This window comes from Mustela nivalis (assembly GCF_964662115.1).
Source record: "Mustela nivalis genome assembly, contig: HAP1_SCAFFOLD_2211, whole genome shotgun sequence".
In the NCBI taxonomy this organism is placed as follows: domain Eukaryota; kingdom Metazoa; phylum Chordata; class Mammalia; order Carnivora; family Mustelidae; genus Mustela; species Mustela nivalis.
The window spans coordinates 1-65,244 of record NW_028134454.1 but is presented as its reverse complement, the minus strand read 5'-3'; the positions used below and the strand labels follow the sequence as shown (position 1 = coordinate 65,244).

The following is a 65,244-nucleotide window of genomic DNA, read 5'->3' as shown; positions in this document are numbered from 1 at the left end:
TCCCTGCAGCTCGATCACACGGGGCCTCCGGGCCTCGAGGCTCAGGGGCGCTAGGAGCCAGGGGGCGGGGCTACATCAGCAGCGTCCTGGGCACAGCGGACAAAGCCTTTGGCTCCTCTGGCTCTCACACCTGGGACTGCGAGGTGGAGCCTACCCCACCGCCTCCGACAGTCCAGAGGTGACCCTGGCCACCGCGCCCCTCACCCCGTGCCTCTGTCCCACCATGGAAGCGTTGGTGGGTTGCTGCTCCTTCCTGAAGACGGGCTGGATGCACGGATTTGGACCACTAGAGCCCCAGTGTCCCTGCGGGATGCAGGAGCCCTGTCTGGCTCCAACCCGAAGTGGGTCAGATTTCAGATAAGTGGGTGGTTTTCCTGTAAGTGACGAGAGCCTCCCGTGCACTTAATGAGAAACAGACTCCGCGACTTACCCGGCCCGCGCGACCAGCCAGCAAGAGCCTCCCTCCTGCAACCTCCCTCCCAGCCCCAGGTCCCGGCACCACTGGCTTCCAGCTGCCCCCGTGGCTGGAACCCTCCGTCTGTCACCAGGGCTGTCAGGCCTTCCTCCTGGCACTTCCCCATGGAGAAGCGGGCAGCAGCTGGAGGCGAGCTGCTGCGTCCGGTCAGCTCCCTGCCCTGAGCTGGGTACCAGGCACTTTGCAGGACTCCACCAACACCCTCGTGGAGGGAACAGGAAGCCGCCAGGGCACAGCCCTGCTGGAGCCCCGGTGCCCTCGACAACACGCTCCACGGCGGTATGTAGGACCGGCGCGGTTTCCGGACCGGGGCCAGCATGTCCTGCGACCCCCGCCCCCCAGGAACCCCATGCTGCTGGCGGGCACCCCGGTGCAGAAGCACGTACTGAAGCCGTGACCCTGCTGCCCTCTCCCTCTCTAGCATAAAGTTCGGGATGCAGAAGTCTCCAAGGAGATCTGTCTGGCCCCGAGGCCCTCCACAAGTCTTCCAAACCGGTCAAGGCCAAGGGCAGCCAGTGTGAACGCACATCCTCTTCAGGGACAGACACTGGCCGCTTCTGCTGCTGCACTGAATTTGCTAACAACTCTCGTGTCTCGGGAAGAACCTCCCTGACCTCCTCTGGTCTTCAGAGACACCTGAGACCAGCAACACTTTCCAGGTCTGGGACCAGAGGCCTGTGCCCCACACAAACTCGTACATGTAATCCCCAGGGTCTTCACTGGCCGTGAAAGAGGAAAAGGCAGAGAGATCGCTGAGGCAGCTCGTGATGGTGCAGAGGGTGCGCTGCACAAGGGTAACGTCAGATCCAGAACGGGCAAACAAGTGAGAAAGATCCAGAACGGAAAAAACGAAACCACACGAAAAAGTAGGAAAGGGCTGAGGGCAAGCAAAGTCTGTGAGACTGAATGTTTTATTTCAACAGACATCCCTGGTTTAAAAAAAAAAAAAAAAGAGAGAGAGAGAGAAAGTGGAGGGAGGAGGGGCTCCCCGTTTCGTCACGCCCACCAGGGAGCCGCGCCCACCAGGGAGCCGCGCCCACCAGGGAGCCGCGCCCACCAGGGAGCCACGCCCACCAGGGAGCCACGCCCATCAGGGAGCCGCGCCCGTCCAGCAGGGCAGAGCCCCATCGGCAGCGTCGCTCCCGTCTCTGCTAGCTCCGAGGCAGAGGAGCTGAATTTTCTAACTTGTGTTAAGAAAAATCTATCAAATGTGTTCATTCTCGCAGAGGCGAGGGCCGGGGCCTCAGGGACAGAGAGCCTGGGCTTGGAGCAGCAGGGTCCCCGAGGTGAGGCCGGGCGCCGGGCGGCAGGAGTGCGGTGGCGGCGAGTCCGGAGCGCTAGAACCCGTACTTGGCCTGGGTCTGCCGGCGGCTGAGTTTGTTCTCCGACCACGTGTTCTTCAGCTCCAGCTCCCGCTCCTTAGCCTGTGGCAAGGGACACGGGCACGCTGAGCCGACTGGGGTGACGGGGGGGGGGCCTCCCTCTCGCCTCTGCCCGCTTCCCATCTAACAGCTTCCTCCCCCGGACCAGGTACAGGGAAGAGCAAAGCCCCCGAGAGACTTCACTGTCTCTTAGTTTAGCAGAAAGGGAAGACCCTGGGGAGGCAGAGAAGCAGCAGCTCTTCGGGGAGCGGACAGCATCTCTCTGGAGCCTGACGGGCTGAAGCAGAGGAAGAACTCAAGAATCCTGGTCCGAGGGCACCTGGCCGGCTGCAGAGGAGCAGGCCACTCCTGATCTCAGGGTCACGAGTTCAAGCCCCATGTAGGGTGTACAGATGACTTAAAAATAAAATAGTGCCTGGGGGGCTCAGTCGGTGAAGCGTCTGCCTTCGGCTCAGGTCATGATCCCAGGGTCCTGGGTGAGTCCCACATCGGGCTCTCTGCTCAGTGGGGAGCCTGCTTCTCCCTCTGCTGCTGCTTCCTCTTCTTGTGCTCAAACACACTCTCTCTCTCTTAAATAAATAAAATCTTTAAAAGTAAATAAATAAATATAAATTTTTTTAAAAAAGATTTTATTTATTTATTTGACAGAGATCACAAGTAGGCAGAGAGGCAGGCGGGCCGGGGTGGGGGCTTTGTGGGGGAAACAGGCTCCCCGCTGAGCAGAGAGCCTGATGCAGGGCTCGATCCCAGGACCCTGAGATCATGACCTGAGCCGAAGGCAGAGGCTTTTAACCCCCTGAGCCACCCAGGCGCCCCAATATAAAATAGTTTTTAAGAAATAATCCTGGTCCCCCACCTGCTGGAATTAAACGGAATCCCTCAGGAATGTGAGCAAAGGCGAGTCGCAGGGCGCATCCGAAAGGCAGACAGGTCTGGCGCCTGGGACACCCGACCAGCCAGTCGAAGAGGACAAGGAGGAGGGAGAGCACTGGGAGGACCGTGGACAGCGGGGGAGGAACGGGGAGGCCGGCCTCCAAGGTGTGGACAGGGCCACGCTGGACGCCAGTCCCGCCGCAGCTACACTAGGGGATGCGGTTTTGCTGCTGTGCTGAGTGGATGCGGGACCTGAGAAAGTCACACCACTTTCCAGCACACCCGAGAGCCGTGGCAAACGGCCTGGAAGGTACGGAGACTTTGCTCCGCTGACCTCCGCATGGCACTCGGGGAGGGAACAAGCACCGCCCTCAAGAAGGGCTCGTGGACCCGACCCCACCGCAGGAGAGTAACGGGCGCCGGCTCCCCTCCCCCCGCAGAGGGCAGGCATTGAGCGCAGGGATTGGGTTGGAAAGAAGTTCCAAGCCTCAAATCCTTTCCCTCCCGAAAACAAGATGGGGGAAGGACACAGAGGGTCCCTGAAAAGGAAGGTGGAACCATGAGGGGAACAATGGCAACAGGTTCCCCACTGAGACCTGCGGGCGGCACGTGGGCCCCCAGGAAGGGGCCGGGACAGCACTCCGCCAGCGGGGCCTCAGAAACGCGCCTAATGACTCAATGAGGGCTTCAGAGGTGCTGGGTCCTATCCCATAAGTAACATTCTAATTCCAAGACATTTCTGGATTATCTATGTTAGTTCCCTGTGTTGGTATTTCTTGCCACAGAAGTGGGAGAATACAAAGCCAGCCTCCTGGGACGTCTGGGAGGCTCAGTCGGTCAAGCGTCCCACTCTTGGTTTCGGGTCAGATCATGATCTCAGGCGTGTGGGATCAACCCCCGGGCCAGGCTCTGCGCTGAGCACGCGCCGGCCTGGGATTCTCCCCGCCTGCCTCTCCCCTCGCTGGTGTGCTTGCTCGTGCGCGCTCGCTCTCAAATAAGTAAATGAAATCTTAAAACCAACCTCCTTATCAGGTGGATCTTTTGCTAAAAGCAGGTAAACCAACCTTTTCCTTTAAAATAGTTTCTTAAATCCCTAGATAAGCTTGCTATTTACTCATTTATTTTTTAGAAACTCTCTTTAAAAGAACCATATGAGAAACCACTTTGCTGCCCTCTGCATTGGCCATTCCGTGTCTCAATCACTCCAGGCCCTTGCCTCGGAGTCTTGGGGGACAGACGGGAGGTAGGAGCACAGTGGGTGCTTCTGAAGGACTCATCGCCCCCTGGTGGCCACGGGGAGAACTCGCCCTGCGCCAGGCGGCAGGACGCTCACACCCTAGGCCTGGCCAGCACTGGCCCAGGTTACAGAGCCAGACAGGCCTCAGGCCGGGGCCCCCAGCCCTCTCACCTGATGGATCAGGTACGTGATCTGGTGCTTCCGCCGCTGCTGGCCTGTTGGCTGCTCACCTTTCTTCTGCAAGGGAAGAAAACACAATCATTAAGCCACAGGGAAAAAAGCAGAAGTATCTCACATGCCCAGGGGGGCCCAAAGGCTGAGGGCTAGAAACCAACCACACAGCCCAAATCCTGGGGGAACAAAAGTCAGCTTGTGGCTGTTTTTACATCTGTATACTTACAAAACAGTTATTTCTATTAAAACCATTATGCAAAAAACCCAGACTCAGAAGACCTGCCTGAAATCGCCTGCTGATACTCCCGCTGGACCGGGAATCCTGGGGTTGGGAGCGTGTGTCCCAGCAAGCAACACGGGGCTCTGCCCACGGTGGACACTCGATGCCAGTTACAGTGCCTGCAGGAGGTCTAAACCCGCATCAGTTTAAGGCCACAGGCGACCTCCGTCCCTTCAGGCCCTGCCCGTCTCCCCCGCAGCCCGCACTTGTCTCTTCCCTCCTCCCGGCCGTGCGCACGCCGGTCCTGCAGTGCGAATCTCCCCCGTCACAGCACCTGTCTCCAGGCTTCCAGCCTCCACCCAGAACAGCACTGAAGCCCTCACCCCGCCCTGATGCAAAGGCTTTACTGTCAAAGTCTGTACTGGTCCTGCAGTCTTCCTGCCCTCACCAGAGCTGTCTCAGACCAGAAGCTTCCTAATCAGCGGCACCAGCTCCCAGCCCTCCTCTCTGGAGTGTCCTCAGCAGCCTGTCGTCCCTCATCAACACTCGAGTGTCCTGAGGGCTCTCTCCCAGCTCTGCTGTAAACGCCCCAAGGACAGGAACCGTATCTTTTCCTTCTTACAAGATCTAGCTCTAATACAATGAGACAGCGCAAAGAGAACCTGGACCTGCAGAAACGGTGAACTCCGATTCCCTGCTGCTGCGCAACATCACTTAGCATGACCGTCCAAGATGGCCAAGGCGAACCAACCCGGCCCGTGGTGAGCGCCGTTACCACGCAGTGATGCTTCTCGACCCATAGCCAGGAGATCGTGCTCTCCTAAGTGGTTTTTTCAGGGAAGAGTGATAGATCTGTGCTGATCTAACCACAATCCTTTGCTCTGTCCTGTATGACCGCCAGCATTCAGTTAAAACAAACGGCTGGGGCTTGGACGGCCATCTGTGGCCGCGGAACAAAGCAGAGAAATTCAGGGGGATGAGAAGGGAGTAAGATGCCCGACCTCGGTCTTGCTGGTGCTGGGCTCAAATCCAGGGCTTCCCCACATCCCCCCCTGCCGTGGCAGCCTCATTAATGTCCACACTTGCTGTCCTCAGCTACCGGGTGGAGAGGAGTTCATCACATGGGAGGAAACGAGCACGGGCGGCAGGAGCGCGGCGCGGGACACGCGAGGGATAAAGCAGCGGAAAGCCACAGCTGGCTACGATAAACAGAGCGGAGAGGGGCTGCGCCCGCAGAAGCTGAGCCCCCGGGACTCTGCTGTTATGCCCCCCCCCCCCAAGATGTGCTGAGCCGGGCTCCAGCTCAACAGCACGGAGGAAGGATCCGACTGTCGGCAGGGGGCAGAGCAGCCGCCAGCTCCCGCCAGCCAGGGAAGCAGCATAACACATCAAAGCTCTTCCCAAGGGCAGGATGGGCAACAGTGCGCCCCGCCCCCCGCCCCCTGCTCACTCTCAGCAACCAGGCTCCGCTGTCCAGAGGGGAAGCAGAGGGCTACAAAGCTCTGGAAGGCAGAAGCGGCTTCTGCGAGGCGCGAGCACACCCCACACACGGGCAGCAGGCGCGTGTGACAGGCGCTGGGCAGTAACGATCAGGTGTGGGGTCAGGACAGGGCCAGGCCCAGATTTTGCTTTGGGGCCACGAAACAGAGCTTCCCACTTACTTTGCTGAATGACTTCATGGTCTTTTCTTCTGTCAGTGACTTGGTCATCCACTGCTGGGCCCCACTGAGCTGGTCGTCACCTTTGATCTCCACGAAGTTGACCTCCTCCCTCCCTCGGTTCCTCTTGCCCTGTAGCCGCTTAAACTGCAAAGGACAAAGAAAGCAGGAGTAGGGGCTCTGGGTGAGAAATCGGGATGTCACTGGTGATCCAACATTTACGGAATGGTCTGGAGACTTCCCACTCCTCTGCGCCAACTCCCTGAGCCCTCCCAGTACAATGTCCCCTTTCACCCCGCCACCTACCGAGCTCCCCTGATGCCAGATGAAAGGCTGCTTCTCAGCAGGTCTCCTGCCCTCAGGGAAAGGGAGCCCCAGGCAGAGCTCCCAAACGTGAGTGCAGGGGATCACTGCTAAGAATTTGTACTCAAAATACAGATATAGTGTATCTACTGAAAAGGACTGTATACAATTTTCAAATTAAGAATTCAGGATAGGGGCGCCTGGGTGGCTCAGTGGGTTAATCCTCTGCCTTCGGCTCAGGTCATGATCTCAGGGTGCTGGGATCGAGCCCCGCATCGGTTTCTCTGCTCCATGGGGAGCCTGCTTCCCCCTCTCTCTCTGCCTGCTGCTTCTCTGCCTGCTTGTGATCTACTCTCTTTGTCAAATAAATAAGTAAAATCTTAAAAAAAACAAAACAAAACAAAACAAAAGGGGTGCCTGGGTGGCTCAGTGGTTTAAGCCTCTGCCTTCAGCTCAGGTCATGATCTCAGGATCCTGGGATCGAGCCCGAATCGGGCTCTCAGCTCAGCGAGTCTCTCTGCCTGCTACTCTGCATACTTGTGATCTCTCTCTCTGTCAAATAAATAAATAAAATCTTAAAAAAAAAACACACACAAAGAATTCAAGCTAAAAAAAAAACAAAAATCCTAGGATTTCTCCTCTAAAACCTGGTTTTCACACGTCTGCTCCTTCTCATTGGTCTGGTCTCACAAAAGGCAGCAGATCCCACACCAGAGCAGACCCAGAGAGGGAGACGGGGAGAGGGAGCCGCACGAGAAAGGCCTGGCAAATTGTCTAGGAGCCTGCTACTCTCTCTTCTCCCTCACCAAGAGGGCAGATCACATCAAAACCACCCAAAGATGCACCTGGAAGGCAGAGTGGGTGAGGACTCCAGTGAAAAGCACTCAAGGTGCCTGGGGGACCCCATCTGTTGAGTGTCTGCCTTCGGCTCAGGTCATGACCTTGGGGTCCGGGACTGAGTCCCAGGCCGGGCTCGCTGCTCAGGGGGCGTCTGCTTCTCCCTCTCCCTGTGCCCCTCCCCACCACTCGTTCTCTTTCCCTCTTAAAATGAATTAAAAAAAAAAAAATTTTAAGGAAAAACAAAACAGAACACTCAGAGACTTGAGTGGAACCCAGATCCCGGTCTGAGCATTACCAGCGAGGCTCTGAGGGGCATTCTGCCCACAAAAAACTAACTCTTGCCACAGGATGAGCCCTCTGGGGCCTCCTAGGTAGAGGACAGAGAGGCCAACTCTGGGACTCACTGGGGATACACCCGCAGGGGACTAGTGGATGAACACATCAACCGCAGGAAGAAAATTGCAGAGGGACAGACACCCTCTGTGAAAAGGTGAGCAGACAACTGTTTTGCCTAAGAACCTGTATGTAAAGACGTAGCACCTGGATTCCTCCAGCCCCTCCTAACCCGCCACGACTTCTCTCCAGAGAACAATCCTTTACCCGTCAACACAGCCTGCTGGTGCGGGACGTGGGGTTTTCTTCTCTCCTCCTGGTGCGGAGGTTAGGGAGTTCAGCAGCGGGGACCCAAGAGCAGGGCACAGGCCTTATTCAGGGGGGTGGGGGCTGTTCCCGCCCCAAATCCACTCCCCACTTACTCTTTCAGGTGAGTGAGCGCCACATTCCGGCTAGGCACCCGACCACCCCCACCCCAATTCAGCCCACCCGGCCCCCACAACCACATGTGGCCACAGGAAGAGATTCTTGGGGAGGAACCTTGGAGAGGTTTCCTAAACCGCCAGGGAGAGCCCTTCCTCTGGCGCTCTCCCCAGGCCGCCTCAGCGGCCCTTGCTGGCCGGAAGGATGGAGGCCACAGCAGGGCCGGCAAGCTGACCGTCGGGAGGGCTAGACCACCTCGTGCCTTCTAGGAGGAGCAAAAAAGCGAGCTGCCCTGACTTAAGCCACCACGTTGGAGTTTCCCGGTTGCAAGCTGCTGCAGCAAAGCCCAATTCAACACAGCTAAAAACCCTGTTTTTTCTTTAGTTTCAGATTTGAAACCTGGTGTCCACGGGTCAGAGCCGGTCACTGATGCGTTAACTTACTGCCTCGTCATCGATGAAGGAGGCGTCTGGGGCAATTTCCTGGGGGGGGACCAGGGCCGGGTCCTGTGCAGGATAGTAGCCACCACTGTAATAATCCTGCAGCCGAGAGGGGACAAAACACACCAACTGAGGGGGGGGGTACGGAGCAGACCCCGCCCCGGAGCTCTCAAACCCACCAGTTCAAGCGCCAAGCCCCAGGATCCCAAAGACCCCCCCTGGACTCAAGAGCAATCTGCACTACCCAGACAGGGGACACAGTTCCGGGAAGGGTGACAGGAAATAAAGACCCTCTCTCCCACCTGGCTCCCTCAGCCGTTTCCAGGGGGAGGGGATTCCCAACCCTGAAGCCACACTGCCCTCGGCCCCGCCCCCTCATCCCCGCCCCTCCTCTCCTCGGCCCCGCCCCCGGCCCCCCTCAGCCTCCTCTCCCTCAGCCCCGCACTCCTGAGGCGGAGACCAGCTCCCCGTGAGCAGCGGGGGTGGTGTGAGGGCACAGCATTCCCGCTTCTAGTCTTACTTGGGGAGTCTGGACGCAAGGACACCGCCGGCAACAGGCCGGGAGGGTGCAGATCTAGCACAGAACATGAATTACCTCCTCACGCCCGGGAGACTAACACTGTGCCTGACACAATGTTTCCTCGTGTGAAAACAGGAAACAAAATCAGTGATTACAGGGCGGGGCAGAATTTACAACAAGGCAGGGAACAAGCCAGGTGTGTGTTACCACACACTTAGCTCTGGAATCTGAGGACCAGCCTGAGACCCACAGGTGCCGCGGGTCCCAGAGGAAAAGGGGTACAGGCAGGGCGAGCCCCCAAGGGGACGCGGGAGAGGTGCCCTTCCTGTCATACTTTCTCCCAATTCTTCCCCTTTTGCCCCTAGCTCCAAAAATGACGCTCTAAGAACATTCACTTTCTGGTGAGCTAAATGGAAACTAAGGTTTAATATGGACCAAGAAAATACGTGAAAATGCAGAGCGACTGGAGCACGATTTCAAGTACTCACAGAGACATGCAACAGCAGGGCGCTGAGCACACGTAACCTGCTCTCGTGTGCACAAACTGCCTCGTGCAGCTTATAAATGGATTCCGAATGCCCGTTATTCATTTTAAATGGCTTTTTTTTTTTTCTTTTTGGCTAAAGAGGTCAAAACGCTCTTATCTTCCTCCTCTTTCCTTCTAACAATGTTGAAGGGAGATACGCAGTCCCTGATCGGCCTACAGGACACATGGAGGCTCAACAGCAAACACTTAGGAAATATTTAGAAATTGTTGGGGCGCCTGGTTGTCTCAGTCCATTAAGTGTCTGCCTCTGGCTCAGATCATGATCCTGGGGTCCTAGGAACAAGCCCCCGTGTTGGGCTCCCTGCTCAGCGGGAAGCCTGCTTCTCCCTTTCCCTCTGCTGCCCTGCTTGTGCTATCAGATGAATAAAATCTTAAAAAAGAGAAGAACAGGGTCCCCCCAAAGCCCACCCACGATGGGTCCCTACCCATGCCCAGGCTGAAGATTAACACTGGCGGTTCAGAATCGCAGCGGTCCAAGGGGACTTCAGTCTTGGAAAACTGCCTCCAGCTGCCCCTGCTCCACCAGCAGCCTCGCGGCCAGTCCCGGAGCACCGGGAGCCCTCTCCCGCCAGGGCGCCCTGTGGCCAGGAGTCTCCTAAACCCACTGGCGAGTGGCCCGCTACACTCACTCCCACGCCACCCACGGCAAAGCCGAGCAGCTCTGCCAAAGGGCACTTTGACCGAAAGTCATCACCAGGCATTTGCTGTCCCAGGCACCGCGCTCAGTTGATGGGACAGCCTGGCGAGACCAAGGGAGCCCGAGGGAGCTGCTCGGACTCACACAGCATGTGATTCAAAGCCCACACTGCCCCCGGGCCCCGCTCTCACAACACAGATCCCGGCTCCCTGGCTCCCCAGGACAGGCGCCTCCACCCTTCCACCTTCCAGGGCTCAGTCTTCCTCGTGCTCCCTTCTCCCTCTTCCCTGCTGTGTCGACTCCACCCGTCCTCTGCCGTCCTGCTCTGGGTCACCCCACCTCCAGCTCACGCATCCCCGCCACCCCCACCCGCGAGGCCACCTTGGATCTCGCAAACCGGAGGCCGCTCGTCTTCCGCCGCCTCCCTGCCGGCTCACCGGCTCCTACGATGAGGGCCGGTGTTCGGAACCGAGGTATCGGTTCTGTTGGACTTTGAAACTCCGGCAGTTTTAAACCACACGGCACAGGACAAAGGTAGCACGTGTTGAGGCCGACACGTGCAGGAAAACCAAGACGCCAGCAGAGAGTAATTCAGCCACAGCGACACCACGGCTCGCCCTGGCTGCCCCTGGCTCCCGCCTGCCGGCCAGGCCTCCACCCACCTGATAATAAGCACCAGCGGCATTGGCGTCGCCGTATGTGGAAAACTGATTGTAGCCATAATCCTCCCCGGGCTTGGGCATCCACGGCGCCCCACTGGCGCCCGCGGCCATCTTGAACTCTAGGGGCGCATTGGCCGCATCGTCCTGGAAGGCCGGCTCGAGTTCTGTGCCTGGAGGCAGCTCTTCAGGGATGGTGGGGACGGGGTAAGGGTATGGCTCAACTCCAGGCGGCTCAGCCTTGTCAGCGAGGGAGAAAAAGTTCTCAGGGGCCACCTCCTCGTCACTGTCGTCCTCCTCCTGCGTGATCTGCTTCGTCACCTGCAGGGCGGCACTCTTGGCGGCAGCCTTGATGGCGGAGGGCGACGGCGTGGTGGTTGTGGTGCCCACGACAGAGGCGAGGGGAGAGGGCTTGGTCTTAGAAGCCTGTCTGGAGGGCTTGGCGTCGGAGGAGCCGTCCGCGGGCCTCCGGGAGAAGGCGTGGGGGAGGAGCAACCTGTTAGTCTCTTTCACGGTCAGGTTTTTAGGTTGGGGAAGCAGGGCAGACAGACCAGTGCCCTCGCCGGATCCCTGGTGAGCGCGGGTTTGGGCCAGGAGGAAAGACATGGGACAAGTGAGATCCTGGCATCTGCACGAGCGGCATCGAGAAGAGACGTACAGACGGGCCCCCCGGCCCACGGACCCCCCGGCCCTCGAGCCTGCCAGCGCTTGCTGCCTCCTTCCCGCCGCCCCCTCGGCCCACCCCCTGGGCCTGACTCTCCCACCCAGGCCCTTCCACCAGCGGCTCCTCCCAAGGTAAGATGCCGTCCTGGTCTCCTCGGCTCCGTACTGCAGCCCTCTGCCACAGAGCCGTCCCTGATTCTGTGTTTTGGGCAAATGTGATGCTCTTTTTCTTTCTTTTTATTTAAATTCAATTTAACTAACACATACTGTTTTATTGGCTTTAGAAGTAGAACTTAGTGCTTTGCCCATTGCATACAACACGCCGCGCTCCCACCCCGTTACCCCATCCCCGCCCCCGCCCAGCCTCCGTTTGTCTGTCTTGCGGAGTTCAGTGGCTCCGAGGCAATGCTCTTAGCCCACACTGTTCTTCTTCCCCAACAGCCCAGGGCTCTCTCCAGCCGGCTGCTCTGCCCCCTCCATGCCCTGAAGGCTCCTTTTGACACAGGAACCCTCTGCTTCCTTGGGACTGCTACTCAAAGTCAAAAACAAGGCTCTGTCCAAAAGATACCCATTCCCGTCGCCCAAAGTCCTCCCCCTGCCCAAGGACAGCCCTACAGATGCGGCATATTCAGCTACGCCCCTGCCAAGCACTGAACTTCTCAACCTGAAAGCTGATCGGCTCCACCCATCCAGGGCTCCTACCACCCACAAAAATCCCTCGGATATTGCTTTCTGTATGCTAAGGCCCGCCTGGCCTCGGTGCAGGGCTGAGGGAGCTATCTGTTTGAAAAAGGAGAATGGGGGGCGCCTGGGGGCTCAGCCAGTTACGTGGTCATGATCTCAGGGTCCTGGGATCGAGCCCCCCATCAGGCTCCCTGCTCAGCGGGGAGTCTGCTTCTCCCTCTCCCTCTGCCTCTCTCCTCTGCTCGTGCTTGCTCTCTCTCAAATAAGTAAATGATATCTAAGGAAGGAAGGAACAAAGAGAGGGAGGGAGGGACAGTGGATAAGGTCACCAGGTCCCCGTCCCCGTCCCGGGAGGCCAGGATCTGTCAGCCCCGTCGCCAACCAGCCACGCGGGCAAGTGAAATGGGGCTTGGGAGTCAGGCCGGCAGCAGGGCTCATCCCGCATGCGGGCCCCCTCCCTGCTGTGGGTCCTGCGAGACCACAGACCAGAGCGTGTAGGCACCAGGTCGACATGCCACGTGGACTGCCTGCTCAGGCGACCCTGAGGTGTCCGACTCAGAAGACACCTGGGGTCGCAGCCACAGGCCCCTGCAGCGCTGGGTCCCCACCCAGCCCCCAGCCGAGCTCTCTACCCACCCACCCCTGATGCGCGCTGGCAAGGCTGCTCTTCTGAGCCCGTGTCCTCCCGAGGCTAGAGCTGCCCACCCACCTCCTCCAGGAAGCCCTTCTGGTAACAGAGAGCTGGCCTCCCGCAGCCTCAGCTGCCCGTGTGTGAGGGACTCCTCCCCCATCACCCCCCTGTAAACAGAGCCACAAGCTCACCCCCCCAGTGCCCTCTCTCCCTCCCACGTGACGGGACCATCCGCCGTCCTGGCGGTGGACCGACACCTCGGTGACCTCAGGGAAGGGGGCAGCCTCACATCATACACCTGAGTCCGGAGACAACAGCCTGAGAACCAAGACCAGTTCAGCTTTTGTTTTTCTGCAGACATATGGTCCATGAGCTCAGAGAGCACTCGAGGCCCCAAGCACGGGGCAAAATGGGAAGAAACTCCCGGGGGCCGGAATCGAGGCGTGGGACAAGGGGGAGCGAGAGGTCATCTCCCGGCAGGGTCTGGTTGAGGACTTCGGGTCAGAGTTCCAGAGCAGGAGCCCAATGCGGCAGGGACGGGCTCGGACTCCACGGTGAGACCGCGAGTCGGACCCCCGGCCCTGCCCCACTCGCCAGCTGAGCCCGGGCAGGCTCCTTCCCCTCCCGGGCGCCCCAGGTAGGATGTGGGGGTGATAATGACCCTGGGCTTTGGGGGATTCGATCAAGCAAATGCTGGTTTGGCGCTCAGAACAGCGCCTCGTATGCAGGAGATGCTATTTATGTGTTTGTTCTCCTGGTTAAAGGGGAGATGGGGAGAAGGTGGAGAATTTTAAAACACAGATGTTCCCTCCCATGGCTCTGACCTATTCGTTTCCTACTCTGCCTCCCGACACGATCCCTGGAGTGCAAACACACAGCAATCCCCGGTTTCCACGGCCCCCGCCCCGCCTGCGCCTGCCGGGCAGCCGTGAGGGGAGGGCAGAGAGCACAGGGGCAGGAGTCGCCCGGAAAAACCACCCGGGAACGGCCAGGCCGGTCCTCCCGTCCTCGCATCTGCCTGGAGCGCGCTGGGCCGAGCGCCGGGCGTCACAGCTCCGCTCCTGGCAAGCAGCGTGGGCAGGGAAGAGGCGGCCTCCGCACGCCGCGAAGCTTACCTGAAGAACAGTTTTCTTCTTGGAGGGCTCGTCTTCCTCGGAATCTGACTAAGAGAAAAAGACACAGAGTAAGGCCTTCCTGCGAGAGGGCAGCAGAGGAAGCAGCCGGGCCAGGTGACGGCCATGGGAGGAGGGCGGCGCGGTGGTCCCCCCCATCTCGTCCCTACCCCACCGAGCGCCCCCCGAGGGCAGAGCTCCTCTCCTGCCCCCGACATCAGACGTAGGGGATGTGCCCAGCTCCCCAGGCCACTTGTTCTCCTGCCCCAGACCTGTGGCACGACCTTCGCGCCATCAGTTTCTGTCCCGTCAAAGTAGAACTCTTTCCTCCCACGTAGACTTGAAGGGAAGAAAAGGCTCTGCCCGTCCTCCTTATAAATCTGTCCATGGGAAGATGAATGGGATTCGGCCCACAGTCGCCCCCAGCTCAGCCTCACGTCTGGAACTGCTCATCCAGACTGCGTAACCACACGGCCGGCAGGCTCCGGCGGGAGTCAGTGGTGTGTTAACTACTCTTCTGCGCGGCATTAAAGGTCAAAGCCATTGGAGAAATCCATTCTCTCTCCAGCTATGATCTACTGTCTGCCAGACAGAGCTGTTCGTGTCCAGGAAGAAGGCAGGCCAGTGGGGACGGTGAGTGCCTGGGGTGAGACAAGCGGCCATTCGTGCCAGCCCTGACTCACGGGACTGTTCCCAGCAAGAGCTCTTTCACGGACCTGCACGCGCCGCCCAGAGCCAGCTCCTGCGCACCCCCAACCACCAGAAGGGGGTCAGGCATACGAACAGCAAGCTCTACCACTCGGGTTTTTAAAACAGTAGTCCTGGGCGCGTGAGTGGCTCAGTGGGTTAAAGCCTCTGCCTGCAGCTCGGGTCGTGATCTCAGGGTCCTGGGATCGAGCCCCACATGGGCTCTCTGCTCTGTAGGGAGTCTGCTTCTCTCCCTCTCTCTCCCTGCCCGCCTCTCTGCCTACTTGTGATCTCTGTCTGTCAAATAAATAAATAAAATCCTTTTTTTTTTTTAAAGATTTTATTTATTTATTTGTCAGAGAGAGAGGAGCGAGAGCGAGCACAGGCAGACAGAGTGGAAGGCGGAGTCAGAGGGAGAAGCAGGCTCCCTGCGGAGCAAGGAGCCCGATGTGGGACTCGATCCCAGGCCGCCGGGATCATGACCTGAGCCGAAGGCAGCTGCCCAACCAACTGAGCCACCCAGGCGTCCCAATAAATAAAATCTTTAAAACGGTAGTCCGAACCCCCAAGCCAGGAACCCTGAAAGCCTTCCGTCTGTGCCCGGGGCCCTTGGTGTGGGCATCTGCGCGTAACGGGCCTCTGAGACCCGCTCATCACCAAGCTTCTGCAAGAACTCAAACCCTCCGCCTTCCTCAGCTGACCCTCCTAGCCCACAAGCTCCTTCTTGGGCTCATGGGCTACAAGGACCTCACGGAAGCCGAGAGCCTACTCTAGGCGAGACGCGGTGCTCCGTAGAGAACTTCCCGATGGCTGCCCCGGGCTGCGTTACAGGCAACACTGCGCGGGCACGAGGGAGGGCCCGGAGCGGGGAGAGCCGCAGACCGCTCAGCCCCAGGGGCCTCCAGGACTCTGTGTGTGCAGTGACACAGAAAAAGTCCCTGCCCTCAAGGGAACTTTCGGTCCAGTAAGAAGAACAAGCACCCCAGGAACTGCAAAGGCGGCAATAAGACACAGGACATCAAGGGGCACTGGGGAACGCAGTCGGTGAAGCTTCCCGACCTGACCTCGGGGTCAACATCCCCTCAGAAGACCTGCTGGTCCCACATTCCCTTCTTTCACGTGGGGGCCTCGCCTCAGCCCCCGCCCTGCGCCTCTACCTCAGCCCGGGCCCTCTGCTATGTCTGCGCCCTGCACTTCCTGACGCCGAACTCCCGAGAATCTTCCCGGCTCTGTGAACATGACATTTCTCTGTCTTTTTTTTAATCTTTAAAACGATTTATTTAAGGGGCACCTGGGTGGCTCAGTGGTTTGGGCTGCTGCCTTCGGCTCGGGTCATGATCCCGGCGGCCTGGGATCGAGCCCCGCATCAGGCTCTCTGCTCCGCAGGAAGCCTGCTTCCCTCTCTCTCTCTCTCTCTCTCTGCCTACTTGTGATCTCTGTCAAATAAATAAATAAAATCTTAAAAAAAAAAAAAAAAAGATTTATTTGGGCGAGAGCACACATGCAATCGGGGCTGGGAGGGGCTGAGTGGGAGAGTCTCAAGCAGACTCCGTGCTCACCATGAAGCCCGACCCAGGGCTTGATCTTATGACCCTGAGATCATGATCTGAGCTGAAACCGAGAGCCAAGGGTTGGACACTCAACCAACTGAGCCACCCGGGCGCCCCTGAATATCCCATCTTTCTCGCTCATATATATCCTTGCCTTTCCCAACATCCAGTCCAAGACTGCCTCACAGGGGTCTGTGTGCAATGATTTCCGCCCCTCACTGCTCGCACGCATGACGACACCTGGAAGGGGAGGCTGACCTGGCACTTACGTGCGGGGTCTGAGCGAAGGACGGCCACCTAGGGGCGGGCAACTGCCGCCCCTTCCCTTAGTCCTCCCGCAACACTTCCCGGCAGACGTCATCACCTCAGTTCCGAGGGCACGGAGGGGAGGTCTGGCGAGGTTTCACGGCAGCTAGAACTCGGCGGGACCAGGCCCTGCACCTCTGCAGAGAAACCACGCCCGGGTGCCAGCCCGGCCCGAGCGCCCCCGGAGCAGGCCCCACGAGACCCCGCGGGACGCACCAGGAGCACGGGCACGAACCCAGAAACACCAGTCTGAGTCTCGGCTCTGCTGCTTCTCTGCCGCCCCTGAGCCTGCTGAAAAGGACACACACGTCACAGCCAGGACTGCAAGCGCTACTGGCCGCGAAGAGGGACGTAATTAAAATTCTAGGCAGAGTTCAGGGACTCTGTCTCTCCGGCCTGCAAGATGTTAAACTCAAAGGAACAGCCCGAAGCCCCCAACCCCTCACACTTTGACCTGCTCTCTCTGTCTCCAGCTCCCAGGCCTCGGAGACCCCTGACCACGCCCCGCCTTCTGCCCAGGAAGCCTCGTCCCCGCCCGCAGACCCGGGACACAACTGAACTCCCACATCTTACACAACAGCTCCCACTTCAACGATCTAAAAATAAATTTTAAGAGCACCTGGGTGGTTCAGTGGGTTAAAGCCTCTGCCTTCTGCTCGGGTCATGCTGGGATCGAGCCCCACATCGGGCTCTCTGCTCAGCAGGGAGCCTGCTTCCCCTTCACTCTCCGCCTGCCTCTCTGCCTACTTGTGATCTCTGTCTAATAAATGAATAAAATCTTAAAAAAAAAAAAAAAAATTTTAGCCAAGCTTAAGACGATGACGTCCATAAAACCAAAAAACAAGCACATTCTCATTCCTCAAATGGGTGACGAACAGAATGAGGCCCCATGAGGCTGACTGTCCCACGGCCGACAGAGCCGGCGGCTAGGGCCACGCCAAGGAAGTGCTGTTTCTCCCTCAAAGGGCTCATGCTGCTTCCATGGCGCTGTCGGCCTCGGTCTCCAGGTCTTCCGTATGCCTGCGTGGACTGCAGGAGCGACTGCTCCTGGATTCGGGGAGCTGCGATGGGCTCTCGTGATCACCACCTCTCTCAGAACACCGGGTCCTAACCCACCGAACTGCCTTAAAAGTCATCTCGCGGGGCGCCTGAGTGGCTCAGTGGGTTAGAGCCCCTGCCTTCGGCTCAGGTCATGATCCCAGGGTCCTGGGATCGAGTCCCGCATCGGGCTCTCTGCTCGGCAGGGAGCCTGCTTCCCCCTCTGTCTGCCTCTCTGTCTGCTTGTATCTGTGTCTGTCAAATAAATAAATAAAATCTTTTTTTTTAAATTTTTATTTATTTATTTGAGAGAAAGACAGTGAGAGAGAGCATGAGAGGCGAGAAGGTCAGAGGGAGAAGCAGACTCCCCAAGGAGCCGGGAGCCCGATGCGGGACTCAATCCCAGGACTCCGGGAATGTGACCTGAGCCAAAGGCGGTTGCTTAACCAACTGAGCCACCCAAGCGCCCAATAAATAAAATCTTAAAAAAGAAAGTCATCTCGCAACGCGCACAAGCTATGGCAGAGCCCCCCGAAACACGGCACCCGAGGTGGAATCAGCCAAGTGCACTGAGCCCCGAACCCTGTAAACCCCAGACTATCCATCTCTGAGGAGGGACAGGGCAGAGTCTCTGCATTTGAGGATTGACAAACAGGCCTCGGGGACATCCGGGACCACATCGGGGCCATGGGGCAAGTCCAGGGGACCTAGGGGCGCGCACGAAGGCAAACCATTCCTACCCCTCACATGAACTCGCGCCACCTCTGCCCTAGAGGCTGTGGCCATACGGAGCTCCTGGACCCACTGTGGAGGCTCAGAGGCCACATGAAGCCCTCGAGGCTGTGGGGGGCACTAAATTCTAACAGGAAACAGAAGGAGAGCTACGAAGAAAACCCATTTCTGGTGCACAGTGCGCCAAAGCGCAGAGGGGGCGAGGTACACGGGCCGCCAGTGGCCTGGGACCTCCCTCAGAGCCCTGCAGAGGAACGTCCGCTCAGCTTCCCGGAGACCCTGCTGGAGGTGACGGGCTCAGCCCCAGCACACGTCTCATTTAGATGCAAGGAGAACTTCCTGGACGGGGACAGGGACAGCAGCGCACTGGACCTTTCTCCTTGATCTCAGCAAAACACACGCGACATAAAATGTGCGACTGCGAAGGATTACGTGCGCTCAGTGGACTGTACCACCATCACCACCGTCCACGCTCAGTGGACTGTACCACCGTCACCACCGTCCACGCTCAGTGGACTGTACCACCGTCACCACCGTCCACGCTCAGTGGACTGTACCACCGTCACCACCGTCCACGCTCAGTGGACTGTACCACCGTCACCACCGTCCACGCTCAGTGGACTGTACCACCGTCACCACCGTCCACTGCTGGAACTTTCCAGCATCCCAAACGACAGCCAGCCTGGCCCCCTCCCAGCCCTCCAGCCCCCGGGCACCACTGCTCCCTGCTCCGTGTCTGTGAACGCGCATACCGTGGGGGGCCTCGCACAAGGGGGTCCCCGCAGCACGTGCCCGTCTGCGGCCGGCGGGCTTCCCCGAGCGCCCCGCTGTACACGGGCCGGCGTCTCCTCCCTCGCTCCGGCTGCATGGCGACCCGCGGGCGCCGCTCATCCGCTCACGTGTGCTCGGGCACCGGGGCTGCTGCCGCCTTTGGGGCTGCGGTGAGCAGCGCTGCTGGGGACGCGGGTATACAGGTGTTCCTGAGTCGTGCTCTCAGCTCTTCTCACCTGGCACGCAAACTGCCAGGCTAGAGGGGCACCCGGCCGGCTCAGTCGGTAGAGGATGTGACTCTGGATCTCAGGGTTGTGAGTTCGAGACCCACGTGGAATACGGAACTCACTTAAAGGAAGTTTTTTTAAAGAAAATTTTAAAATAGAAACTGCTGGATTACAGAGAAACTCTAAGTAACTTTCTGAGGGACCGCCCAACTGTCCCCACAGAAGGCTGTCCAGCGAGGGCCCCGGAGTCGACCCCTGGAGTGCTGACGGCCAGCCAAGGGCGGGCCAAGCGGCGCGGTGTGGTCAGACCCGGAGACAGGGCGATGTCTGAGACCCCAGACACCGGGGCCCAGCCAGAGCGGACCCTCCTGAGCTTCAGAGGCACAGACTGGTCGTGCCTTGGAAATAAGTCATCGGTTTCTTCTTGGCCTCCTAAGAGCCCGGGGCCTCCATGGCCACCACTGTCCTCTCCGCCGCAGCTGCCAAGAGTGACAAGACACACACCGGAGACTGCTGAGCAAGAACAGAAACAGACATTTTCCATTAAGCCGGGCCCGCTGGGATCTGCTCATCTACGGAAGTCTCCCTCCCCGTGGCCGCCTCCCTCTTATCTTCCTGGGCTCTGGTTCTGACAGACTCCCTCCCCGGAATGGCAATCACTAGCTGCCAGGGCCAGGAGCCAAGGAGGAAATGAATGCCCCGGCAGAGACCCCCGCGGGCTCCAAACTCGAATCACTGGTCCACCCCTGGCTGCTATTATCCCAATCAGTCAGACTCATCAACTCCTTCCCTCTTCGTCTCCGGGATCTGCGGCGGACCCGTGCCCTCCGGGAAGAGCGGCGCCTCGTCTGCCTGCGGCCGCACCCCACGCCCGCGGCTGCTGGGGGCTCTCTCCGCCACAGACGTGGCGACAGAAGCAAACAGGCCTGCGGTATTTCAGACCCATCTCTGTTCTCCCGACTCCCCGGTCCTCCGTAATCGAGGGGCGATGCTGGGCTGACAGAGTCGCGGCCCCTGCGCAGGGGCCCCCACAGATGTCTGGGCTCCTCCCCTCCCGACCGACGGTGCGGCTGTGTTCTCTCTGCTGCGGCGGACGCGGACTTCCTTACATAACAGAAATGACCAAAACGAACGAAATGTCCCATCTCACAGCTGCCAATTTCCCACAACCCGGGTAAACAATCTGAAAATACGGGTAATACTGAGCCAGGTAACCCTGAAATGTGTTCGCTCTGGAACGCATATCCTGAGACCGAGACCACAAACTCACTTCTCTACCGCTGGCCTTCCCCACCCTGACTTGAGAAGTCCGCATCCCCTAAGTCCGCAAAATCAACAAGCGACCCGAGCCAGGAGCAAGGCCAGACCACGGAGAGAAGAAGGGCAGAGGCGGCGGCGACCCCCGTTCCGCGGTCTCTCCCACCTCCTCCCACAACTGGACAGCTGACCCAGACAAAGAACTGGGCACTGCCTGTCCCCACGGCGGCCCGGCTGGCCGGGGAGCTGTCCCCGAGTGGACCGAGCGTGCGTGTTCGTGGAAAGCCAGACTCGGGACCGAGCACGTGGCCCCACCTGGGCTGTCTGCTAAAGGGAATAACACAACAAGAAGGCGGCGGTGTGGGTGGCCATTGCTCCCCGCAGGAAGGCTGAGGAGCAGAGAGCACCCGCTCTGCAGACAAAGAAAACTCAGACATGTCGAGAGCTGTGTGGGTCCCCGACAGACCTGCGATTCCTGCCTCCAGCCCCTTCGCGAGGCCCCTCAGTGTGTGGATGACGCATCACTAGTCAAGGGAGCTCTTGCGGCCAATTAAATGCACCTGACCCCCATCTGTCCCGTTCCTGTCTTCCTCAGTACACGGCGCCACCACCCTCCCAGTGGCCTGAGTTACAAGGCAGAGGCCTGCCTTAGCCCTGGCCTTCACCCAGGCCATCCTGTGGACGGCCTAGACCGACCGGCCACTTCCGCCTCCCGAACAGACCTGCGCCCGCGCCCAGGCCAGCACCCCCTCTCTCACGCTGTGCCCACCAGTCTTGCTCCCCACAGATCTTGGCCACTCTGTGACCAGGGAACCCTTGCTAGGCCTTTAAGGGCGCTTCCCCACCCCAGGGTCAGATACAAAGGCCTTTGCGTGGCGCGCACAGCCCGTATCCCCGGCCTCCGTGCCCGTCCCGGGCTTCAGCTCCTCTGCTCCGCTGGCGCCCGCAACAGTGCCCCCCGGCCTGATGGCTACTGGGCGCTGCACCTCCCTCTCTCTGGCTCCCTCCTACTCGATTATCTCCTCTCCGTTCTGACATCTCCTCGCTCCGGAAACCTCCCGACCTCTAGACTGCATCCTGGCGGGCACCGACCCAGTCTAGAGGCCGGTGCCCGCCCGGTGTGCTCCCGCGGCGCCGGCTGTCGCGCAGCTCTCCCAACCTGACCTCAGGTCTACCTCCTCGTCAGTCTCGTCCAGCAGACCGCGAGGTCCTCGGGGGCAGAGCCGATCACGGTCACCCCTGTCCTCTCTGCTCCGGGCACAGACCAGCGGCTTCGCGCTGAAGGAGGGAAGGGGCGAGAGTTCAGAGTCGGTAACTTCTGCCGCAACGCCGAGCCCTGAGCGGAAGGAAGTCCCTTACGGAAACCTCATTCGTTTCCTCAAGCGTGTACTGGGAGCCGGCTGGGTGCAGGACACAGAGTCTAGACGCAGAAACGCGCAGAAACGCTCAGAACCGGAGGAGCAACGGCCAACCTCACGTGGCCATCCCCAACTCTCCGAGGCCACCTCCCGCGGGAACCCCGCGTCGGAGACCACCACCAGCTCAGGCAGGGTGACGAGGGAACGGGGAAGCTGAGGGCTGGCATCTGGCTTTCTCTAACGACCGCGTCCTTGTTGCGGTCAGGAATTTTCGTGAGCTCCACTGACAGAGGAGGGGCGGACCGGGAGCCCTCGGAGCGACCGCTCCGAGCCCGCCTGGACGGAAGGTTCGACGACCTCTCCCAGCCACGCTTTCTAAGGCTGCCCTCGCAGACCTGGACACGAGCTCCCCCACGGTCACGGTACAGAGGGCCGCGCAGCCCACAGCACCGCCTCCCCCAGGCCTCACACTTACTCCGACGCAAACGTGGTGCAGAGAAACGTGAAGAAGAGAAAGGAGAAGCCCGAGGACACGAACCCATTTTTTTCTATCTTACTCGGGGACTTCTCTCTGCTCGAGGTTAAATCAAGGCTCAAGTACATTTCGGCAGAGCGACAGGCGATCCCAGAGACAGAGACGACAGGCTCGGGCGAGAAGGTGGGAGTGATACGGAAGTCTGCGGAAGAAAGTCTGCAAGGAGACGGTGAGGGAGATTCCGGAACCTCCTCCCACGTCCGCGCAAGCTCATCCACTCAGAAGACACGCAGGGGCGAGGCCCCGAGAGGTCTCAAGTGCAGGAGACGGAGCAGGGCTAGACCGGGCGAGCCCTGCCCTCGTGAGGCCGGCACACGCGTGGACGGAGAGGCGGAAGGAGCCACAGGAGGCCACGGGGCTTGTGGGCAGCCCGGCGTGCTCCCGGAGCAGCGGCTTGCAGAGAACGCGAGGCGGGGGACGGCAGGCTGTGTGGGGAAGGTGACCGGGGAGACCCAGCAGGGAACCGGCCCGAGACAGGGCTGCGCGCCTGCAGGAAAGCAAGAGGGGGATGAGCGTCTCTCTGAGGGTCCCCGAGGGGGCGAGAAGGCCTGACCCATTCACTCTGCAGAAGAGAGAACGGGAGGAACTCGCCAAGACCCCAAGCCGCCGGCCCGCAGGCCTCGTGTCTCACCCCAGGAGAGGCCTCGTGTCCGTTCCCACACGCAGAAAACGTGAGCTCCGAGGCCTCTTCTGCAAACAGGCCCCAAGCGCCCCAGCTCACGGGGCGTGGCCATACCTAAATGGGGAAACCGAGGCAGGGGCCTGGACATGAGCGACCCATCCCTTCACCGGCACTGTGTCCTTCCCCGGGGAAGGCCGCACACCGTGGACCCCTGCTTGCCCCGCAGACACCAGCGTGTCATCTCCCCGAGTCCTGCCGTGAGCGAGGGCCGGTGCCTGCCCGCTCTGCACTCAGCACACACCCCGCCGGCCGCGGCACGGAGCCCCAGCCCGCCACGCCTCTCCTCCTCCGGGCCCTGCGGCTTCTCCGCTGGGTGCCCGGGAAGGGTGCCCGCGAACGCCCAGCCGGGGCGCAGGAGCCCCGCCGCCTCCCTCACTTCTTCCCTCCCCAGGCTTCGCGCTGCGCCAGGACGGGGCAGCGACGAGCGGCCCGAGGCGCAGACGCAGCAGGGGAGCCGCACGCAGGGTGGCGGCCGGGGCTGTGGGCGCCCGGGGCGGACGTGGCCCTCCCGCAGGCGGGGGCAGCCTGCAGAAACCGCACGACCAGGTCCCCGAGTCGACAAGCGCGCTGCCCGGCTCGCGCGGTTGCAGGGGCCCCGCGGACCGCAAGCGGCGGCCGCAGGTACGGGAGGCGGTCCCGGGACCTCCAGGCCCCGCGCACAGCCCGGCCCCGGCCCGGCCCGACCCGACCCGACCCCGAGGGGCTGCCCTCCCCGGACACTCACATCCCCCTGATGCAGCTCCGGCGCCGCGATCTTCACGGGCTCCGTCCTCTTCTTTGGCTTGGGAAGGCCCAGGGGGGGCCCGGCACCGCCCATGGAGGGGGGCAGGCCGAGGCCCGGGCCCCGGGGCGAGGGCAGCCCCAGCCCCAGCCCCTCCCCAGCTCCCGCCGCCTCCGCCGGGCTCACGCCCGGAGGCGGGGGGAAGCCTCCGAGGCCGAAGGGCAAGGGCGGCGGAGGCTGGAGCCGGGGGTCCCCGGCGGGCGGGGGCAGCAACAGCGGCGGGGGGAAGGCTGGGGCCAGCATCTGGGGGGGCGGAGGCAGCAAGGCCGGGCCCTTGGGTGCGGGGAGAGACGCGAACAAGCCCCCCAGGGTGGGCCCGGACGTAGGGGCCGCCGCCTCCTCCTCCTCCGGCTCCGGCTCGGCCTCATCCGGCTCACTCTCATCGCTGCTGGCGTAAGCAACCAGCGACATGGCGCCTCCCGCCTTTGGGGCGCCCTTGCCGGCAGACGAGGCCTACTTGAGACCGGGGATCCCCGGAGGCCTAGCGGGCCCCGCCACTGGGCGGGGCGGGGCACCGAAAAGCCCGCCTTCTCCGTACTCTGGGGCTAGCCGCGGCAGGAGCCCATGGCCACGGTAGATTTCCACCGGGTAAGGCTTCCCTCTTCACTTAAGCGCCCAGTCCCGGGCAACTACACACAGCTAATGGCCGCCGAGTCACTCCGCCGCCTCCTCGCCTCACCAACACGGAAACTACAACTCCCAGAGGACACTTTGGCCACAACTCCATGCTCCGCCGCCGGGAGCTCAGCGCAAGGCACGGCGGGAGTTAGAGTCCAAGGAAGGATTAAGGGTCGCGCAGAGAGCCAGGAGGGAAACCCGCCTCTGACGCGAGGACTCCTGGGATGAGTAGTTTCTCTGGGCCATCCCGAGGGAACTACAAGCCCCATCGGTCACCGCGGTAGTCGCGGAGATGGGAAGGAGAGCACTTCGGTACTTGAAGTTCCGTAGGGTAGCCTCTTGGGCGCTAAGGTTGATGGGAGTTGTAGTGCTCGTAGAAACTGCAAGCGCTGTCGGGAAGGAGAGGGAGTCTGCGAAAGTGGCGGACGGGGACAACCGCTTAAAGGGGAAGCGATCTGTGAACCAACAGCTGCAGCCCCGAGTCGCCCGAAACCGGGAGTTGGAACAAAACACCCCAGTAAGAGCCGGCCCGAAAACGAGTACGAGAGTGGGGGATGAGCGAGAGAGAATCGAGACTTCAGACCTAAGGATGCACGTCTGCGGGCTGGACAAGGGGACCCCGGAGTCGGGGTGACTCCCTCGCCCTGGCCAAGGCGCACATCCAGGAGGACACCCGGCTCTTCAGCTGGCGCCGGGCCCCTCTGCAGCGGCCGGGGGGAAGGAAGTCGGGCCCGACCCGGAGAGCAGAGCCGGTGCTTGAGCTCCGTTCCTTCTGCCGCGCGCTTGGGGCCGGTCCGGAGCGTCCCTGAGCCCGTCCCCGTGGGCCTCCCTCCCGGCCCCGGCGCGCGCCCTCTGCGTCCCGCTGATCCGCCGGTGGCCTGTTGTTTGTGATCGTGCGACCTTCGCGTCCGTCCCGTCGCGGCTCGTGGAGGCGCCCGCCGTCGCGCACCTGTGCGCCTGCGGCTTTGTTCCCCTTCTTCGTCTCTCTGCGCCCCTTCCCGGCTGCCCCCGTGACTGCATGTCCTCTGTCGCCAGCTCTGTGCGAGCCCTTCACAGGCTGACCCGCCTCGGTGCGCGCCACCCCCGGGCTCCCCGAGAGCAGAGGCCCCGGAGCTCGGCCCCTGAAGACCGTCGAGGTTTGGGGAGGAGGCCAAACAGGAAAATGGAAAGGCTTCTGCGGGGGGACCGCGAATCTTCCATCAGACAAGATGCGCGATCCCCTCCTCCCACCTGTCCATGTGTCTAAAATCTCACTCTGCCTGCATCCCCAACCTCGGATGCCACCTCCTCCAGGAAGCCTCCCCACGGCTGTCTGCTCCCAGCTCTGGATGCAGGAAGCAGTTTTCCTGCCTACCAGTTCTTAAACTTTACTGTGCCTAAGATCCTGGGAAAGCCTCTTAAAAATGCAGATCTCTGAATCCCAGCCTAAGAGATTCCTCCCTATTCAGCAGGTGTGCGGAGGAGCCCCGAGGCTGGATTTTTAAGAACGTGTTCACAGGCGTACGGAGGACCTCCCAGTCCTCCCTCGCAGCTGCCATGCTTCGCACAATGCCGACTTCCAACACCCGCTCTTCAAATCTAAGTTCCGGAGCCTGCTTTCCGGTGACTTTGGGCAGTCACACCTCTGAATCTCAAGTTTCTTTTTTTGAAAAAATGGCTCGAGTATTAAGGGATCCTGTCTTACTTCTGTAAGACGCACCTGAGGTCCACCTGCAGTGAAATGGTTTAGAACCTAAAAAACAGAGGAAGATGACGGTCGATGACGGTCGCTCTTGTCAGTATGTCTTGCTGCCCTGCAGAGAAGCCCCGCACCCTGTCTGAGCTGGGACCTCTCACGGAGCCCTCCTAATGATTCGCCTTATTACGTATATACCTGCCCCCAGAAGTTGTTTTCCTGCAACAAGTTAATAATAAAACTTCATAGCAGGGATGGGAAGCAGATTTATTTCTCACGGGGTCTTTTTATACCTTCAGAAATGTGTAGCCTGTCCCTCTATGACGTATCCTGAAGTAGTGATTACAGCAATAAAGTCTTCAGTCACAGTGAATTGAACAGACAGTTAATTTGGTTCCCTCCTGAAATCCCGCTAAACCGTCAATAAGGGCCCATTTATGGACAAGGCAGTAAAGATCTTTCTGAAAAGATTTTAGCCCCCAAAGATGGGAGAGGGGGTCACTGGACCCCCGTGGCCAGACTTGGGCAGGGGGAAGCCGGTGGCTGGTGGGGCTGAGAGCCACGCCAGCCCTGGGGAGCGGTGAGAATCCGTCTGATCTGCTGTGGAAGCCTCCAGAGGCTCAGGAGTGCTGCAGCAAGGACCTCTGCAAGTGAAGAAGGGAAGGGAACAAAAGCGAAGACTGGTTAAAAAAAAGAAACAGATCCAGGGGCACCTGGGTTTCTCAGTCCTTAGGCGTCTGCCTTCAGCTCCGGTCGTGATCCCAGAGTCCTGGGATCCATCCCCACATCGGACTCCCTGCCCCTGGGGAGGCCTGCTTCTCCCTCTCCCACTCCCCCAGCTGGTGTTCCCTCTCTCGTTGTGTCTCTCTCTGTCATGTAAGTAAATAAAATCTTTTTTAAAAAAGAGAGAGAAAGAAAGAAAAAAGAAACAGACCCGGGGTGCCCGGCTGCTCCGTCTGTGGGGTGTGGGACTCTGGATCTGGGGGTTGAGTTCGAGTCCCGTACCCAGTGCTGAGCTCCCGTACCATAAAATCTTAGAAAAAAGAAACAGCTCCTATATCCCCTCCCCCACTCCATGCTGGTGGGAGACTGCCTCTCCCCAACCTGCCAAAAAAATCAAAGTTTTTTTCCCCTTTCCCTTTCCTTCAGGGACTGAAACAGAGGGTTTCGGTTGGGGGGAAACCAGGCACAGGGACAGAGGTACTGCTTGGAAAAGAGGAGAATTAGAGCAGTATGCACAGGGAATATGAAGACCGTGCCCTATTTCTTCCAGAAGACTGGCCACCGGGCCTTTGTCCTCCAGGCCAGACACAGGGAAAATCTATTCAGCCTGAGAGCAGAGATCATGGAGGGAATGTGGCTTCAGGGATCCCCCCACCAGCTCTCCAGCCACACAAGCCCACCTGTGAGGCTCCAAGTTAAGCTGCAAGTTCTTGCCCACAGGGAGAAGATGGCCTTTTGGTCCCTCACTCTTAAACAGGAGCAGCACCAAGGATTACGTGCCGAGGAAAGTCCCCAACAGGAGGGACAGAGACAGAACCAACAACCGGAAAGAGAGAAAGTGCAGGGAGAAGAAAACTAAAAGTCCTATCAATCATTTGCCCAGATAGACAACAGAAAATACTGGATCCGTGAAACAAAACAAAATACCATAAAAAGTAACATGCGGGAGCTCCTGGGTGGCTCAGTCCGTTAAGCATCCGACTCGTGATTTCGGCTCAGGTCATGACCTCAGGGTGCTGAGATGGAGCCCTGCGTCGGGCTCTACGCTGGGTGTGGAGTCTGCTTCAGATTCTCTCCGAAGGAAAGGTAACATGCAGAAAGGTACTCTAAAAAAGGTAACATGCAGACAATATAATAGAGCTCCTGAGACATAAAAATGTAAAAGCATAAATAAAGTTCTCACTAGGAGCGTTGGATGACACAGGCAAACCAGAGAACATCCCGGAAAGTCCAACATCTGCGTAAGACGAGTTCCAGAAACAGAACAGAAAGGAAAGCGAGAAAACACAGACGGGAGGAACTAAGAACAAGGAATTTTCTTTTTAGGTAACCTCTATGCCTAATGGGGACTTGAACTCACAGCCCTGAGATCTGGAGTCACATGCTCCACCCACTGAACCAGCCACGTGTTTACAGAAAACTCCCCAGACCTGAAGGACAGGAGTTTTCAGACTGAAAGGTCTACCAGCCGCTCCACATAATGGATAGAAACTGACCGGCACCGTCCCGAAATTTCAGAACACTGGAGACCAAAAGAAGATCCTACGTTCCTCTGAAGCCAAGACACGGCTGGGTCCGTAAAGAACACCTGCAGACTTCCTAACAGGACACCCTGGAAGCCAACGGCGGGAGCCAGACCTTCAAGACTGTGCAGGAACAACCCTTCCAGCCTGGAATGCGACAGCCAGACCACCAGTCACGGGGGCGGGGAGCAGGAAGACATGTTCACACATGGGGGGTCTCGAACAATCTCCGTTGTGAGCACCTTTTCTCAGGAAGCTATTAGAGGATCAAAAACCTGGGTTGGGGGGGCATAGTAAATCATGAAAGAGAAACACCTAGAATTTAAAATACGGACCGTGCCACACAGAGGGGGTGGGGCCCAGGGAGCAGGGGAGGGAGGTGGGGGTGTGTGTGGCTGGTGTCCCCTTCCTCCCCGCGGCCAACAGTCTGGTTCGGGGACGGAAGGCTGTAGGAGTCGAGTCAGCAAGAATTTCAAATTGATGGTGTATCAGAGGCATCCAAATATTTTGAGAAGAGTTGGAAATAGTAGATTTGTGGCTGATTTGATGAACGAGAACCTAGAAAAACAAACAAACAAAAACAAAAATAGTTAACAACTTAGGGAAAACAGAGGGTTAAGCATAAGAGAAGACATAGTCACGGCTCAGATGTCGGCGATATGTGAACACTGTGAAGGCAACAGAAATTATCCTGGACTCTACCGGGATGATGGAAATTTGGGGGACAGGACGAGTCTGTGCAGCCGAGATGGACGGAGGGAAGAGCGAAACATTCCAGAAGGTTCTGTCAATGGATAATGCCACACCTGGAGAAATCAAGATGCAGCCGAAACAGCATGTTGCTTAGAAATATGGAATTAAATCACCAAAAATTAGTTAAAGTGCTTTGCGTGTTGAATGTTGCTGTCTCTGGAGAGGGAATATAGAAAAGTGCGTGCTGGGACCACTGTTTTGGATGAAAACTTCGAGAACCCTGTTTCTCTGAACCCTGTGCATCCGGGACTCGACTCAGTGCACGGAAGTGGAGTGACCGTAACCCCTGGTTGGCTCTTTATGTCCTTTCGTTGTTGGTCCATACGGGCCCCTCTTCGATTTATCCATTGAAAAGTGTGGGGTCACCTGGGTGGCTCAGTTGTTAAGCGTCTGCCTTTGGCTCAGGTCATGTTCCCAGGGTCTTGGGATCGAGCCCCGCGTTGGGCTCCCTGTTAGCAGGAAGCCTGCTTCTCCCTCTCCCACTCCCCCCACTTATGTTCCCTCTTGCTGTCGCTCTCTGTCAAATAAATAAATACAATAAAGTACAAAATTAAAAAAAAAAAGACAAAAATATGTACGTATGTAATCAGCCCGCACATACCCACCAGCCAGCCGCTCCCGCTGACCCGTGCTATCCCGGGCTCCCCACTTCCCCCGACACTAGTGTCCACTGTCCTGAAAACTTTCCTGTGTCTATACATTTTTTCCATATCCATATGTACTCCTGAAAACATACTGGTCATTCGCAGCTGTTTCTAACTTTAGCAAAAGGGTATCAAGCTGTAATGACTCCTTTCTCACTCATAAACCCCTCCTCAGGGTTATCCATGTCGAGCGTTGCCTGTTATTTTTTCTGTTTTGAAATTCCTTCCCATGAATATACAATTTATCTATCCTTTCCCTGCTGACGAGGGTTTGAACCGCTCCTCGGTTTTGTGGCCAGGAACGAGGCTGTGATGTCCTTTCTCTCCGTCCCCGAGCACACACACACACACAATGGCTTCTCTTGTGTGTCCACTTGGGAGTGGAAATAATGGGTCACAGAATATGGGAAAGTCAGACCTTACAACTTGCTGCCAACTGATTTCCAAAGCGACACGGAAGTGACCCCAACCTCCCAGCGCTGGTGTTGGTGTCGGACTTGTGAATTTTTGCCTGTGGGACAAGCACATGTGGTCCCCTAGCGTGGTTTTGATTAGAGGTCTGTGCATCGCTAATGAGACTATCTTCTCATGTGTATGGGCATTATATATATTTATTTTCTCTTATGTGAAAGTCTTGACACTGTATTTGCCTGGCTTTCAACTGGGTTGCTGGTCCTTTCCTGATTTTATGTGTTGTTTGTATAGATATAGGCTTGACATTATTGGGTTGGTGGGTTTGCATGAATATTTTGAAAAAACAAATCGACGTACCAAAAACTAAAGGAGGGAAGGTGAATTTGGAGTGAGAACACTAGAAGCTTCCAAACTGGAACATAAAGTCGGGGCAGGGCCGGGGTGTGACAGCGACCCAAGGCTGGAGCCCAAGCTATGGACAGCCCCATGTCGTGTTCGTCTCCAGACCTACGCCAGTCCCCCTCGAGCAGACTCACACGGCACCTAACAACGTCCGAGGAGATGTGTGAGGGCGAAGGAATGAGTCAGTAGGCGAATGAATGAAGCCCCAAGCCACCAACTATGTGGTGGCGGGAATGGCTTTGCAGCACCTCACTGCCTTCTGTCCCCACAGAGGCCACCATCAGCCACACCGCCGTAGGGCCAGGCCTGCCTCCATGCTTGGAAGGGTGCGGTCTCTCTCTGGAGGGAAGAACAGGGAGTGAACCCGGCAGGGTTCAACCTCATCAGGCCGGGAAGTGACCGTGACTCCTCCTCGCCCCTCGCCCGCCGGCTCTTCTCCTCCTCCCCAGGCTTCTGTTCCTGGTGTCGTGAGAAGGGAGTCTGCGCACACAGGATTACAGCTCCAGTGATCCCGTCGCCCGACCCTGGCCCCAGACCTCCTTCCTTTGAGCCCCGGGGACTCAGGGGAAAGCAGACTGACCTGCGGTGAGTGGCTGTACAGAGCGGCGGGTTTCACGTCTGACCCTGGGCACCCCTGTCTGTAAGCGGCCAGGTCGCTGCCTGCACTACCGGTCAGCGAGCTCCAGCGAAGACCGTGGCCGTGACGGGCCTTGTACGTCTTTTATTCTGCAAACTGAAGAGAAAAATGGGGAGAGACCCTCCCTGCAGGATGAGCTGAAACGTGGACACTCGCGTTCGCTACAGCAGGTGTCACAGAGAGAGAGGGGACACCTAACAGCCCAAGGGCCCGGGCTGGTTAAGGACCTGCAGCCCAGCAGCAGGTGGGCACGCGACAGAGCCTCCTGGCGAAGCCCAGGGGGCCCCGAGCTACATGCAGGCAGCATTTCGTGCAGGGCCCTGCGCCGGGGAGGCTGTGATTTCTGGGCACCAAATAGCTCTGCGTTTGCTTGAAAGTCGTATAGAGAGGATACGACTGGAAGATGCATAAAGGTTGGTCCTATCTTTGGTCTCTAAGAAGAAAAGTGGGGCAGCTAGGAGAGACAGGTGCCATGGAGACCGCTTTTCTCAAAATCACCTTCCTTATCCCTGAAATCTTGTATCATGTGCCCCGTACTAATAACTTACCAAGGAAATTAAACTGAGTTTTAAAAACGGCGATGCGGGCCTCCAGGGGATCTTGAGGTGCTCTGGCCCTTCTCGCGCTGGAAGGTGCACGGTCTCTCCCCTGAGAGCTACGGAGCTGTCACCACCGCCACACTTGGGGAGAGCGGAGCACCCCATGGCCTCGGCGGCCGTCCTACAGGGAACACACCCGCAGCAGGGGCCAGGCTGTGTGCTCTCCCCTGACCTGCTGATCCCAGGCCCCCTCCGCTTCCATGCCATTGCCTGGAGAAGCTTCCAGAAGTTCACGTTTCTCTCCTGTCCCAACCCTTTAATGGCTCCCAGTGTCAACTAATTAAATATAAATTCTGGGCACTCGGGCCCATGCATTAGGTTTTGTTTTGTTTTTAAGTAAGCGCTACACCCAACACGGGGCTTGAACTCTCTACCTTACTATCCAGAGTTACATGCTCTACCTATTGGGCCAACCAGGTGCCCCCCCCCATTAGTAATATTTCAATTCTTCAGCTGACTCTAATGTAGACCTCAAAGGGAAAGCCATTGCCTTGGAGCTGTGCTGTCCGAGAACCTTCTGCGAGAACAGACACGTTCTGTGTCTGGCGCCTGGCACACCGGCCTCCAGCCACGCGAGGTGACCCCGAGCACCTAAGTGTGGCCTGAGCGACTGAGGAACTGAACATGGAATGATACTTCATGTTAACCCGTTTAAGTTCACATTAAGCACAGTCTTAGAACGTGAATCCAATGATTGTCACGTTTTGTAAAACAGAGCCCTCTTTTTAAAAAATATTTCTTTAGGGGCGCCCGGGTGGCTCAGTCGGTTAAGCGTCTGCCTTCAGGTCAGATCAGGATCCCAGGGATTGAGTCCTGAGTCAGGGCACCGGTTCAACGGGGAGCCTGCTGCCCCCTCTCCCTCTGCCGCCCCCCCCCACGCTCTCTGGCTCCGTCTATCACATAAATAAATAAAGTCCTTAAAAACATATTTCTTTATTATGAAGGCCGTTAGACGTATGGAAGAGTTGTAACACATGGACGTTTTCCGGAAAAACAGCTACTATTACACCAGCAGCAAACAGCTATCGCCCCGCAGCCACCGACCCGCGGGCCCCCCGCGTCCTAAGGGCTCCCATGGAGCACACACATGCACGGATTCTTGGACGTCCCTCCCCACAGGAGGGTTACTAATTTGAGGCGGGTCATGGTCTGTCAGTGGTGGGGCTGGGAGTCAAACATGAGCTGAGCCAGCCACCTCCCCCAACGCCCGCCGCGGCAGCAATCCCCGCCGGATCGGGCCCAAGGCCAGTGCCTGCGCAGCTGGGTGCAGAGGAGCCCACTTTCTCAAAGTACGCGCCATGGAAAGTGTAGAAGGAGCGTAAATACAGCGGCTGCAAACCCAGCAGGGACTGCCTATGCTCCAGGCTCTGCTCGGAACACTCTAGAATACATGTATTCATTTATTTAACAATTTTATTTATGTATTTGAGAGAGAGATAGAGCACAGGAGCAGGGCAGAGGAAGAGGCAGAAGGAGAAGCAGACCCCCGCAGAGCAGGGAGCCCAACCCCAGGACTTTGGGATCAACCCCCCCCCCCATGGAAGGCAGATACCCAACCAACTGAGCCGCCCAGGAGCCCCCAGGTACATTTATCAGTGCCTGTCCCTTCACAAGCCCTCTTTACAGACATGTAGACTGAGACTTGGGGGTTAGGTAGCTCCGCTAGGATCCCATGGCCGGGAGGGGCTTGGACGAGGCCACTGGACCGCTTGGATGCCCTAGTAAAAATGCATAAATACACATATTCCCTCTTTTACATCTGAGGGGAGGGGTCAATGCAGATCCATTTTGCAAACCGCTGGTCTGAACAACCCACTCTACCTCCCCTGTTCCAGAGGCTAACGGGGTGTGGGGGGGGGGCTTCACACAGAGCCGAGCACGGGAGCTGAGCCCCTAACTTGGGAGCCTAGGGGAAGGCAACTGAACTTTCTCTTGAACCTACAGAGCGTCTGAGGTTTTCAGAGGGCCGGGCTCCTCTGCCCTTCACGACACCCCACAAGGTAATAATCTGTATCACGGTTTTATAGTGGAAGAGAATTTGGTTTAGAAATTCTATCCAAGTCGTTTGCCAAAAGCAAGATTCAAACCAGTTTCCTTGACATGCTAACCCGGGTGGTTTCCATCAGGCCACACCACCCCTTCCCCTAGCACCCTGAGCACCAGCACTCCGGCTGCATTGTTACTCCTCCTTCCCTTTAGGGACACTAAGGACCCCACCATGCCCATGACCTTGGCCCTCCAGAGAGAGGCTTCAGAACCCTAGTGTGGGGTCTGCCCTCACAGTCTCCTCTGCAGCAGGGCCCCGAGTCCCCTGACTTCTGTCCTGATCCCCCTCCCACACACAAGTTGAACCAAACACCAGCATCCACAGAATGATTTCACGGACACATCTGTGAATTGGTTCCAAGCTGGGCTGGGAATCTGGGGGTCTGTGACCTGTGCGTTTTCCATCCCACTGCTCAAATGGGGGTCCAAAGCAGAAGGCCCACCTTGGGGCTTGTTGGAACGGCAGCCGCCCCCAACCATACTGAGCTAGATTCTGCTTTTCAGGAGGATTCCCAGATGACTCGTGGTTCCTGGGCCCATTTAAGCGTGCAGGGCAGTAAGTTCCAAGAGACTCCCAGGGGAGGTCGGCTCAGCCGCACCCCCCTACTCCCCCCCACCCCCGCCTGTAATTGAGCTTGGTGGTGCTGTTAGGGCCAGCTGTGAGGTGGTTGAGGATGTTATTGTAGGGAAAACTTGGATATTAAATTGCAACCAAAGGCGGGTGGGGGGTGGTGGTGGATTACTGCAACAAAGGGAATCCTGATAGTTTCTCTGCAGCCAGCATCTGCCGGTGGGTGGACTGGATGGCGGCCCGAGAGACTTGCAGAAGGGTTGGGAGGCCTTGCAGCTACCTGTTGGGACGCAGCGGTGCGGAGAGATGGGGCTCTTGGGGGCTGCACTAGATTGGAGAACAGTTTAGAACACGTTTGTTGCCTATCTCTAACACCGGCCTGGACACTTAAACGAAATATATTGGGGGACAGAATTTACTGAGACAGCCTTAGGAACCTGTGACAAGACTCTGCTAACAACAAGAACAGAGAAAAGGGCAGGATCACAACCACCACACAGTGACAACAGTTCATGCCGGAACGCCCTGCTGCTGCGCAACAACTGAAACCTGGGAGCTGTGTTGCAACAAGCTCTGAACTGAAACACATCTGCAAGTCTGCGGCTGAGGCCATGCCTGGCTCTTTCATTGCACCGGGAGTGTCCCTTTGCGACAGGAGCGCCTGTGGACAGGGCCAGAGGGATTCCTATTACAAGGGGGAACTATGCCGAGAGGCCACACTGTTATGAAAGCAAAACCCGTGAAATGCATTGCCGTAAGGACGGAACGCATACCAGCAGCCAGCTGGTTCGACCCTGCGCGGAGCAGGGTCAGTTAACACGGAGCAGCCATCCCATGCCTCCCAAGTCTGGGTCAGGAAGGGGGCTCAAGGAATTTCAAGGGGTCCCTGTTCTCAGGAGCGGGGTGTGGACCTGGGCCTTTGGCTACATCCTGGGCTTCCTTGCAGGAAGACTTTGCATATGCTTTGAAGTGCATCGGTTAGAAAAGCATGCATGCCTATTTTACCTATTCAAATCCAGAACATGCAGTTGCAAAATTTTAAGGATCTCAGAAGCGCTGTAAGAGATCCAAATGTCTTCTTTCTTTCTTTCTTTTTTTAATTTTTAAAAAAGATTTTATTTATTTGACAGAGATCATAAGTAGGCGGAGAGGCAGGCAGAGAGAGGGGGGAAAGCAAGCTCCCGGTTGAGCACGGACCCGGATGTGGGTCTCGATCCCAGGACCTTGAGATCATGACCTGAGCCGAAGTCACAGGCTTAACCCACTGAGCCACACAGGAGCCCCAAATATTTTATTTCTAAGAGACCATAGGTGCCTGGATTTCAGCAAATCCCAGAAGTAATTACTACAGTTCTGTTTGGCTTAATGGGAAAAGACCTGAGTTCAAGTTTTGGCTGCACCCCTTGTCATCCTAGAAGTCGGACTTTAACGGAATACGGAATCCAGCAGAATCCCTCATTCTCCGACGCCAGCTCCAAGTCACCACTTCTGTGAAGCCTTCCCAGATTCTGCCCCATTCCCCCTCTCCCTCCCCAGAGAGGCATTGTCCGGCTCCCCGGCCTTCACAGGGTGGTTTACTGGAGGTTTGGGGTTTATTGGCCTTGTGCGGTGCCCCCCCCCACCCCCGAGAACAGGGACCGTCTTTGCAGGCTCAGCGGTGGCGGAGCGCAGACCGCCTTTGCCAGGAAGTAGCGCCCAGAACGTGGCCGCTCTGTGCCACGAGCCCTCGGACACCTCCCGACTCCCAAAGTCGAGCCTCTCCCCTCCGCCGAGGCCGCTCGGACCCCCGGGCGTCTGCACGTCGGTGCCCCGCAAGCACTGGGGGACACGGAGGGGGCGGAGGGCAGGGAGAGCCCGCGCGCACACGGACTCCCGCGGCCGCGTCGGGCCCCGCGTGCGAGCGCCCGCCCCGGGCCAGGGGAGGGGCGCCAGGCCGCTCCGTCCAGCCGGGCGCCAGCTCCTCCCGGCGGGCGTGCGGGCGGGCGCCCCCCGACAGGCGCACACAAAGCCCGCTCGGCCAGCTCGGCGCTCGACTCCTCACGCCTGTGCCGCCGCGCGCCGCCGGGCGGCCCCGGGTTGGGCGTCGGGCCGCGGCAGGCCCGGGGCGTCGAGCGCCGCGCGCATCGAACCGGCGCGGGAGGGGGAGGGGAGCGGGGGAGGAGGGGGAGGGGGCCGGCGGGGGAGGAGGAAGAGGCCTCGCGCCGAGGAGGGAGCAATTGAATTTCAAACACAAACAACCGCACGAGCGCGCAGCACCGCGCCGCCGCAGCCGCGCCCGCCCCGTCCGAGCGGCGCGGGCGCACAGCCGTGGCCGCGCCGGAGCTGGGGCCGGGGGCCGCCATCGAGGCGGGGGCCGCGCGAGGGCCGGAGCGCAGCGGCGCCGCCACCGCCGCGCGCGCAAACTTGGGCTCACGCTCGCCGGCGCGGCGCGGAGCCCGGGGCGCCCGGAGCCCCGCCATGTCGCGCTCCAACCGGCAGAAGGAGTACAAGTGCGGGGACCTGGTGTTCGCCAAGATGAAGGGCTACCCGCACTGGCCGGCCCGGGTGAGCAGCGCGGCCCGCCGCCCCGGCCCCGGGCTGGGTTGCGTAACAGCCGGGAGGACGCGGGCGCCCCGCGCGGAGGGGCGCGGGCGGGGGGCGGCCGAGTCGCCGGCTCGCTGCGAGCGTGTCCGCGCCCCCCCCCCGCCGGTTACATAATGGTGGGGGCGGGGGGCCCCCCCGAGGCTGGCGGCGTGGGGCGCGCGGCCTGGGCTGGGGCCGTCGGGAACCCCTCCCGGGCGCCCGGGGACCCCCTTAGAGACCCCCGGTGTCGTCCCTAATCGCTGCCCCGGTCGGACCCCGCTCGCACCGAAAGGTAGCAGGAGGGTCCCCGCCGGGGAGGGCTGAGTGGAGGCGGAGTTCGCTGCTGGAAAACTTTGGTTCGGGGCGGCCGAGAGAGGTCTGAAGTTGGGAGGGTCGAGGAGTGTTTGGGGGCGGCGTAAGAGGGGATCTGCTTGGCTCGGAAGTTCTCCGCCAGGACCCCTCGCCCCGCAGCGCCACAAAAGTGTTCCTCCATATGCTGGCAACTCAGGCGGGGGTTGGGGGTGGCACGGCCCTGGGAGGCCGGGGGGTGCAGTCCAGGCTGCCTCTTCCTGGAGGCGGGGTGGGGGGGCCCGAGCGGCTGCTCCCCCTCGGATAGGATCCTCCCGCCACAACGGCCGGGTCTGCCATGTGGTTGAGTCAGCCCGCCAGTACGCGCCTCCCCACCCCAGCACCTGGCCAGGTGGGAGGGTGGGGCCCGAAAGCCCAACCTGGTGTGTGCATCAAGTTTCCCCTAAGGACTGGATGAGCTCAAATAAGGGGGGGGGGGAGTTGCTGGAGGAGGTCGGGGGTGTCACGGGTGGGGGGGGCAGTTGTCTCTGGCAACTTCAAAGTTGGTCTGAAGAGGCCTTTGGAACTGGGAGGGGGTGTGACTGTCCCCTAGAGGTAGGACTCAGGAGAACCGAATAGGAGGGCAGAGAGCAGTGGGCAGTTTCCAGGCCAGGGGGCGAAGAGCAGACGGGCCTCCAGGCTTCTGGTTCCTCTCCACGTGAGTCTGTGCCCTTAGGGTTGCAGACCCCACTGGAGCTGGGGAAAGTTGCCCCAGCCTCCGCTGGATCTAGTTCGGGTGGCCAGGCCAACTTTGGGGGCGACTTAGGCCCCTTCCTCACTCTGTACCCTCTTTTGAGCAGAATGTGTAATCTCGTGTCCCTTGAGCTCCTTGTTCCTTGAAACTTGTAGACGTCCAGCCTGTGAATGGAAGGAGAAGTGGGGCTCTCCCAGCTTTCAGGGCCTCCCAAGAGCCTGGGCCCTGGGGGGTGCTGGAAGCAGCCACCCAGCCCGCTGTGCCCATGGTGTGTGTGACGTGTGGACCGTGGTGTACTTTACCCAGCACCTCTGACCCGTCCGGCTTCTTGGCCCGGACGCCAAGGCCCTGTTGGGCCCGGCAGGAACTGAACCCAGGTCTTTACTGCTCCTACCTCCTGGGGTGGGACAAAGTCTGGAGGCTGGCCCAGGCCCCAGGGAGGGGTGCAGCTGGAATGTGGGTTGCGGGGAACCGGATCAGGGAAGAGAAGGGAGGGGGACACGGGCCCACATTGCACCCCATGAGGGAGAGCTTCAGGGTGAGGCTAGGTTGGGGATGTCCTCTGTCTTGTCTTCACTCTGGATCTCCAGGACAGAAGGTGGGGACAGGATGAGGCCTGGACCTTGGAGATAGAGTTTGGCTTGAGGAGGGCAGGTCAGACTGGATGGCAAGAAGGTGCCACCCTAAGCCTGTGTTCTGGCTTCTGTGACATCAGGGGAATGGTCCACCCAAGGCTTTTCCTCCCAGATGAATCCCCCTGGCACGTGGAGAGAACAGACCAGTCCGAGCCTCCTCCTCGTGCTGGGATGCTGCCTTAGCCCCCCGATGGACAGAGTCTGAAGGGGCCCTCATGGACAGCCCCACCTAATCTAAGAGACCGAATCCTCAGCCATGGCGAAGGGCCTGCTTCTGGGGAGGACAGGGCCTGCTTCTGGGGAGGACGGCTGACTGGGGATGAGGCAGGGAGAGGCCCAGCCAGAGGGGCCACGTGGTCGGCAAGACCTGCCTGGAGTGGAGGATGACTCCATCTTAACCTTCTCCATTCCCTCTTCCTCCTGCTTGACTTCTTGGGGGATCTCCAAGCACTTAGCAGTTAACCTCCAAGACTCAGGGATTTTTTTCCTCCCAGGTTCCTTCCTCCTCTCTGCTTCCTGTTTCACAATCCCAGAAAACCTGAGCAGCCAGAGGGCCTCACCCAGCTCACTCCCCCTGCCCCCTCCCCCCTCGGCTAGGCCCTACCTTCTCTTTTCTGTCACACTTTCCCAGCCCCAACTGTCTCCTGCCCCAGATTTTCTGGTTCCTGGGTCAGGTCGGGCCTGGCCCTGGGTGTGGTGGTCAGAACCCTGGCTGGCAGCCTGTGTGGGCTTAGCCTTCCCTGCTGCCTTCCTCCGTGTGGGCCAGCCGCCCTGGACTGGCCCTGGGCTCCGCTTGATCTGAGGCTGGGGAGTCACCTGCTTTCCGCACCTGGGAGCTTCAGCTCCCTTGGCAGACCTCAGGGTGGCCGTGGGCTCTGGGAGGCCACGAGTCATGTGCTCAGCTCGGTGTGATGCAGCGAGTGCCGAGGGCTGGGCCTGGAGTGGATGTACCTTCTGGATTCCCGGTGTGGCTGAGAAGCCTTAGAGCCCCAGCCCCTGTTGGCCAGTGTGTTGGGGGGGGTGCGGTGGGGTCCCCAGCCCGCCTCTGGCCCCACCCTGACCCACTTAGCCTTGAGTCACTTGTTCTGAGTCACAGCCTGGATATAAAGCCTGGGAGACGTATGTCTGTATTGGGGGTACAGGCCTCCCCTGAGACCTCATGTCCTCTATGTGGAGGAAGAACCGCCCTTTGCTTCAAAACTCAAGAAACGACGTTTTCTTTGTGGCTTCAAGGATGGAAGGGACTTTTCCCCGTGGGGGCGAGGGGCTGGGACCTGCATTAAATGGAAGGAGCACCCTCTCCTGGCACCTCCTGCACAGGAACCTGCCAGCCAAGGGGAGGCGGGAGTGGGCTTGGCCCTGTTGGGGTAGGTGCCCACCTGCCCAGGCCGCTGGCTGCGGGTCTTCCAGACCCACCCTTTATGTGGAGGGTCAGCAGGGCAGCTGTATCTGACTAGTCGTTCTGTTTTTAATTCCCATCCATTCTTTTGTTTCTCCTCCGCCCCTGCGGCTGGGCAGCTGGTGGCTTCCTGGGTCCCCCGTCACACTGCTGAGCTGCCTCTGACTTCGCTGCCCGTGGCCTCCCATGGCCCTTGCCTAGGAGCAGCCCTGCCCTGGCTGTGCTCCTTGGGAGAACTTCTGGCCCCTCCTTTCCTGAGCCTCAGTTTCTTATTTCGGCCCTCCAGCAGGTTGACACTGCGGCTCAGGTGTGACCACCAAGAATGCAGAGCGCAAGGTTCCCTGCTCTGCTCCCAGCCAGACCCTTTGCTCCCCAGCCCTGTCCCTTGTTTCTGGGGCTGAGATCCTAGAGAGGAGGCCTAGGCCTTCTGCTATTGTCCTGAGCCTTTCTCTGGGGACCTCTAAGCCTTGGAGGCTCCCATTTTGTTTTTTGCTTGCCTCCCTCTGAGAGGGGGTGGGGAGCTGGCTGGTCACAAGACCCAGGTGTCCCGGCCGGGAACCGACTCCTCCTGCGCCTGCACCCACGGGCTGGCTTCCTGAGAAGGGCCTGGGCCCTCCAGCCCCTAGCTGTGGTTTCAGGCTGCGGCCCGGGACCCAGGTGCCAGACTCCAGGCTCGGGGGTGGGGTGTGTTAGTGTCCCCTCCTCCCCAATCGGGAGAGAGGGCCTGGGGGGGAGGGGTGGTCACATTCCTGGTTGCTGAGTGGCCCTGGGGGCGGGGTGGGTTGTCATGGCGATGGGGATCCTGTTTGTGGGGGGGAACTGCGTGCCTTTCCACCCCCTGCTATCACACCCCAAGCTCTTGGTCATGGGGAGGGCCCAGTTGGTACTGGGCCTTCCTGAGGGGAGGAGCCGGACCTCTGTCCCCAGAGGCCACAGGGCAAGGGGGGAGGTGCCCAGGGACCTGAAGGCTCCATGCCTGGAGCAAGATGCCCCCCATTCAGGCCCAGGGCCCCACCCCTCTCCTGGGTGTGTCTCAGCTGGTTTCCAGCCCCCCAGCCTCAGCGGCCCAGGTCAGGCCCTGCGTCCCAGTCTCTGTTAATCACCGCCTTGGCCTGGCCGTCTGGGTCCTATCTGTGCCTGGGGCCCCAGTCAACATGGCCACCTGGCCTGTGTCCGGCGGGAAGCCAGGCTGCTGGGGCGCCTGCAAGTGTTGCTGGGAGTTGTAGTCCTCCCGCGCCTCCGCCTCCAGCTCAGCTTGGCCTGGGCTTCCAGGGCCTGGTCTGGGGAGGCTGGTGGGGCCGCTGCCTGTCCATTTCCCCCACCGCAGACCTCTGCACCTTCCTCGTGCCCGCGGGATGTGGGGGACCAGGGGGTCAAGTCAGAAGACCAACGCAGACCCTCACTAACCTCCCCTGTCATTTTGGGGGGCCTGTTTCCTCCTCTGTAAAACGAGTGTCTCACTAACCTCAAGAGTCTTTCAGAGTGCTCCCCAGAGGTCTGTGGCCTTGTCTTGGGGGGGTGTCAGGTGGGCAGCCCTTGGCCTTGCCCCTCCCCCTCCCCCAGAACTGGCTGTCTTTACCTGCTGCTCAGCTTCCTGCGGCAGATCTTTGAGCCTGTGCTAGGCCCCTAGCAGGGGGTACAGACCGGCTCTCAGGTCTCAGGGCAGGTGCAAGGCTGAGTCCGCATGGGCCGTGCTCAGATACTCCTGCGAGTGACCGCGACCCTGGCGCTCTGAAGGAGAGGGGCTGCGCCTTCTGTGAGGGGAAGGCTCCCCAGGACTGAGTGAGTGTGGGAGGCCAGAGGCCAGCGTCTGTCTGGGGAGGAGGGCCCGCACCTGAGGGCTGGACTGCGGGCCAGTCCTTACCACCAGACGGCTTAAGTGCCTTGACAGGCTCCATTTTACAGATGAGGTAACTGAGGTTGGGGACGTTGACTGTGTTGCCCCAGGTCTTCCAAGTATATTGGTGGCAGCGTGGGGATTTGGACCTTGGTGCCCGGGAGGAGGCGATTGGGTGGGCCCTCCGGTGAGCCGACGGCACGAAGGGCTCGAGGCAGCACCTGCATGGTGGGCACAGTGGCTTGTAGGCGGGCAGTAGCCCAGCGAGCTCGAGGGGACAGGTGGCCCTGATTGGGCTGGGCTGTCGGGCCCACGGAGCAGGTCCTGGCTCCAGGCTTCCACGGGGCTTCTTGTCTGACTCTGAACAAAGTCCTGCTGCTTGAAAGGGTTTAAACACCATCTCGGGGATCTCCCGGGCCCGTCTCAGTCTGATTTTACACAAATGTGTCTTGGAGGCCGGCCTCAGCCCCAGACTTGACCTCAGGACTCCACTCACTGGCTTCTCTCATCTTGCTCCCAGATCGACGAGATGCCGGAGGCCGCCGTGAAATCCACAGCCAACAAGTACCAAGTCTTTTTTTTCGGGACCCATGAGACGTGAGTGAGGGGCTGGAGGTGGGGCGGTCAGCGGCTGATCTGGCGCCCCTCCCGCTGGGGCTGCGCAGCTCACCAGCCAGGGCTCCAGAGCACAGTCTCCCCTCTCTCCCCAGGGCATTCCTGGGCCCCAAAGACCTCTTCCCGTACGAGGAGTCCAAGGAGAAGTTCGGCAAGCCCAACAAGAGGAAAGGCTTCAGCGAGGGGCTGTGGGAGATTGAGAACAACCCCACTGTCAAGGCCTCCGGCTACCAGGTGAGCGGCTGTCCACCCCAGAGACCCCCTGGGAAGCAGGTGTGGCCACTGGCTCCGGAGCCCACAGGACCGGAAATGCTTAGCCTGCAGGAGTGGGGGTAGGGGTGGGGGTGGGGGAGGCCCTGCAGGAGGGGTTGGGGTCAGGGGGTGGGGTGCGTGGCGTGGGGAGGCAAGGACAAGACAGGCGGTAAGTGGGGACAGCCCTTTACGGGGCCTAGTGTGAGAGTAGGACTCGGCCTGAACTCTTTCCGCAAAGGCTTCCAGGAGGAGGTGCTCCTGAGCCGGGCAGGATGAGGCGGGAGGGTGGGGGGCGGGGGTTGGCGGGGAAAGGGTCCCAGCTCCCTTTCGGGGGAAGTTGACCCGAGGTTTTGCCTCCTGCTCCAGCCCTCCCCCCTCCTGCACAGAGCCCTGCCTGCCCGGCCAGTGGGTTTAGCCCGGGGCTAATCCGACAGAGGTGGGTCTCAAATCACTCGTGAGACTGGGCACCTGGGGGCGGGCGGGGGCGAGGTGGGAGAAGGAAGGAGTGAGTGGCCGCGGGCGGGTCCGGGGAGGGGCCCCCTGGGCCCCGCTGGTGCCACTCAGGCCCTCCCGTCTCCGCGCAGTCCGCCCCGAAGAAGAGCGCTGTGGCCGAGCCCGAGCCCGAGCCCGAAGCCGCAGAGGGGTACGGCGACAAGAAGGGGAGCGCCGAGGGCAGCAGTGACGAGGAGGGGAAGCTGGTCATCGACGAGCCCGCCAAGGAGAAGAATGAGAAGGGGGCGCTGAAGAGGAGAGCAGAGGACACGCTGGAGGTGACGGGCGCCACCTGGACCGCAGAGGGGCTGGGCCGGCAGGGCCACTTCAGGGACATCCTGATCTGGGGGAGACCAGCTCCTAGTCTGGGGTCCCTAGACCCTTCAGCTGGCAGAGGGCTGGGGAAGCGGACAGGGGGTGTGCCCAGGAAGGAGCCTCTCTGGGAGCGGGGGGCTCTGCTAGGGGGCTGGGGTCCTCCCTCTCTGGCCTCAGTGGGCCTCATCTCTGCCAATCCTCCCTAGGACTCCCCTAAACGTCCCAAGGAGGCAGAAGACCCTGAAGGGGAGGAGAAGGAAGTAGCCCCCTTGGAGGGTGAAAGGCCCCTCCCTGTGGAGGTGGAGAACAGCACCCCCTCGGAGCCCAGCTCTGGCCGGGGCCCTCCTCAAGAGGAGGAGGAGGAAGAGGAGGAGGAGGAGGAGGAAGAGGCTGCCAAGGAAGATGCCGAGGCCCCAGGCATCAGAGATCATGAGAGGTGAGGGAGCCCCCTGCCCTGAGGCAGCTGGGCTTGGGGGGGCCCGGCCACCCCTGGAGAGGAGGAGGAGGAGGAGGGCCTGCGGCGGAGGCAGGGTGGGCTCCTGGCTCCCCCAGGATGCTGGCCCTGGCTGGGTGTGGCCAGCAGAAGGCCACGCGATAACCCTTCTCCCCTCCAACCCTCCCCCGCAGCCTGTAGCCACCAATGTTTCAAGAGGAGCCCCTGCCCCGTTCCTGCTGCTGTCTGGGTGCTACTGGGGAAACTGGCCATGGCCTGCAAACTGGGAACCCCTCCCCCCACCCCCCTGCTCTCCTCTTCCACTTACTCCCCCCGCTCCAAGCCCAGCCTCTGGAGACTGACCTGATGGGGCAGGCCACCTGGCCCTCACCTCCATGTCCCCAACACCCTGTGATCTGATCTGAGTCAGGGCCCTGTCTTCTGCTTCATGGGCTGAGATGCGACCATTGCGTCCCTGCCTGCCTGGAGCTGTTTCTGAGGGTATCCTGTGGGGGCCTGGACTGGCTGTTCCCACCTCCTGACACCCTCCCCACCCCCCTCCCCAGCATTCTGGACCTCTGGGTTAGCTGGGATCAGAGGTAGGAGTGGAAAGGCTGGAGAAGAGACAGCAGGGTCGGCTTCTGGGCCTGAGAAGGGCCGTCTGCAAGCTGGGGAGGAGGGTGGGCAGGAGGGTGGTGTCTTGGTGCACTCCTGTCCCTTCCTCCCACACCTATTATCCCAGCTGCCTAGATTCGGGGAAAGTGGGACAGCTTGTGGGGGAGGGGCTCCCCTCCATAAATCCTTGATGATTGACAACACCCTTCCTTTTGGTGACCCCAGGAGTTCTGGGAGTTGTAGCTGGTCATCAAAAGATTGGGGCCTCCTGAGTCTGGCAGGGTCGGCCCCACCCAGCGAGGGGGGGTAGTGCTGAGGAGTATCTGTCCCCCCCCTTGTTCTCTGCCCTGGGGAGACCCCTAGCCCTGTTCCCTCCCCACGTGCTCAAGGCCAGCCTACAGTCATATATGTCACCCAGACATAAAGGAAAAGACACATTTTTTAGGAAATGTTTTTAATAAAAGAAAATTACAAAAAAAATTGTAAAGACCCCCTCCCTTCGTGTGCCCCCTCCCCCTCCCGCCCTCCCCCACTGCTGCCCCCACTCCCGAAGTGCACCGGGAGGCTCCCCTTCTGTTTGGGGTCTGACCTCTCTTCTGTAGCTGGGGCTCTGGTGTTCCTTCTCTTGTCACGGCCCGTTCCCGCCCCCGCCCGGTCTCCGCGTGTCCCCAGATCCGGACCCCACTGAGAGGACAGGGAACCAAGTGCCCTCGCCCAGCCTCGCGCGCGGTCTCCCTGCCTCTCTCCGGTCTCCTGTGTGCCCTCGCCCTCTCCCCCGGGCTCTGATGAAAACTCGCTGCCTGTAGCTTTGGGAGTGTAGCTCCGAGAGTAGCCGGTTTCAGTTCTAGGACAATAAAACCCGTTGATTCCTAGCTCGGGTCCGACTGCTGCTTGGGCGGGGAGGCACGGGGGGACCGCGGTCGCGGAGACCCCTTCTCGGGGACGGTGGGCGCCGCGAGGCCGCGCGCCGCACCCCTCGCTCCACGCCTGCGGCCGCCGGGAGCCCCATCACCCCACGGGCCCCCGGGAGGCCTCGGCGCGGGGCTGGCGGGAGCGGGGTGGTGGGCGCCGGCCCGGGGCGGGGGCTGCTGCGTCGGGTCCGACGGTGGGGAAGGGCCCAAGCGGTGGGGAAGGGCCGGGGGGCCGCGAGCGGGGTCCTCCCACGACCCCGGGTCGCGTGGAGCGGCCGGGGCAGGCCACCTCCCGCCCTCCCAGAGCTGACATTTTGTGACAAGTCCATCGACTAGCCTTCGAAGGGCCCACGTTGCACCCCTTCCTGCAGAAGCCTTAGGGCAGTTTCCTAATCTGCCCTGACCCCCTGCTGCAGACCGGGGCGCGCGGGGAGAGGACGGGTTCAGCCCAGCCTGGAAGGGGAGGCCCTCGGCTGCGAATGGGAAGCCACAATCCCCTAGAAAATGGAGCCCCGCTCTCTGGAAACTACAATTCCCAACGGCCCCCGCGAAGCGCGTGAGGGAACGTGCCGGGCGCTGAGGCCTATCCCGCCCGGCCTTCAACTTCCGACGTGCTTCTCGGTGCTTACGTTTCCTTATTTCCTACTCGACCAAATTTCCTGTTTCCGGCTCGCTTCCAGGAGGCGGACTACAACTCCCAGCTTGGACAGCGAGGTTGGCCGCAGGGTCCGCTCGCATTTGGACTACATTTCCCAGAAAGCCGAGGGACGGGGCGGGGGAGGGCGGGGGAGGGCGGCGGGCCCAGGGCGCATGTGCGGGCGGCGCGGTGGGAAGCCGAGGTGAGCGTCGGGTACCCAGACGGTGGTGACCTCGCCAGGGTCGCCCCGGAGCCGGGGTCGGGAAGGGCCCTCGTTTGCCCCGGCCGTGCCCAGTGGGCTGCGGGAACGGGTGGGTGCCGAAGGCGGCTGGAGCCGGGGTAGGGGCGGGCGCGGCGCCGGGACTCGCCGCGGGAGCCCCCCGAGGACGTCGCTCCGGGGTGTGCGGGAGACGAGGGCGGGTCCCCGGGCCGACTTCCGGGGTCCCCGTTGGGAGCTGCAGACCCGGGCCCCTCGCTCCGATCCGGCGGCTGAAGTAGCCCCCGGGGTCTCCTCGTCTGCGGAACCGACCCTGGGGTCCGTGCACCTGCCGCTTCGCTCCCAGCCCGGCGGGGCGGCTCCCCGCGCTCGGCCGGGCCCGGGGCTGCGCTGCGACGCGCGGGTGGGATCTGCGGGGAGCCGTGGGCCCGGCGTTCGCTGGGGGCAGCGCCGGGCGTCGTGGTTCGCGCACGGGGAAGTGTGGGGGCAACGGCCGACGCCGAGACCAGCCGGTTCGGTTCTGTCCCCCCGCGCCGTGCGCGTGTCGGAGCAGAAGGAAGGAGCCGCGCCCGCTTCCTCGCCCCGAGGGAGCCCTGGGGCTCGCCTCCTTCGCGGAAATTCTTTTAAGATTTTTTTATTTAGTCATTTGACAGATCACAAGCAGGCAGAGAGACGGGGGGTGGGGGAGCAGGCTCCCCGCCGAGCAGAGAGCCCGACGCGGGGCTCGATCCCAGCACCCCGAGATCAGGACCCGAGCCGAAGGCAGCGGCTTAACCCACTGAGCCGCCCGGGCGCCCCTGCCTTCGCATAAATGTTGACGTCTGTGCCCGCGTGTGTGCATGTTTCGTTTGCCTCCAGACGCGCTGCTGTTGACGGGACTCCGCGCTGCGCTCTGTTGAGACCGAGGGGAACCTGCGGAGCGTCGGGGGTGAGGAACCCGGCGCCGGCGTTGGGTTGCGGCAGAGTAAGGCGGTGAGCACGGAGGGGCCGCAGCTCTCTGACCCCAGCAGCGTTTTGTGCCAGGAGAATGCCCTTCACTTCGTTAATTTTTTAAAGATCTTATTATTATTTTTTTTAAGATTTTATTTATTTATTTGACAGAGAGAGATCACAAGCAGGCAGAGAGGCAGGCAGAGAGAGAGGAAGGGAAGCAGGCTCCCACTGAGCAGAGAGCCCGATGCGGGACTCCATCCCAGGACCCTGGGATCATGACCTGAGCTGAAGGCAGAGGCTTAACCCACTGAGCCACCCAGGCGCCCCTAAAGATCTTATTTTTAAAAATAGAGTTTTACCTTTTGGACAGAGTGCACAAGTAGGGGGAATGGCAGGCAGAGGAAGAGGGGGACGCAGACTCCCTGCTGAGCGGGGAGCCCCATGCAGGGCTGCATCCCAGGACCCCGGAGCATGACCTGAGCCGAAGGCAGATGATGCTCAACTGACTCAGCCCCCTAGGCGCCCCAAAACGCCTTATTTGTACGTTGAAGTTAGACTCCGTTCTTAGCTACAGAATAAGATTAACAGTCCCTGCTCCATTCTTTCTCTCTCCCCCTTTTTAAAAAGGATTTATGCATTTATTGGAAGAGTGTGAGAGTACGTGCCGAGGGAGGGAGCATCTCTCCCCGCTAAGTGTGGAGTCCAGTGCAGGACAGTCTTACGCCCTGTGATGGTGACCTGAGCCGAAATCAAGAGAGCTACATCTTTTTTTTTTTTTTTTTTTTAAAGATTTTATTTATTTATTTGACCGACAGATCACAAGCAGGCAGAGAGGCAGGCAGAGAGAGGAGGAAGCAGGCTCCCCACCAAGCAGAGAGCTCAATGCGGGGCTTGATCCCAGGACCCTGGGATCATGACCTGAGCCGAAGGCAGAGGCTCTAACCCACTGAGCCACCCAGGTGCCCCAAGTGTGCCACGCTTAACCACCCAACCAACTGAGCCCCCCAGGCATCCTCTTCCCTTAGTGTGGGATGCAGGAAAGCCGCGGGGCCCCGGGCAGGTAGAAGAGCCTAGTATTTCTGCCTCGGTTCTCTCATCAGCCCGCTGACTTAGTCCACCATCCAGAACTGGAGGCTCCCGGTACATACTTAGTTGGGAAATCCAGGACTCCGTCATCCTAGAGTCTGGCCCTGGGGCCTTTTCCTTTAGAAAAGAAGCTGTCTTAGGGAGGAGGAGTGCTTGTTTCCCGAATGAATTGAGGAATGGGAAGTGGTGTAGCATCATTTTAATCCCCCCCTTTTTTTCTATGTTTTACCTTATAATTGCCTGCCCCTTGGCCATTGCCCTGATTTGATCCCCTTTCCGGTGTGTTTCCTGTCTTGCTGTCTGTGAGTGTGTCTGAGAAGTGTTCACAGACTGTCTACTCCATGCCGAGCCCTGCTTGGATCTGCCGGACTCAGGGGTGACCCAGATGGCACAGTCCCTGGCCTGGGGGAACTTTTTGGACTTTGAAGTCAGACACGTGGGTGTGAATGTCAGTTCTCATGTAGTAGCTTTAGACCACGGGCAAGTCACCGAACCTCAGTAAGTCCTTCGTCATCTGTAAAGTGAAGGGAACATCTTGTGGGGATTCAGTGAGTCATTTAACAATGGACTGTGCACAAAAAAAACCTCTTTCCGTCGCTTCTTTGCCCACTTGTTTCTGTCTCTCTGTTTGGTTTTTTTGGCTTTTAGTTAGTTGTTTGTTTGTTTTCCATAGGCTCCACACCCAATGTGGGGCTTGAACTCAGGACCCTGAGCTTGAGCATCACGTGCCCTCCCGACCGAGCCAGCCAGGCGCCCCTCCATCCATCCACTTCAGAGCTGACTGAGAAGGCTTCGGGATCTTCCCTGGCCGGGGGACGTCTCCCAGCCTCCAGCCATGCGTCTCTCTGCCATGCTGGCCTTGGCATCCAAGGTCACTCTGCCCCGCGACTACCGCTATGGGATGAGCCGTCCGGGCTCTCTTGCAGACAGGAGGAAGAACCCTCCGGGGACCCGGCGGCGCCGGGTGGCTGTGGAGCCCATCTCTGATGAAGAGTGGCATCTGTTCTGTGGGGACACGGTGAGAGCCTCGGATGGGGCGGAGTGGGGGGGCTCCCGGACAAGCGCCCCTCCCTGACCCGCACGTCTTCCCACAGGTGGAGGTCCTGGAAGGCAAGGATGCTGGGAAGCAAGGCAAAGTGGTGCAGGTCATCCGGCAGCGCAACTGGGTGGTCCTGGAGGGACTGAACACGGTGAGCCGAGAAGGGCGGGGCTGCTCGGTCCCCTCTGTCACTGTGTGCGGGGAGCAGCCCAGGGCCGGGGAGACTGAGCCGCAGGGGCAGGGATGCAGCTGACTGCTCCGCTGCTCCCTGGGGCTGAAGCAACGGCTTTCCTCCGTCAGCACTACCGCTACGTCGGCAAGACCGCAGACTTCCGGGGAACCATGATCCCCAGCGAAGCGCCCTTGCTCCACAACCAGGTCAAGCTTGTGGACCCCGTGGACAGGCAAGCACACATGGCCCTGGTCAGAGGGTTACCTACCCTGCGGGTCTCCCTAGCTGTTGGCCACACAGATACCAAAGGAACGGTGGGTCGTGGGCTCCGAAGTTGAGAGGGGCTATCCGTGTGATGGACATAAGCCCCCCTAGGTCGCCCCAGTACAGATGAACAGTGACAAGATGGTGACCTGTTTTCAGCCCCTGGCTTTTTTGGGCGGAACGCGGCAGGAAGAGCTGGTTCCCATGCCGGGTTTTTCTCTTCCACCCCCTAGGAAGCCCACCGAGGTGGAATGGAGGTTCACTGAGGCGGGAGAGCGCGTCCGTGTCTCCTCCAGATCAGGAAGAATTATCCCCAAACCTGATTTTCCCAGGGCGGACGGCATCGTCCCTGAGACGTGGACGGGTGAGGCGTGGGCTGAGGGGCAGGAAGGAGGCAGGGGCTGGGAGGAGGGGGAGTGAGGGGTGTTACGAAGCCCTCCCACCTGTGCTCCTTTCTCTGGCTCAACAGATGGTCCCAAGGACACCTCGGTGGCAGATGCTCTAGAAAGAACCTACGTGCCCCGTTTAAAGACACTGGAGGAGGAGGTGATGGAGGCCATGGGGATCCAGGAGCCGCGGAGACACAAGAAAGTCTACTGGTACTGAACCCCTCGTCTTCGTCGGGAAGGCCAGGGCCACTCTTCTTCAGACTCCAATAAAGAGCCAAGAGTCCTCCCTGCCCCTGCGTGTGGCTCTTGCCTTCGGGTAGACGGAGCCACCTGAGCCCCGCACTGTTTCCGGGACTGAAGGAAGGGGCCTTCTCACATACTGCCAGAACGTGGACGGAAGTTCGCCAGCCTCCCCCTGGGCAGGGCCTGCAGCCTGCTGGGCAGGAGACCGTGAGGGGTGGGGTGCAGCCCACGGGGCGGGCGGTGGGGGGGCATGAGGCCCAGCCGCCGCGCCTCAGCATCTCCCCAGAGGAGGCTGCACACCTGTGCTTTTCCACACTGACCAATAATGGCAGAGAAATGAAGACTACACTTGTTTAATAAATTAAAAATACATCTTTACATCGTAGAACACAAACCCACGGAACGAGGGTAGAGGATGCTGGCTCTCTGAGTGGTAGGGCCTGGGTCGTCTCAGACGGGGTCTGTCAGCGGTCTTCAGTCTCCAGAAGAGAGAAGGCTTCCCCCAGTGGCCTCTTGGTAGCCACCAGAACCAGGTTTCTAGGAGAGAGCTCAGGACTGAAGATGGGCAGGAGCTCAGCATGGAAGCCTGGGAGAAAACAGCCGACTGGGTCATCCTCTGGCAGCCTGTGGGCGGAGCCCGTCTCCCCCAGGGAAGGCTTCAGGGTGTCTAAGCAGACCCAGTTCTCTACCAGGAATGTGATGTCCACTGTACATTCTCGAAGCCTGGGGTTCTGGCTTAAAATGCAGTTCGGGGTTGGAGTCTGATTCTGCAGGGATCTGCACTGACCCGGCTCCCACCCCCACGGCAGCCCAACATGTGTGGGGGTTAGGGGCCTGGAGGAGGAGCCTCAGCACTCCGGCCCCACCCACCCTGCAGCCTGTCCCCCATGCCGGCAGGGCAGGCCGCCCTCACCCTGCTCCTGAAGGTAGAGCAGCCGGTCCAGCAGAATAAGCGTCTCCACTAGCGGGGCAAGAAGCAGCGCCAGGCTGAAGAAGGCCACCACCCGGTTCTCCTGGGACAGGTGGGCCCGCAGGGCAGCCAGATTCAGTGGCAGCCGGGGGTCCAGCCCTACCCGCTGGAGCCCCCGCTGCACGTACCTGCGGGGGCCACAGGCGGCACTCAGTTTGGGTTTAAGAACCTCCACTGCCCATCAAAACCATTCATTCCTCATCCGACTGCAACCTTGCTTCACATGTCCCCCCAGGACACATTTTCAAACGTTTCTCTGGCTGTGAGAAGTCTGTCCAGTAGCAAATTAATTGCAAAATATATCTTCAGCCAGATCTGTCCCATTATTTAACTATATTTTCAGCATTTCCCGCCCAAGAGAACAACTCCCTTCTAAAGAAATTTAGAGAACTGCCCGGAGACATCAACATCCACCGGCCAGGCGCATTCAGGACTTCAGGATAAGCCAACAAGCAAGGCTGGTAGGGCAGTCAGACCTTCAGGTGGTGATGCCCCCTCCCCCCCCACCTCCCTCCCCCACCTCCCCAGCCTCACTCTTCGATCTTGAGCTCGTGGACCCTGGGGATCCCCTGCACGCCGGGCCGCCGGAGCTCAGGCCGGGCCCCCCGGATGACGGTCTCCAGCGCTGCCCGGTAGCAGTGGGTGCGGAGGCCGGGCCCTGATCTCCGCAGCCGCCCCGCATACTCCTCCAGAGCGTGGCACGCTCCCTCCCGCAGCCGGTAGGGCAGCTCGTGGCCTGGCAGCCCCGCCACCCACTGGCTCAGCGGGTAGCCACCGGGGTCACTCAGCTTCATATAGCAGCAGCCCACCGAGGCCAGTGCCACCACCTCCGGGCAGGAGAAGTGCCTCAGCAGGGTGACGCTCAGGTCCCCACACGCGTGGAGGCCAGTCAGCAGCAGGCGGGCCCCGCCCCGAGGCAGGGTCTCCAGGGGAAGCAGCAGCTCCTCGCACAGGGCCGTGGGCTCTACCCACCTAACCACATGTTGTGGGGAGCAGCGGGGGCCGGCGAGGACCACCTGTGCGGGTAGGACGGAACAAGGGCAGGTGTAAGGTCTGTCCGCTGTCCCCGTGCCACCTCGGGTCACAGGAAGAGGTGTGTCCCCTGCATTCTTTCCCAAGGAGGGAGAGAAGCTGGGGAATGGGACAACTGAACCTTGAATCAGGAGCCGGGCTGAACTCTGGGCCCCTCCCAGGAACTGCAAACCTCCTCCCCAGAGTCCCAGTGCCCTCATCTGTCGCAGCCTGGTACCTGGCCGGCCAGAACACACAGGTGGAAAGCACTTGGTAACCAGAAAGTGCCTTTAAGATCTGAGGAGGCTCCAATGAGAGGGGGTCCCCGGGCGGGGTGGGGGGCGGGCAGCAGGGTTAGAGTCGGCACCATCTCAACCCCAGGAACGGGAAAGAGCAGGTCCAGCCAAGCAAACCCGGCCCGCGCCCCGGCTGCAGGGAAAGCCGGCCTACCTGTGGGCGCCTCTTTTCCTCCTTCTCCAGAGCCTGCAGGAGCTCCCGGTCCAGGCGCTGCGCTCTCTCCACCAGTCTCGGATCCCCTTCAACACTCTTCACCGTCAGCCCCAGCCCCAGGGACATGAACCGGGAGAGATGGCCCTGGGGTCACGAGAGCAAGGGCGGAGACAGCCCTGTCCAGTGCCCCTCCCCTGAGCACCTCCCTTGAGGTGGCCCAGACCCCCAGAAAGCTTACCCGCCCTGCCAACTTCCACCACTCCCCAACACCTGCTTCCAGGGGCCTGTGGACTCACAACCTGCCTCCTGCTTTCTGTCCCCACAACGCAAGAAAAGAAATCCCAAACCCCAAACCGCAGAATATTGGGGGTCTGACCCACCTGGCCTGAACCTATATCCACAACCTGGGTGCAGCCTGTGAGGTCACTCAGCTTCTTCACCAACTACAAGAGGCGGGAACAAAGCTCTCCTGGCCACCGATCCTCGGTTCCCAGAGCAAATACCCACAGTGAGGGGGGAGGGGCGGCAGGGGGCTGAGGGAGATGGCAGGGGTTGGGGGGGAGGGGCAGGGAAGAGAAAGGAGATGGAGAAACCAAGATGGAGAGTGCTGACCCCAGGCTCAGGCTCCACTCCCTGCTCCTCTTAGTACCAACAAGCAGAGGAGCCCCCGCGTGAAGCCCAGATCGGACGGAGGCCGTGGGAAACGGGAAGAGGACACTGATTTGGACACAGCCGCCAACCAGCCCATCCAAAGGACGAACACGTGACCCAAAGGCAGCCTGACCCAAAGGCAGCCTCGAGGCAGGATTATGGCACGCCTGCCCAGGGCCATCCCGCAGGGGACACAAGGTGGCCACACCCCGGTAACCGGCAGCGAGTGCTCCCACACGCCGCCCGCACTCCCACACGCCGCCCGCACGCCAGCCGCCTCACCTCTCCCAGCCTCCGGATCTCGTGCTGCTTCTTGGGCCTGACGTGTTTCCGGAACGGAGCTGTCAGGCGGGAGCTCTGGCTGGGGTTCTCCAGGAACTCGGAGGGGGTCTGAAACCCAGGTGTCCGGGTAAAGGCCAGGGCACAGGCTGTGGACTTCAGGGCGAGCAGGGAGAGGGGCCACACCGAACTGTACCTGCGACAGGCCGGCCGGGACCCCAGTGAACAGCTCCATTGCAACCCAACTGTGCCAGTCTGCAACCCAGGAAGCCCCGGGGAGACTGTGAGCCTGAGTCCCCCAGCCCAGGGCCCCTCTTACCCATACCTGACCACTTCCCCTTCCCCGGGCACCCCCAGCAGCTGTGTGGCCAGCTGGGGAGGCTTCAGTCCATCCAGCGCTTCCTGCCATGAGCCAGGGAGTGTGGCCCACAGGTTGTCTGTGAAGAATTCCTGCAGGAGGGGAGAAGCGGGCTGGCCACTGCCCTTCCCACTCCTCCCGGCCCCTCCAGACACAGGGCCGCTGGCTGAAGCGGGCAGGTGCCCCCTCCCCAGCCTGGTCCCTGCTCCCCCACACCCCCAGGGGCCCAGGCAGCATCCTGGACCCGCCTCTCCTTGCTGCACTTCCCCCGCCTGCGGCTCTGTCTGCTCCACACAGCTGAGCCTGAGAGTGGGGCCAGCGTCCCACCGCGGCACGGGCGACAGCTCAGTGACCGGCCCGTGGTGTCAGCGCTGCCGCTGAGCACTCCGCCGTCATGCCGCGGAACACTGCGCGTGCCAGACGTGGTGTGTGACAGAAGGCATTCTTAGTCACACGCTATTCCCCACCCGTTCTGGAGTTCTGCTCACGCACCAAGCTCTAGTCTAGGCTCAGAGGACACACAAACAGACACTGTTCTTGTTCTCGAAAAGCTGACATTAAAAAAAAAACCAAAAACGTAACTCCAGGAAGCATCGAATGCCACGCAGACAGTAAAACCCTGATCAGGCGGGTTTGACGGAGTCCGCGAGAGCACTCCAGAGAGCACCAGGGACGGCTGGTGTGAGGAGCTGGCGCTGGAGCCCAGACGCGGATGAGGGACACACAAAGGCAGTAGTTGCGGGACGGAGGGAGGACGTGGGGGTCAAAGACAGCAAACCGCCAGTTATAAACACATCTCAGAGAAGAAACGTACGGCAGGCTGCCATAGCTAACAATACTGGGCTGCATATGTGACAGTTGCAGAGGTAGATCTTAAAAGTTCTCCTCCAAAAAAAGTGGATCTCCCTTCAGCTCAGGTCATGATCCCAGGGTCCTGGGATCAAGCCCCAAACTGGACTCTCTGCTAGCAGGAAGCCTGCTTCTCCCTTTCACTATCTTTCTGTGCTCTCTCCTTCTCTCAAGCAAATAAAGTCTTTAAAAAACTCCGCTAACAGGAAACACTTATCAAAGACTTTAATATGCCAGGTGCGGTCCAAAACATTTTTCCTGTATTAATGCATTTAATCTTCAACCAAACCTGTAAGTAGTGGCTCAGCTCCCATCTTATACTGAAGGAGACTGCTACACTGCAGTTCAGTAACTTGTCCAACTCAAAAACCTAGTTAAGTAGCAAAGCTGGGACCTGAAACCGACTGGACTCTAGTTCTTGCCCCTAACCACTCTGTTCTGCTGCCTTCCTGTGCAGGAAAACATTCAGGCACACTACTAAGTGCAAAGGCCCAGGTGCCCACCATGTCTGTCGAACAGAAATCAGGCCAGAATACGTGTGGAGAGTGAACGTGGGAAAACCAGCGTGATGGCCTTCAAGTGGCAGCAGGAGACAGACTGTGCAGCATTTTCTAGGTAACAGTAAGGAGTTAAGATTTCATGAAAGCATCCAGGAAATAAGGCAGCATTTTTTTTTCTTTTGTAAAGATTTTATTTATTTATTTATTTGACAGACGAAGATCACAAGCAGCCAGAGAGGCAGGCAGAGAGAGGGGGGAAGCAGGCTCCCTGCTGAGCAGAGCCCAATGCGATCCCAGGACCCTGGGATCATGACCTGAGCTGAAGGCAGAGGCTTAACCCACTGAGCCACCCAGGCGCCCCTTCTTTTTTTTCTCTTAAGTAAACTCTACACCCAACCTGAGGCTCAGACTTACTACTCTACCACGGACCCAGCCAGAAGCCCCTCATCAGATGAAGGTTTTAAAGAGATCAATCAGGCTGCTTTGTGAAGAAGTGGTCACAGGACGGACACAGAGATTCGTCAGAAAGTGGTCCAGGAGCGAGAGGACGGTGGCTTGGCCCCCAGGGGTAGCGATGGAGATGGGAACAAACGGGTGAACTTGGTCTCTATCCTGCAGGCAGAGCTCAGGGAAGGCCTCGAGGGTACATCAGCGAAGGAGAGAGCTGCGTCTAGGGTGCTTCTGGGTCTGGGGGCCGAAAGCGTCTGTGGACGCCGGTGCCATTCACCCACCGGCTCACTCGTGCTTCCCCGTGAGCCTGCAGACAGCGGTTACGACCAGGGCGGAGAAGCCGGGGCTCGGAGGACCCGGCGAAGAGGGCAGGAAGGCAGCCCGACCCCGAAGCTCTAACTCCACGCCCCGCTGAGCCAGGGGGTTCAGCCACAGCGGGGCGGATTCTGGGACAGCGCGCCCGCGCCCAGGCCCGCGCCCGCGCCTTCCCCCGGACGTGCGAGGCGAGCAGCCGCCCCGAGGTCAGGAGGCCTCGCGCGCACGTCCGAGAACACCGAGGGCGGAGGCCCCCCTCGTGCACAGACGCGTGGAGGACGGCGCGGAGCCCCCCCCCGCCGTCCGCCCGCCGCGCGCACCCCGCCCGCCGCGCCCAGCCCCGCGCAGCCCCCGGGCTCACGATGATGTAGGCGTCCAGGATGGGGCGGTAGCGCGCCAGCACGCGCGTGAGCTTCACCGCCAGCTGCCTCCGCTGCTCCGGAGAGAGGCCGCGCGCCGAGACGCCCGACATCCCGGGGTCAGCCGGGGCGTCGGCCGCGAGCGCGCGCTGCGCGGGGACCAGGTTCGGGGACACGGGGGGGTGGGCCCTCGGCTCCCCGCACCCCCGACACCGCGTCCCCGCCGGCCGCTGGGACAGAAGACCGGACGCGCCCCCTGACGTCACAGCTCGCGACACGGCGCGGGCGCACACGTGGGGCGGGGCGCCGCGCACGGCGTCACAGAGGCGAGCCGCGGCGCCCGGGCCCGCCCCTCCCGCGCAGTCCCCGCCCCTCCCCGCGCAGTCCCCGCCTGCCCCGGAAGTGGGGCCGGTCCCGCGAGCGGCGTTTCTCGCGAGGCGCGGCCTCCCCACCTTCGAGTTGTACCTCCACGGGGCTAGAGGGGCCGGGGAGCGCATCCCGCCCCCGCCGCCCCCCACGCCGCCGCCGCCGCCGCCGCCGCTGCCGCTGCTCACGCACTCGGAGTCCCTGGCCTCGCTCCCGGAGGCGGGGGCGCTGCGGGCGCGCGCACGCCGGCCCCCGGCGCGGTCCAACCCGCGCGCCTACCGGCCGGGGCCTCGCCGGCGCGCGCCGACTTCCGCATCCAGCTCCGGGCGCTTCCGCTCCTAGCGGGGCCGCTGGGAGGTAGGTGGGGCGCGCGGGGCGCGCGGGGCTCTCGGTGGCCGCCCCCCCGGCGTGCCCGCTCACGGAGGCGGCCCGCAGCGGCGGTTCCCCCGGCGGGTGGGTGTTGTCACAGGGCCTGCGGCGGGAGCGGGGCTGCGTGCGAGGCGCGCGGGGGGTCCCCGCAGCTGGGGCCGACGGAGCCGCGCGGGGCGGGGGCGATCCTGACCCCCGGGTCCGGCCCCGCCACCGGCCGCACGGAGACCTCCGCGCCCGGGCGGACGATGGAGCTCCCGCGTTCCGGCTCGCCGGGCTCCGACTTCGAGCTCGTTGGCCCCGCAGCCCCCTCGGTTTCGGAATGAGACAGCTCGGCCGAGGGCAGGTGACCCTCGCGAGCCGTACAGCTGGGGAGCTGGGGGCCGCGCCAGCGTGCTGGCTTCCGGCTCGGGCCGTGCTCCGGACGGCGTTTCCCGCACGCTGGCGGGTGGCTCTGCTGTCTTTCCAGCCTTAAGCCCCCCGCAGGCGGGTCTTACGTTCCGCAGGCGAGCCCGCTCGCTTACCAGGTTCGCTTTCTTCCCCAGGGTGTCCTCCGGTCCCCCCGATGTCGGCCCGTGGGGTTCGGCAGAGGATGAGTCCTCCGTCTTCCTGTCATCAGTAACCATTCTTTCCACCTGCGCCCTCGCCGTCCGCTGTTCTCATGTCTACCTTGCTCCTCAATCTGGATTTTGGTGAACCCCCCCCAAAAAAAGCAGTTGAGGGGAATGCCAAGCACCGTAAATTTGTCAGGAAGCGGCGACTCCTGGAACGGAGAGGCTTTCTGAATAAGAAGAACCAGCCACCGGGCAAGGCGCCTAAGCTGAACTCCGAACCTGCAAAGAAAGGGGAGACTTCCAGCGTGGATGGCGCTTGGAAGGTCTCTCCCCTTCCAAAAAAGAAGAGCGTTGCCTCCAGCAGTGGACCAGAGCAGTCCCTGGACAAGAAGGCTGCAGTGCCATGGCTGACCCCAGCCCCTGCGCAGAAGGCCGGGTCCGCGGTGGGGAAGGTGGATTTGCTGGGGGAGTTCCAGAGTGCCCTTCCAAAGATTAGGAACCATCCAGCTCGCCCCCACAAGAAGGGCCCCCAGAAGAACCTTACTCAGAAGAACGCCCCACAGAGCTCCTCCCAACCTCATTCAGATGATAAGTGTTCCGGAACATCTCAGAAGATGGTGGCCATTGACTGTGAGATGGTGGGCACGGGTCCCAAGGGGCACGTCAGCTCCCTGGCCCGATGTAGCATCGTCAGCTACCACGGAGACGTGCTCTATGATGAGTACGTCCTTCCCCCCTGCCACATCGTGGACTACCGGACCAGGTGGAGTGGCATCCGGAAGCAGCACATGGTGAATGCTACCCCTTTCAAGGTCGCCCGGGGCCAGGTGAGAGGCATGGGGTGCGCTGGACACAGCGAGGCGCAGGCCATTCCTCAGCCAGCGGGTTCAGCCTGGGAAGGAGGCAGGTGGACGGCCAGGCGAAGGGGGCTTCCTGCTGAGGTGAGGCAGGCTGAGAGTCCAGGAAGTTCCAGGTCGCTGCCCTGACCGAACGGGGGCAGCTGAGACCTACCTGAGCTCCCAAAACCAGTTCTCCTCTGGGAACTGGGAATCCACACAGGGAAGTAACCGCCGCCCAGGGGCAGAGCAGCAGCCTCAAAGGCCGAGGGAAAGGGCTCCGTTTGGGAATGGTTGGTAGAGCTGGAGTTTGGGGCTGGGCATGGAGAGGTGGAGACGGTTCTCAAGCTTCAGTGTGGCAGGCATGGGACCTGTGGGGGCCGCCTGCACAGGGTGCTGTGTACACCTGGGACAGGGAGCCTGAAGCAGAGAGGATAAAGCACACGGCGCAGGCATGTCGGGACTCTGGCTTCACTCACGGAGCACACCTCCCCGTGGTGGCCCCGTGCTGGAGGCCCGACGGGGGAGCGGCTGGTCTCAGGGGGCCTCCAGGGGGCGCCCGTGGTCCACGTCAGTGGCTTCAGCTCCCTGTTCTCCAACCCAGCGGCTCTGTCTGTTCTACTGGTTGTGTTCTGGGCGGCCGGGGCCCGATCTTAGAGAGCACTTGGGAGGAAGGGCCGCACACTGTGGGCACCGCTGAGTAGGGTTGGAGAGAGGCAGGAGGTGGGATGGGTCTGAGATCTCAACTCCGCTTACCTCGGAGGAGGGCTGTGTGTCGAATGAACGCCCAGCGAAGGTGTTGGCGGCCGGTAAATGGCAGTGGTGGTCGGGAACCCGCAGGGACCTCGTTGATCGTAGACTCCCGTCCGGTGTTTGTCCTGACGCCCTTCCCGGTGCCTGTGCTGGGGTGTGAGGCTAGGGGGTCTGGCCCGGTCCGGGAGCTCCTGGGGGTTCGGCACCGACCACGGGACTGCCACTCTTGTTCACAAATGGGGCCCCACTTGGGGAATGGCCTTCAGACCTCATGGCACATTCTTTGGTGGTTCTCCTGCTTTAAGATCCTGAAACGGCGACAGGTTATTGCTTGGTCTCAGGACTCCTGTGAATAAGGTTCCCGGGCAGCAGGGGAACGAGTTGAGCAGCGGGGCTGGCATCCAGGCCGCTGGACCGCTTCCCTCTGCAGCCCGAGTCTCTTTCATAGCTCGTAGGCCCTTCCAGCGTCTGACGGAAACCATAGACCCAACGCCCAGAAGAGCCCCACTTGCATAAACTATTTGCCTGTGACTTGGGACCCTGTTCCCTCCGCGCAGCCCATCTTCGACTGCGTTTGTCCAGCACGTGGGGTGGCTGGGGGAGTTCCCGTACCGGGCCTGAAAACTGCAGAGTCCGCAAGCGTCTCACACGGGACTGGGATTTGGGACTGGGGCGACTTAGCCTGTCGTCAGGGTGGAAATAAAGGAGAAGATACGGAGCCGCTGCTAAATGCAAACCAGGTCACGCCATGGGCAGCAGCTGCTCTTGGGGAGCGGAGCTGGGCCTCAGATGGAAGAAACCTTGTGGGGGGGGATGAGGCGGGCGAGCGCGAGGTGGAAGAGAGTCCGGAGGGACCCGTGGGCACGTTGAGCCTCCGGGACGCAGGACTCCCCACCCCCCCCAGCCGCCTCCGCCGCCTCCTCACCCCCACATCCTCTGTTCCTGTTTCAGATTCTGAAGATCCTCACGGGGAAGATCGTGGTGGGACACGCCATCCACAACGACTTCAAAGCCCTCCAGTACTTCCACCCCAAGTCCCTCACCCGTGACACCTCCCACATCCCACCCCTCAACCGGAAGGCCGACTGCCCGGAGAATGCCACCATGTCCCTGAAGACTCTCACCAAGAAGCTTCTGAACCGGGACATCCAGGTAGCGACTCCCCAGATGCTGCCGGGCCCTCGGCGTGGGGGGTGGGGAGTGGGGGGCCCTCTTTGCTGCCTCGCTGCAGACTCTGGCCCCAGAATCACCCTGGACGGTGATGCGGGCGAGCCACCCTGATGGGAAGAGCTTGGCACAAAGGGGCCCCCTAGTCTCTCCACCTGTATGTGGGGCCACAGTTCCTGTTCTCTGCTGCGCAGTGTCCTGGGGGTGGGGGGGTGTTTGGGAGAAGGAACATCTTCCGGTGTGTGCAGAAGCCCGGCTGGGAAAGGGAGAAGGCACAGCATGCTGCTCTGAGAGCCCGCGGAGTGGGTATCTCGGTCTCCTGTGTCACGCTTGCACGGGGAGGATGGCCTGCCTGGCAGGAAGGCGGCGCACGCCGTGTAGAGAGCGGCTGTGGAAGGGGGGAGGTGCCGGACTCGGGAGGTCCGCCGGGGATCTGGAACGTCGTGTGTGGCGAGCGCAGAGCAGCGCGGCATGGAGAGCGCGCAGCAGGCCCCGGGGCGGGCAGGAGTACGCGACTGGAGCCCGGCCTGCAAGGACCCAGCGGCGGTGGCGTGTCGGGCCGGGGGAGCCCGTCGGGAAGGGAGGAAAGAGGCTCTTAAGGCTTCACGCTCTTGTCTCCCTCCCGTGTTCAGGTTGGGAAGAGCGGACATTCGTCCGTGGAAGACGCACAGGCCGCCATGGAGCTGTACAAGTTGGTCGAAGTCGAGTGGGAGCAGCACCTGGCCCAGAGCCCCCCGAAAGACTAGCGGCAGCGGGGGCGCTGCCCCCAGAGAACCGGGGCTCCGCCTGCTGGCGAGCTCAGCTGTGAGGGGGACACACGCCCACCCCGGGCTTAATACTTATGAGATCTCACGTCAGGCGTCGTGTCGTGTGTCTGGTTAAGGCCTCCAAGGAAGCAGGACAGCCCCACAGCCCCGCGCCGCTCCCCTCTTCCATGGTGCTAAGCCCGGGTCCCGGGGTGCCGGCCTCCAGCGGGCCTTCGACCTCCACGGGCAGGGCCCCTGCGCAGTGTCGCTGCCTCTGCTGCCTTATCACCGGGGAGGCTGCGGGTCCCATTTCACGCCTTCTGTTCTCAAGTAACGAGCAGCACCCCTCTCCCTCTCAAGTACCCTGGCGGGTGGCAGTGTGTCCCAGACCACACTGAGCTGAGAGTCCCCGCCTGTCGCCCATCCTTCTCACCCTGACCTCGGGAGGGCCCCGCCCGGGCAGGTCCAGTTCTTCGGGCTACAAGGCAGTAGAGGTCAGAGCGTGACTGGGGAATCAACTTTTCTGACTGAGGAAAGCAGTCCCTTTCCTAAGGTCTTGGAGGGTTTGTTTAATGTAGATCCCCCTTGGTAGGTTAAAAAAGAATTTTAAGTGTTTTCGTGGTTTTTAGTCTTTTATCTCTAAAGACTCAAATTATTCCCTCGATAAACTTTTATAACGGAAACGTGTGTGCTGCTGTTGTTAGAACTTCCCGTTAGAGAGTTTCTTCAGGAGGAGGCGCGCCTGGCTGGCTCAAGTCCGGCGTGCAGCTCTGGATCTCGGGAGAAGTGAGTTCAAGCCCTCCGTGGGACATAGAGCTTACTTGGGGAACAGAAAAATCTTGGCATGCGGTCTTACGGGGCTGTGGCTGTGCGACGGTCCGCGGGTCTTGGTGGACGGCACTGTCGGCCCCCTTTCAGTGGGAGTCCTCAAGAAGCGACGACCAAGCCTTTGCGTGTGGCCCACATGCTCTGTCCCTCGTCCTCGTCCCCACCGCAAACCGAGCATGCCTGCAGCGATGCCCCAAACCCCGAAAACGCCTTCCCGCAGAGGGGATGTGGCCAGCGGCGTGACTCGGCGGGCCTGTGGGAGGGACGGGCAGAGGGAGGGAAGGGTGCTTCGTGATGCCGGCCCGGTCGGTCCTGCTTGGGAAGGCGAGTCACAGGCCTGACCTCGTGTCCGGGATCGCTGTGCACACGGTGTCTTGAGAGAACGCAGCCTTGGCGTCTGTTCCCGGACTTGTGCCCTCTTGACTGGCTGGTTTGGCTCCCGGGGCGGCGTCCGCGTCACAGCCGCCGGTAGCAGGGAGTTTCCTGTGGCCACGCCAGACCTTTGCCATGGTCTTGCTGTCCCGTCCTGGCCGCAAGGGGCTGCCTGCCCAGGCGGCTACGGGGCCCTGAGCAAGTTGGTTCCTGCTGAGCCCGACGTAAGGAATGTCTGTGACACTTGGGAGAGGTGCCAGGCGTCCTCACACACCTCCAGGTGCGAATCATCGAGGGCCGCACCCCGAATGGGGAGTACACGCGAGAGCAAGTGGGAGTCAACTTGTCATCCGTAGACGGGGAGCTGCCTGGGAAGGTCTCACTGGAGGTCGGTGTTGTGTGCGTCCGGGTAAACAGCCGGCGGCCCCTCACCCAGCCACCCCACCCCGCCCGCCCCGCTCCCACCACGTCTGGTCTGGGTGCAGGGCTGGCCAGAGCTGTCTGCTCACCAGGAAGAAGCTGGGGCCCAGAGGACCTTGCAACCATTTCCTCCGTGTTTCCTCTCATCACAGTTCCTGGTTAGAGCCCAGCTTGCCCTGCAAGGCTGCACGGGACCCTCTACCCAAGTCCCCTTCCTTCTCTGCCCTGTTCCCAGGGTCCTGGCTTCCTCTGAGGGCGGCCAGCGCCTTGCAGATTGCCGCATGAGACCAGACCACGTGTTTACGCCAAATGCCTGTCCCTGGGCTGGAGCCCGGAGCCCGTGTAGGGAAAACACGCGTTCTCGGTGATACTGCCTTCCCAGCGGGAGGGGGTGCTGGGATTCAGAGACCCCCTCTGCAGGTGAGCTTGGGGAGGGGCAAGACGAGGAGAGATGTCTCCTGCTAGACGCCATCTCGGTGTTGTGAATCTTCATCAAACCAGTGGCGCTCACTGAGAAGGGGTTGGCGCTGCACACACCCCACCCCCGCCAGTGGCCACAGCCAGCCTGCAAGGAGGAGCCGTTTGATTCCTGGTTTAACAGGATCACAGCTGACAATAGCAAGGTTCAACAGTGCTGGGATTAGGAACTTGCCCCAGGTCACAGGAGCCCAGATCCAAGTGTAGAGACAAATCCACATACGAAGGTGCCAGGTGCGTCCTGACTGTCCTCCCTCTGCAGTGAGCGTGTGGCTCCCCGAGCACTGCCGTTCCCGGCGCCGGCAAGCAGCCCGTGGTATGAGAGCCGGTGACCTTATCACCGGGGCCTGAGTGGGATTCTGCCATGTACTAAATGTGGCATCAAGGGTTCCAGCCTTGAAACCCTGGGACTCGGAACGCCTGGGTGGCTCAGGTGGTCAAGCATCCGACTCTGGGTTTCCATTGGCTCCTGACCTTGGGCTTGTGAGTTCAAGCCCCGTGCAGGGCTCCACGCTGGGCAGGGAGCCTACTTAAAACCATGATGCTTGCTTTCTACCCGTGACGTTAATGGCTGCTGTCGACAGCAATGGTGTCCGTGGGTCAGGCAGGGTGCTTGGTGCTCAGTCCTCTGGTGCTTGTGCCGTCCTCACTGAGTCCGGTGCTGGCACTCTCACATGATAGCTGGAGAAGCCTAGGTTGACACAAGAAATGTTGCCCAGGCCCAGTAGCCTCGTGCGGGTGGCAAGTCTCTGGTCTTCACCACGGCCCAACTCTGCTGTGGACCCAGCCCCGGCCTCTGAGAAGACTGGGAGCCCTTCCGCTCAGATCCTGCTGATGCACCTGCTGGGGGCCGGGTGTGGGGCCAGACACGAGGGAAGCGGCGTGGTCTTTGTCCACTGGCCGCTCCCCGTCTGACAGAGGGACACCCGTCCGCTCACTTCAGACAGCCAGTGCGCCCGAGACCGCGGTGGGATCGGAAGCAGGGGACCCATGAGGTCCCAGCAGGGCTGCAGGAGGATAACGCTGGCCGCAGAATGGAAGCTGGATTGGAGAAGGGCCGGGAGGCGAGTTCTGTGTGGATACTTCGCATGAGCGCTGAGGGGGGGCTGCATCCGTGAAGTGGGAGGAGGCCTGCGAGTGTCCCCGCGGAGGGAGAATCAGAAGACCTAGAGGTCAGGGCAGGAAGATTAAAGACAGCTTGATATTTCTGACCTGCGGGACACAGAGGCTGTCCTTCACCAACGTGAAGAGCCTTGGACCGGCAGGAGGGCTTCCTGTAGGAAGGTGTACACAGAAGAGCGCAAGGCCGAGATCGGAGGCTTGGGAACACCGACCTTACAGGCCTGGAGGGAGGCCTGCGGGAGGCTGCCAGGGGCCAGAGGGCGACAGAAGAGTCTCCAGCAGAAAGGGGACAGTGTCCAACACCACGCGAGGGCCAGTAAGATGAGAGCAGGGAAAGGGTCTGCTTTTTGCATGAAATCGGGAGCTACAGCGGGCCCCGAAGGACGGGGAAGACGAGCTTCACCTTGACCATCAGTAGGGACCCTTGTCTTCTGGGACCGAAAGGAAGGTGGGCGTGTGGGGTGGATGGGTATGTTTCTGGCAGCCCAAGGTGACCTGGTTTGCTCACGAAATCAGAGTATGAGCCAGAAGCCAGGGGACAGAAGCTGGGAGCCGCAGAGGCTGATGGAGGGCCCGCGGAGGGCAGAGGCTGGGGTTGGAACCTGGGTTTGCAG

General features: G+C 60.5%; 5 protein-coding genes across 14 annotated transcripts; 3 read left to right on the top strand and 2 right to left on the bottom strand.

Annotated features, from left to right (window-relative positions):
- Positions 1–1,367: 1,367 nt before the first annotated feature.
- PRCC (proline rich mitotic checkpoint control factor) lies at positions 1,368–24,476 on the bottom strand. Its single transcript, XM_082751025.1, has 7 exons — positions 23,679–24,476; positions 13,815–13,862; positions 10,725–11,291; positions 8,362–8,457; positions 6,023–6,166; positions 4,139–4,204; positions 1,368–1,899 (listed from the first exon to the last, which is right to left on the bottom strand). Exons 1-7 carry the CDS (start codon positions 24,144–24,146, stop codon positions 1,813–1,815), a joined length of 1,476 nt encoding a protein of 491 aa, XP_082607151.1. The 5' UTR covers positions 24,147–24,476; the 3' UTR covers positions 1,368–1,812.
- Positions 24,477–36,571: 12,095 nt separating this feature from the next.
- Positions 36,572–45,409, top strand: HDGF (heparin binding growth factor). Of its 4 annotated transcripts, none has more exons than XM_082751017.1 (6): positions 36,572–36,884; positions 42,336–42,412; positions 42,526–42,664; positions 43,267–43,452; positions 43,696–43,925; positions 44,117–45,409. In XM_082751017.1, the coding sequence occupies exons 1-6, from the start codon at positions 36,798–36,800 to the stop codon at positions 44,121–44,123; spliced, it is 726 nt and encodes a 241-aa protein (XP_082607143.1). In that variant the 5' UTR covers positions 36,572–36,797; the 3' UTR covers positions 44,124–45,409. The 4 variants fall into 4 exon arrangements, with proteins under 4 accessions (XP_082607143.1, XP_082607144.1, XP_082607145.1 ...); XM_082751018.1 differs by lacking the exon at positions 36,572–36,884 and adding an exon at positions 36,984–37,194; XM_082751019.1 differs by lacking the exon at positions 36,572–36,884 and adding an exon at positions 37,179–37,278.
- An 801-nt stretch (positions 45,410–46,210) lies between these two features.
- Positions 46,211–50,475, top strand: MRPL24 (mitochondrial ribosomal protein L24). Of its 4 annotated transcripts, none has more exons than XM_082751022.1 (7): positions 46,211–46,287; positions 47,161–47,274; positions 48,995–49,339; positions 49,416–49,511; positions 49,661–49,764; positions 50,030–50,160; positions 50,266–50,475. In XM_082751022.1, exons 3-7 carry the CDS (start codon positions 49,157–49,159, stop codon positions 50,400–50,402), a joined length of 651 nt encoding a protein of 216 aa, XP_082607148.1. In that variant the 5' UTR covers positions 46,211–46,287; positions 47,161–47,274; positions 48,995–49,156; the 3' UTR covers positions 50,403–50,475. The 4 variants fall into 4 exon arrangements, with proteins under 4 accessions (XP_082607148.1, XP_082607150.1, XP_082607147.1 ...); XM_082751024.1 differs by having other exon boundaries at positions 46,238–46,287; positions 47,161–47,230; XM_082751021.1 differs by having other exon boundaries at positions 46,262–46,396.
- Positions 50,476–50,765: 290 nt separating this feature from the next.
- Positions 50,766–57,152, bottom strand: METTL25B (methyltransferase like 25B). 3 transcript variants are annotated; one of them, XM_082751014.1, is made up of 8 exons: positions 57,086–57,152; positions 54,115–54,239; positions 53,793–53,900; positions 53,240–53,302; positions 52,860–53,003; positions 51,933–52,414; positions 51,342–51,526; positions 50,766–51,014 (listed from the first exon to the last, which is right to left on the bottom strand). In XM_082751014.1, the coding sequence occupies exons 2-8, from the start codon at positions 54,196–54,198 to the stop codon at positions 50,893–50,895; spliced, it is 1,188 nt and encodes a 395-aa protein (XP_082607140.1). In that variant the 5' UTR covers positions 54,199–54,239; positions 57,086–57,152; the 3' UTR covers positions 50,766–50,892. The 3 variants fall into 3 exon arrangements, with proteins under 3 accessions (XP_082607140.1, XP_082607138.1, XP_082607139.1); XM_082751012.1 differs by lacking the exon at positions 57,086–57,152 and adding an exon at positions 56,623–56,890 and having other exon boundaries at positions 53,793–53,985; XM_082751013.1 differs by lacking the exon at positions 57,086–57,152 and adding an exon at positions 56,623–56,876.
- Positions 57,142–62,094, top strand: ISG20L2 (interferon stimulated exonuclease gene 20 like 2). Of its 2 annotated transcripts, none has more exons than XM_082751016.1 (4): positions 57,142–57,347; positions 57,901–58,736; positions 60,450–60,650; positions 61,298–62,094. In XM_082751016.1, exons 2-4 carry the CDS (start codon positions 58,017–58,019, stop codon positions 61,409–61,411), a joined length of 1,035 nt encoding a protein of 344 aa, XP_082607142.1. In that variant the 5' UTR covers positions 57,142–57,347; positions 57,901–58,016; the 3' UTR covers positions 61,412–62,094. The 2 variants fall into 2 exon arrangements, with proteins under 2 accessions (XP_082607142.1, XP_082607141.1); XM_082751015.1 differs by having other exon boundaries at positions 57,155–57,343.
- Positions 62,095–65,244: the final 3,150 nt, after the last annotated feature.

What these genes read in the sequence shown, in the direction of transcription:
- MRPL24 (XM_082751022.1), top strand. Translation starts at nt 49,157, where the DNA reads ATGCGTCTCTCTGCCATGCTGGCCTTGGCATCCAAGGTCACTCTGCCC. An exon ending in ATCTGTTCTGTGGGGACACG is followed by an intron (nt 49,340 to 49,415) that starts GTGAGAGCCTCG and finishes GTCTTCCCACAG; the next exon opens with GTGGAGGTCCTGGAAGGCAA. An exon ending in CTTGTGGACCCCGTGGACAG is followed by an intron (nt 49,765 to 50,029) that starts GCAAGCACACAT and finishes TCCACCCCCTAG; the next exon opens with GAAGCCCACCGAGGTGGAAT.
- METTL25B (XM_082751012.1), bottom strand. Translation starts at nt 56,733, where the DNA reads ATGTCGGGCGTCTCGGCGCGCGGCCTCTCTCCGGAGCAGCGGAGGCAG. An exon ending in TCCTGGACGCCTACATCATC is followed by an intron (nt 54,240 to 56,622) that starts GTGAGCCCGGGG and finishes CCCCTCCTGCAG; the next exon opens with GAATTCTTCACAGACAACCT. An exon ending in AGATCCGGAGGCTGGGAGAG is followed by an intron (nt 53,303 to 53,792) that starts GTGAGGCGGCTG and finishes CGCCTCTTGTAG; the next exon opens with TTGGTGAAGAAGCTGAGTGA.
- HDGF (XM_082751017.1), top strand. Translation starts at nt 36,798, where the DNA reads ATGTCGCGCTCCAACCGGCAGAAGGAGTACAAGTGCGGGGACCTGGTG. An exon ending in TCAAGGCCTCCGGCTACCAG is followed by an intron (nt 42,665 to 43,266) that starts GTGAGCGGCTGT and finishes GTCTCCGCGCAG; the next exon opens with TCCGCCCCGAAGAAGAGCGC. An exon ending in GAGCAGAGGACACGCTGGAG is followed by an intron (nt 43,453 to 43,695) that starts GTGACGGGCGCC and finishes AATCCTCCCTAG; the next exon opens with GACTCCCCTAAACGTCCCAA.
- ISG20L2 (XM_082751016.1), top strand. Translation starts at nt 58,017, where the DNA reads ATGTCTACCTTGCTCCTCAATCTGGATTTTGGTGAACCCCCCCCAAAA. An exon ending in TCAAGGTCGCCCGGGGCCAG is followed by an intron (nt 58,737 to 60,449) that starts GTGAGAGGCATG and finishes TTCCTGTTTCAG; the next exon opens with ATTCTGAAGATCCTCACGGG. An exon ending in TTCTGAACCGGGACATCCAG is followed by an intron (nt 60,651 to 61,297) that starts GTAGCGACTCCC and finishes TCCCGTGTTCAG; the next exon opens with GTTGGGAAGAGCGGACATTC.
- PRCC (XM_082751025.1), bottom strand. Translation starts at nt 24,146, where the DNA reads ATGTCGCTGGTTGCTTACGCCAGCAGCGATGAGAGTGAGCCGGATGAG. An exon ending in CGGAGCTGCATCAGGGGGAT is followed by an intron (nt 13,863 to 23,678) that starts GTGAGTGTCCGG and finishes TTTTTCTCTTAG; the next exon opens with TCAGATTCCGAGGAAGACGA. An exon ending in CCATGAAGTCATTCAGCAAA is followed by an intron (nt 4,205 to 6,022) that starts GTAAGTGGGAAG and finishes CTTCCCTTGCAG; the next exon opens with AAGAAAGGTGAGCAGCCAAC.